This window comes from Peromyscus maniculatus, chromosome 10 (assembly GCF_049852395.1).
Source record: "Peromyscus maniculatus bairdii isolate BWxNUB_F1_BW_parent chromosome 10, HU_Pman_BW_mat_3.1, whole genome shotgun sequence".
NCBI lineage: Eukaryota > Metazoa > Chordata > Mammalia > Rodentia > Cricetidae > Peromyscus > Peromyscus maniculatus.
In genome coordinates this window covers 80,815,651-80,887,739 of record NC_134861.1, presented here as the reverse complement: position 1 = coordinate 80,887,739, position 72,089 = coordinate 80,815,651, and the positions used below count along the sequence as shown (strand labels likewise).

Sequence of the window (72,089 nt, the reverse complement as noted above, 5' to 3'; positions counted from 1 at the left end):
GAAGGCTGAGTCAGGAGATGCTGCCAGTCACCACCATGAGAAGCAAGATGTGAAGGCAGAACTGGGAAAATGTACCAAGCCACATGGCTAAACATAAATAAGAATTATGGGTTAATTTAAATATAAGAGCTAGTCAATAGTTAGTCTGAAGTAATGGCCAATCAGTTTTAATTAATATAAGCCTCTGTGTGTTTACTTGGGTCCAAGGCCACAGTGCTGCGGGAGCCAGGCAGGAACAGCATAACTTCAGCTACAAATGGCGCCCAACATGGGGCAAGAGTATCTACCTAAAACCTGAGAAAGCTTAAAAAAAAAAAAAAGATTCTAAAATGGAGCTAAAAACAGCTTCCTAGTTGTCTCTCTCAAGTTAGCTGCAGCCTGCCTGCTCAAGCTACTATATGGCAGGTTCCTGTTGTGTGGGCTTGACCTGCAGCATGGTGGAATGATGCATCTCCAAGCCACACATTACACTGTTGCTGCATGGTGGATTTAGCTTTTGCTAATAGACAGAGAGAGAGAGAGAGAGAGAGAGAGAGAGAGAGAGAGAGAGAGAGAGAGAGAGAGTGTTTCTGGGCTACACACTGCTAAACGGAAGCATAGACCCACTGCTTCCCAGAGTCTGTGGGAGCATGGTTTCCCAGAGCTGACTGTAAACATAGTTCTGCCATGTTGGGAATCTGAGGTGGACAAAAAATGCTGCAGTTTAAAGCAATAGATTCACAATAAGACAGATTCAGATCGGATAAACCTCTAAATGGTTTACAATGTGTGTAAAAATTTACATAGGCTTGGAAGAGAGAAAAAAGTAATATATACAGTTATATAAAAAAATAGACAGTTTTTAAAAAATAAGGTCTTTAAAGAGAAAGTAAAAGTAATATAAAAAATAACCCATGTAAAAATGGATATCACACAAAAAAATCTGAATTGTGTTGTTTTTGAGATTTTTAATTGCAAAAAGACATTTGATTGTAAAGGCTGCTCAGTTAAACCAATATGTATATTTTAAAGGAGCCTTGACTTCAAAATTTGGATCTAAGGATATGTTGCTTTGGAGAGGAGGCTCTGCTTTTGTTTCCACAGAAAGCAAAAGGCTATGGATTTGTTCCAGATTAAGATACATCAGGTTTTTGTAATAGCCAGAACCTGGAAACAACCTAGATGCCCATCAACGGAAGAATGGATGAAAAAAATGTGGTACATATACACAATGGAGTACTACTCAGCAGAGAAAAACAATGAAAGCATGAAATTTGCAGGCAAATGGATGGAACTAGAAAAAATCATCCTGAGTGAGGTAACCCAAACCCAGAAAGACAGTTATGGTATGTACTCACTCATTGGTGGATTCTAGATATAAAATGAACAATCAGACCACAACCCATAGAACCATAGAGGCTATATATATAGCATGGAGGTCCCTAGGATGACTGTGGCATATAATCAATTTCAGTTTTACTCAATTATTGAAAAAAAATAGCCAAATGAATGGAAACACATGAACTATGAACCAAAGGCTGAGGGGCTCCCAGCTGGATCAGGCCCTCTGAATAGGTGAGACAGTTGATTGGCTTGATCAGTTTGGGAGGCATCTAGGCAGTGGGACCAAGTCCTGTGCTCATTCCATGAGTTGGCTGTTTGAAACCAGGAACTTATGCAGGGACACTTGGCTTAGTCTGGGGGGAAGGGACTGGACCTCCCTGGACTGAGTCTACCAAGTTGATCACAGTCCTCGGGGGAGGACTTGTCCTGGAGGAGGTGGGAATGGAGGGTGGGCTGGGGGTAAGGGGAGGACGTGGGAGGGGGGAGAATAGGGGAACCCATGGCTGATATGTAGAACTGAATGGTATTGTAAAATAAAAAATATATATCACAAAAAAAAAAAAAAAAGATACATCAGGTTTGACCAGCCAAGACCCCCTGAAAGGTCTCCAATGACACCATGGCCCAGATGATCCAACATCCAAATTGGTTTCAAGGCAACTGGCTCAGACAATACAGCTTCACGGACTACTCCATAATCCTAAAATTTTCTCTGTGTCCCCATAAGAATAGAGCACCCTCGTCCAGCAGGAAGTAGTATGAGAATCTATGCCCAATTTCCCAAATATACCAAGCTGGCTTTGGAGATGGATTTGGCTCACTCCTTCTCTAAACCCAAGCATATTGCTAAAAAAAAAAAAAGGTTGAGAGATTCTTCTGTTCCATATCAGAAGAGCCCTCTGGTGTGGGACAGAGAAAAACCAATATTTTTATTTAAAACAGGTTGATTATCAATGCACTCTCTTTCTAAAGAAGAACAGGGGATAGTATAGATATGATAGGATGAAAGGGTAGATTAATGAACCTACTTTTAAAGAACAACAACTTGTTTAGAAATGTTTTACATTGCTATGGATTTTAGTTTATTGATACAAATTTAAAGTTAATTTTGCTATACTGTACTCTCTCTATTCTCATTTGAGTTATTATATAACTCATTTAGATTATAATGGATAATTAAAAATACAGACTAATAACTAGTCTTCTATGATAGTCAAACTTATAGTCATGTTAAGTTTTCTAGGTATACATAGATATAATTCAATTTGGTAGGCAATCTTCAAACACTTCAAAGACCTACAGAATATGGCATTTAAAATGTTTTAAAAATGTAGACTTTCTGGACAGTGAGACATGTCTGCTCCTAGCAGCACTGATGTACTTCAGAGAGAAGGATGGGCATCGAAGACACTCTATATGGAGTTTATCTTCTTCTTGGCAAAAATTGCCATTTGGGCAAGAAACTGTTCTTGCCTGGACTGCTTGAAAAAATGTATCAACTGGACATGCAGGACCCATAGGAAGGTGACCATTGAACTTTGCTTGGCAAAATGGTCCTTCAAGTTCCTGCTTTGCAGAGAATCTGCCAGACATTCTACAGGACACAGAGAGAAGTGACTGAGAGACTCTAGGCCTGTGGGCTGAAGACAGATGCCCTAACTTTACAGAGGAACTTTGGATGACTGTCCAGGCTGCCTGCTGTCTCTGTGTACTTCCAAGACTCCCAAAAGTTGCTTGTGTCCTTCTCCCATTTCTCAGGTAATATTATATCCTATGGGGTCTTTGATGTAGTTGAAGATTAGATAGTTATAATTTCCTTAGTTATGATAAAAGATGTTAGATATAAAACCTTAGACTCACAAATATAGGATAGGTAGGATATCTTCTTTAATTTTTGCCAAATACAAATAGACTGGATATTATAAATAGACTAGATATTGTAACTGTAATTTGGCTTGATAATTGTTTTGTATTATATAATTTTACTATGTTAAAGTTAAAACCTTCCTTTTTGATGTGTTCTTGCTTGGTTCAAATTTAGTTTGCCAGTATTTTATTGAGTATTTTTGCATCAATATTCATGAGGGAAATTTGTCTGTAATTCTCTATCTTTGTTTGGTTTGGGTATCAGGATGATTGTGGTCTCATAAAAAGAATTTGGCTATGTTCCTTCTGTTTTTATTTTGTGGAATAATTTGAGAAGTATTGGTATTAGCTCTTCTTTGAAAGTCTGGTAGAATTCTGTGCTGAAACCATCTGGCCCTGGGCTTGTCTTGGCTAGGAGACTGCTTCTATTAATGACTGCTTCTATATTCTTAGGGGTTATAGGCCTGTTTAAATTGTTTATCTGATCTTGGTTTCATTTTGGTATGTGGTATCTATCAAGAAATTTGTCCATCTTTTAGATTTTCCAATTTTGTGGAGCACAGGTTTTTGAAATATGACCTAATGATAGTCTGTGGTTATGTCCCACTTTTCCTTTCTGATTTTGTTGATTTCAATATTCTCTCTATGACTCTTAGTTAGTTTGGATAAGGGTTTGTCTATCCTGTTCATTTTCTCAGAGAACCAAGTCTGTTTCATTGATTCCATAGGGAATGTTTTCCAAAAAGCTAGTTCATGCACTGGGGATAAATCCTGGTCCCACTGCCAGTGGCCCCACATACTGTCCAAACCACACAACTGTCACCCACATTTAGAGGGCCTAGGAAAAATATCCTGAGTGAGATAACCCTACAAGACAAACACAGTATGTACTCACTCATAAGTGAATATTAGATATAAATCAAAGGATAACCAGGCTATAACCTACAACCCCAGAGAAGCTAGGTGACAGGGAGGAACCTAAAAGAGACATGCATGGATCCACCTAGGAAGGGGAAATAGATAAGTTCTCCATTTCTTTAAGGGATTTTTTAAAATTTCCTCTTTAAGGACCACTATCATCTTCATAAAGTTATTTTAAGGTTGTTTTCTTACATTTCAACTGTGTTGGAATGATCAGGTCTTGCTGTCATAGGATAACTGGGTTCTGGTAGAGACATTTTGCCTTTTCTCTATTTATTGTGTTCTTACACTGGCACTTAGGCACCTGGATTTGGGGTGATTATAGGTCTAGGTGTTGGTTCCTGGAGTTTTGGGGGTCTTGGGTCCTTTGTTTTGGTTGGCCTCCAGTAATGCCTGAGTTTCCCTCTGGGTTACCTAGTACCAGCCTGGCCTCTGGTAGAGCTGCTGGGAATGTTCTTTCAGATAGTGTGGACTGTATGTGGGTCTATGGTGTCAGTTCTTCTAACTGATGTGGACTGTGTCTGGATCTATGGAGTCTGTTGGAGTTCCATTCTGGCTTATATGTCCTGGGCCTTTTCTGGCTGGTATGGTCTGTGCCTCAGTGGCAGAAGTCCACTGGGAATGGAGGTGGGTCTCAGCAGTAGCAGGGCCAGGGATGAGCTGGGATGGTGTTTGGCTGGGAAGGGATCGCAGTGTGGGCAGAATTGTTGGGTTATTCAGTTCCACTGCTAGGTGGGTCACTCACCTGTTCTGGCTGGTGTGGCCTGGCCTGCTTGGTGGAAGTCTTCTGTCCTGTCCTGCTATTTAAGTGAGGATTCCTGAGAGTGATTCACACATAATCAGAACTAGTCCTTTGCTTTGGTTTTTGTCCTGGCCACTGCTGCTGGTGTTTTGTGTGAATGGAAACAACATTCTTTAATGTACCTAAATAATTATCTGGGATCAATTTCAGGAAGTAGGCAAATAGTGCCAGTATTTTTAAAAAGAGAAAAGGAGATAGAAAATTTTAGGGGGAAGCTTAAGAAGTGTATCATAGTTTTGGAACTGTTACATTGTGTCTGGGGGACAATCAAGTGATGATGACACATGGGCAGTTGAAATTACAATTCTGTGACGAAGAGAGAAATGTGTAGTTTTACTTATAAGCTGGTAGTGGCTGCAGGTGTCATGTATATATGTTGTTGAGACTGCTCACAGTGTTTAGAAAGTGGAGGAAAAGGGACACATTATAGAGAAAGAGTCTAGCCTTGTCTTTAAAGCCACGCTTTGTTCATCAAAAGAATAGAAAGGCTATTGAGATGAACAGTACTTTAAATTGGATAAGTGTAGGGATTAAAATAGGGGTGAATGGGCACAAATTTAGGATACTTGTTAGCCGAGGACATAATTGAATGACTTCCACTTTTGTTAATGTCTGCCCCTTCTACATAGAGGAGAGAAGCATGCAAAGTGAAAGCTATAGGAATTGTTTCCCGCCTAAGAGTCTGTACTTTGCAATCTCATGCTTCAGTTACCTTCTCCATGCTACTATATCCAAGCCACAAGCATTCCACTCTTTGCCTTTTATACATATTAACTAAACACACAAACTGGAAGTTGGCTCTTAGGCCATATGCCGTCTTTACTGTGTGGGGGTCTTGGATCATGTCTACTTTACCTGCCCATTAAAGAATTCAAGGCATGAAAGGTTGCAATCACAGCATGCTGTCATGTTTTATCAAAAGTGAAACTACACACAACAAATAGACAGACTCTCTATAAGAGGGGGGATCTGCAGCTAGCGTCCTTTCCTCATTTGAGGGTCTGGGATTTATGTTTGGGGCCTGGGGTCAGGTCCCTTTTCTACTTTCCAGATTGCTCGATTTGGGCTATCATAGGGGTTTGAACAAATACAGAAAAGCTGATAGGTTCAAGTCAAAAGAGCCTGTCTGGGAGATTAAAAAAATCCCATTGGAAAAGCCTATCAGTAGAAAATTTGTCCATTAATTCTTTGTTCTGGGAGAGAAGGACCCAGAAGTCTACCATCTCATTGTAATTTGGATTAAAACAAATGAATCCCTCTCTGGCTATTTTCCATGCCTATCATGAGGTTATCTGAATTCAGTGTTCCCTCACCATAGGTAGAATAAATAAAACTGACAAACTGAGCACACAGCATTTTGATGTTTTTGGTATTAGCAATTTAAGTTGTTTTTCTAGTTTTGTTTATTTTTTGCTTCAAGTCTTTCAATGTTTATAGCTCATACCAGCTTTTACTGATTTTTCATTGTTATTATAAATATCCTTTCCTTTAAAATTCAGATATATAAAACTGCATTAATCATAATTACTTTATGTCATGTTCTGGTTCTTATATATTTTATTTATTAATGGTATTTCTGAACTAACCCAACTTAGAGCATTACTAATAACTATATTTATTTATGTGTTTTTCACTCTCATCTTTTTTCAACTTTCAAAGCAGCTGCTACACCGATTTTTTTTAATTATCACATCCTTGCTTTAAAGTACACACATTTGTATACTTATACATTTACCTATACATTCATATATTTGTATGCCTATACATTTATGCACCTTATTTCACTATATTTGCATATATAAGTAATACATTTTCCTTTGTTTACTTTTAAAACTTAAAAAGATGATCAAGCTGTATAGTTTCCTAGGACTTGATTTTTTCACTTGATATTATGTTTTTAAAATTACCATATAATCTTGTTTATAATAATACATTTTATGTCTATGAACTATTTCACTGTGTATATATATCATGATTTTTCTTAGCAATCATATTTGTTAGTGGGAGTTTGAGTTGGTTGGACATTTTTACCATTATGAATAGTTGAACAGTGTTAATGTGATCATCTTGTACTTCAGCATACATTTTCTTGAAGATTTTACCAAACGGGATAGATTATGGTATGATAAACAAATGTTGGACATAGAGGGCCTACCTAACACAATGAAGTTTCATTTCTTGGTGAAGACTGCTGAAGACTCAGGCTGGCATAAGCTATATTATGTAGCTGTGATTTTGGTACCAGAGTTTTAGGGTAAAAGCGTGGTTCCAGTGGTCTCAACAGTCCATTATCATCCACTTCTCCCAGTATACCAGTTAAAGAGATGATTACTGGTGAAGAGCAGAGAAAGACTCATTGTAGCCAACTTAAGAAGTATGTATATAAGAAGTATATACATAATTAAGCAGTCTTAAGATGTGATCTAAAGAATTTTGTTGATCCGTCTTCACTGAGAGAACAATCTAGTTTTCATAAAGCAATTGCTCCTACTTCAAGGTGCAGTGTCATCATCATAGAAAATTTCCATCCTGTGAAAGGTGGTTTGGCAGCTTGCTGATGCTTGGGAGGTAGTTTTCAGTTCCTTTTCATAAAGATGTTTAGTGATCGGTCCTTTTGTTCCTAGAACCCCAGGTGATGTCAGGATTTGGTGCCTTCTGGATAACTGGAACTGGGCATTATAAAGTTGACAGCAAGATGCCTATGGGAGACAGAAAATGAAGGCAGAGATTCCAAGCTCTCTTATCCTGTATTTAGCTACCTTTTAGACCCAAAGGAGGAGTCGATGCTTTTTAGCAAAAAAAATTTCTAAGTGCTTGTTTCACCCTCAGGAACATGAGCGTTCCTTCCTCTCGGCAAGGGAGGAGACATGCTGCAGAACTGTCTGGAACTTTCCACTGTTTCATCTCAGGGTAGCAGAAGACTTCAGTGGTGGTTGATATGTATCCACTGTACTAGGCATGAGTAACAGACAACTGATTAAACATTTAACAGTGCATGTCTGTGACAGGGTTTCTACAAGAGATGAACATTTGAATTGATCAGTTAAGTAAAGCAGACTGTTCGCTAAGTGGGTAGGCATCCTTCAGTCTACCCGGGGGCCTGAAAAGAACAAAAGGCAGAATGAGAAGAAATGGAACTCTGCTCGGTTGTGGGAGCTAGAACATTGATTTTCTGCCATTGGTGCTTCTGGGACTTGGTGTTCTGATCCTGATTGGAATCTGAGCAAGCATTTCTTCAGTTCTTAGGCCTATAAGGCACACATTCCTCTGGGGCTACTGTTTGCAACTGGTAGAGTGTAGGACTTAACTTCCACAATGGCATGACTCAGTCCCTTAGGATATATGTCTTGTTAGCTCTCTTCCCCTCCCTCCCTCCCTCCCTCCCTCCCTCCCTCCCTCCCTCCCTCCCTCCCTCCCTCCCTCCCTCCCTCCCTCTCTCCCTCCAACCCTTTTCTCTTACCCCTTCCTGTTTGTTGTTTTTCTAGAACTCTAATACTGTGACACACTTTTCCTTTATCAGGTGGCCAGATCTAATTCCAAGGAAGTAATGAAATGCCTGGTGATGATCACCATCCCTGTCACTTGGGGTAAACTTCCCAGGCTGTAATTCATGAACACGTAGCACTATAAGACAGTGCCAAATTGTTTCTCCAAGCATTTGCACAAATTGATACTTAGAATACCAGCGTATGAGAGATAAATTTCATTTTGTAATGCAACTAAGATATTTCTCCCTAAACGCCTTTTTAAAAGCATGTCATGGTTTTTCCTTTGTTTGTTTTTGATGTGTTTTACTGTTTAACTTCCATATAGGATAGAGACATTCTCTTAACCTCTGAGCCATCTCTCCAGCCCCCCTTCCCGCAAGTAGACACATTCTCATGCCTACTTTCCTTTAGATAGAATAAGTGATTGATTTCAGCAAGTGATTAGCACTTTTCTGGTGGTTTTGTTTGTCTATGCTGTCCTTCATTTGCATGTGGTAGTAACATTTGGTTTTCCATTTTTAACCGCATTTCCCCATTGTTTACGTCTGTCACTGTGCTGTAATTTCTTTGCTCCCCTTATTTCTATAGGAGAGGGTGTAAGACAGCCCACGTGGCTCTGATTACTTCAACCCTTCGCTATGGTGAGTGAGGCAGCAGTGGGCTCATAGTCCAATGAGATAATCAGAGATGAAATGTAAATTTTTGTTAATGGATATTCAGAGAGAGAGACAGAGAGAAAGAGATTTCATCTTTTAATACAACTAAGAATTTCATGGCATGTGTATTTCTAGAACTGTCATTGATTCTCTTTTCTAGCCACCTTAAACACATTGAAGGATAAAGACAATTAAAAAAAAAAAGTAAAAGAAAAGCCAAAGACAGGAAGTAGAGACCAAGTCCTGTCACCCGTAGTTTGATCTTGATTTAGGTGTGTCGAAAGAACAGTTTCTGGACTTTCCAGTTGTATGTGCTGATACTGTCCCTAATTTAACTAAACTCATCTTGTTGGATGGCTGACAGTCCTAATCATGTACTTAGTGAGAGGGATGGGTAGAACCTGTGCCTTGGTTGGACCTTACTCCAAAGCATATGGTGTGACTCTCGGCTCTGCGTATTACCAAATATGGTTTTGTATTGAAAACTGGAAATAGAGACTAAGAAAACCAGAGGATGAAGAGGGCTTTAATGTCTCAAGAAACCATTTGGAAAGTTAGGTCACAACGTGCCACAGCACAAATTAACACACTAGACAATTTTGTCATTCTTCCCAAATCTAGAAGTTGATTCTTGAATTTAATGGTTCATGGAACTATAAAAAGTTACACACACACATCACTTAGCACAAGATGGTGAGATTGTATCTTAGTACTTACCTCAAAATGACATACAGTTAATCAGATACGTAAAACATTTCTAACACAGACAGTTTAGAACTTGAAGTTTTGGGGCTGACAGAAGAGTCTCAGAAGGTACAGGAGTCTGACTACTAAATAAGTCCAGATCCTCTTTAATGTCTCAATGACGACATGTCAGCTTGGAGGCCAATTTATCAAAACAAATTTACAATGAAGTCCATAAAGAAGCACTCATTGCAATGCCTGCAGGAGAAGAACACACTGAAAGCAGAATCTTGTGTGTGTGAAGTGAGAGTAGTCTTCTCACTGACTTGGGTGACTGCATTGCTGCATCTTGGCCTTGTCCCAGCAAAAGTGCTAGTCATCAAGATGAGTGTTGTTTGATTTTTTTTTTCCCCTCTGGGGAGATGTGAACAAACGTCTATTCACTTAGACAGGGCCATGATTTACAGACTAAATAAACCATCCTATCTAAGTCTAGCTAGGTGAACCAATGATCTCATTGAATATACTGGAAGCATTGGCAAATGGGTGACTCTGTGTCAGCTGTATGGCCCAAAAGACCAGCATGAGTGATAGCTCAGGAACTCTGCATCACTGGAGTTCCAGTGAACTCGCCTGCAGATTCACCAGAGCCTTCTCCTTCTCAGAAATTGTTCACTGCTGATTTAACTTTGGAATCCACTGTGGTTGATATATTGTACACCTCAATAAACTTATCTGGTGTTCAGAGAACAGAACAGCCACTATATTAAACATAGGTTTAGGCAGTGGTAGCACATGCCTTTAATTCTAGCATTCCAGAGGCAGAGATCTACTGTGGGACGGTCTGTATGTCAAATTGCTCTGATTGGTCAATAAATAAAACACTGATTGGCCAGTGGCCAGGCAGGAAGTAGGTGGGACAAGGAGAGAGGAGAATTCTGGGAAGCAGAAGGCTGAGGCAGAGAGACACTGCCAGCCGCAGCCATGACCAGCAGCATGTGAAGATGCTGGTAAGCCACCAGCCATGTGGCAAGGTATAGATGTATGGAAATGGATTAATTTAAGCTATAAGAACAGTTAGCAAGAAGGCTGCCACGGCCATACAGTTTGTAAGCAATATAAGTCTCTGTGTTTACTTGGTTGGGTCTGAGCAGCTGTGGGACTGGCGGGTGACAAAGATTTGTCCTGACTGTGGGCAAGGCAGGAAAACTCTAGCTACAAATGGCGCCCAACGTGGGGCAAGAGTTTCCACCTAAAACCTGAGAAAAGATTCTAAAACGGAGCTAAAAACAGCTTCCTAATTGTCTCTCAAATGAGCAGCAGCTGCCGGTTTGAGTTACTGGCGGGTTCCTGGTGTGTGTGCTTGATCTGCAGTGTGGCGGGAATGAGGCCTCTGCAAGTGGCACATTAAGCTGCATGGTGGATTTAGCCTTTGCTAGTACAAAACAAAAAGAGGTTTCTGGGCTACACGCTGCTTTGATAAGAAGCATAGACCCACTATTTCTGAGAATTGATGGCTCCCAAAGCTGGCGGAAAACGCACCACCACCATGTTGGGAAGCTGAAGTGGGCGGAGCCAGCAGCCACAGCGCCGTTTCAGGCTTAAAAGGCTGCAGTTTAAAGCAATAGGCTCAAGGTAATATAAAAAATAAGCCACATAAAGATGGCTACCACACAGAGAATCTGGATTATGTTCTCTTTGATATTTGTAACTGAAGAAAAACATTTGATTACAAAAGCTGTTGAGTTATGCCAAAATGTATATTTTAAAGGTACCTTGACTTCAAAATGTGGATGTAAGGATATGTTGCTTTGGAAAGGAGGCTCTGCTTTTGTTTCTACAGAAAGCCAGAGGCTATGGATTTGTTCCAGATTAAGATACATCAGGTTTGACCAGCCAAGACCACCTGAAAGGTCTCCGATGACACTATGGCCCAGATGATCCAACATCCAGAATTGTTTCAAGGCAACTGGCTCAGACGATACGGTCTCACGGACTACTCCATGATCCTAAAATTTTCTTTGTGTCCCCATAAGATACAGCGCCCCCCTCCAGCAGGAAGTAGTTAAGAGAAGCTACGGCCAAATTCCCAAATATACCAAGCTGACTTTGGAGATGTGTAAAAGTTAAAACCTTCCTTTTAAAAAAAAGAAAGGGGAAGTGCTGTGGGACGGTCTGTATGTCAAATTGCTCTGATTGGTCAATAAATAAAACACTGATTGGCCAGTGGCCAGGCAGGAAGTAGGTGGGACAAGGAGAGAGGAGAATTCTGGGAAGCGGAAGGCTGAGGCGGAAAGACACTGCCAGCCGCAGCCATGACCAGCAGCATGTGAAGATGCCGGTAAGCCACCAGCCATGTGGCAAGGTATAGATGTATGGAAATGGATTAATTTAAGCTATAAGAACAGTTAGCAAGAAGGCTGCCACGGCCATACAGTTTGTAAGCAATATAAGTCTCTGTGTTTACTTGGTTGGGTCTGAGCGGCTGTGGGACTGGCGGGTGACAAAGATTTGTCCTGACTGTGGGCAAGGCAGGAAAACTCTAGCTACAGAGATCTGTCTGGATCTCTGTGAGTTCAAAGCTACACTGGAAACAGCCAGCCATGGTGACTTTAATCCCAGGAAGTGATGGCAGGAAGAAAGGTGTGAGGACCAGGAACCAGAATCTTTTAAAGCTTTGAGCAGCAGTTCAGCTGAGATCCATTTGGATGAGGAATCAGAGGCTTCCAGTTTGATGAAACAAGATTAGCTGAGGAATTGGCGAGGTGAGGTTAGCTGTGGCTTGTTCTGTTTCTCTGATCTTTCAGCATTCATCCTAATACCTGGCTCTGGGTTTGTTTTTATTAATAAGAACTTTTAAGATTCGTGCTATATCTGACCTCATGAGTCCTGTCATTTTCTGAGCTTTCTGAGTTGGGTGAGTTTTCTGAGCCCTGTAAGCTTCCATGGTTTCCTGAGACATGTTGCTTCCTCTTCCTTACAGGGGTGAGCGTTTCAACATGTAGGGAATAGGTACATAGCACTGGGGCATCAGATAGAGGTTCCCATCTCCCATTTACATGCAACGATCTCATACTTGTCTTTCAGGGTGAGGTGTATTCCTTCCAGTTAAATGTGACCATCTAGAATTTTTGATTTGTTTCATATATGTTGTCATAATTACTTCTCTATCACTGTGATAAAACACCATGATCAAGGCAAGTTATAAAAGAAAGCATTTAATTTGGTTAATTGCTTCAGAGTTAGAGTCCATAATGGCAAGCAAAGGAACAGCTGAGAATGAGAATTCACATCTTTATTCACAACATGAGGCAGAGAGAGAGGAGGGGGTATCATATACATAAGTCTTTTGACATCTCAAAACTAACCCCCAGTGACATACTTCCTCTGACAAGGACATTTCTTACTAATCCTCCCTGAGCACTTCTTCTACCAACTGGGTACTAAGTAATTCAAATATATGAGCCTATGGGGCTATGGGGGCCACTCTCGTTAAAGCCATTACACATGTGTAATAGGGAATAAGGAATGCTGAGGCCCAACAGTATGGATAGGAGCCCTGTTTCCTCAGTCATATCTCATAAGGAGGGCTTGTAGACAGCCAAGAACAGCTTTACGTATACTGTGTTATGGCTCTGAATGTTTATCTTAGTGTCAGACATTCTGTGTTTCCGAATTTCTGCTTGATCCCACCTTTAGTTTCCACAATAACTTGGACTTGAAGCAGAAAAAACTCATTTTCTTCCACTGGTAGGTTGTTGATATGCAATAACATTAAGCTGTGATATTGTCCACTTTCCTTGGGGTTGTAATTTTTTTGTCATAATTTTTAGACCTAAATCTTATTTTGGATCTTATTTTCCTTTGTGCATTTCATTCACTTTCTTCCATGTCTCTATGCCTCACAGAATCCTGTCCCCAATCTTTGGATTCTATTGCTGAATAAAATTTCCATGCCCAGTATGATATTACAAATTAGTTACTCAGCAGACATATTTGGTAAGAGAATCTAGCTAGAGACTTATGGCATGGATTTCCCATTTCCTTTATGGGAGTAATTGTATATAATTTCTCACTTTTCCCATATGTTGTTTGACCAATATCTCCAAGTTCTAGTCAGAGGAATATAAAGGAAGGGATGGATGCATTTTCATACTCTGTTACCACTATGCAGAGCTTTTTTGTTGACTTGCTCTTGTGTTCACTGCCATTGGATACAGATGATCTAGTGGAAGGTTTGGAGTTCCTAGAGGAAATGGAAACATGCATTAAAAATATCTAAGTGTCTAAATATCTGTGCAGAAGTCAAGCTTCCACTAATCCACATCCAACTGTGGATATATGAAAAATACACTTACTAATACTAGAATATTGAAAATATATAGATGATTAATGAATATATCATTAATATATTCATGTAATAGACATGTACTGGTGATTTTCAAAGTATTAGATTCTGTGTTAGTACAGTAGTGAGAAAAATGTCAACTCTACTGCTGATCTATAGCTGATTGATGGGAATGTGGATTGGCTGTTGGTGGGAGGAGATGGAAGCCATAGAGTCATTATTTACATTCTCTAGGAAGCAATATCTACAGAATTATTAAAGAAATTATTTCTGGGGCTAGAGAGATGGATCAACAGCCAAGAGCAATTGTTACTCTTGAGAGGATCCATATTAGCTAACCAGCACCCACATAGTGCATCAGGGCTTCCCATAAATTTAGTTGTAGGGGATTAGATGCCCTCTTCTGTGCTTTGTAGACACCAGGCACACCTGTGATGCACATACATTCATGCAGGCAAAACACTCATACACACAAAATAAATAAACCTAAAATGTTTTGTAAAAGAAAAATTTCCTGAGGCGTTATGATTATCAGTAAAAGAGAGTAACATGTGAGTTAATATGTACAGGATTGATCATTATGATTATCAGTAAAATAGAGTAGCATATGAGTTAGTATATAAAGGATTGATCATTTAGGTGAACTAAAGGTTTTTTTTGGACAAAGATAAAATTACTTAGAAGAAAACCTAGTATATTATGGGAAAAGAATCAAAAGCATACTGTCTTGTCTGGCTGCCAGCTGATATGTGAACTCTTCTGTTAATTTCTCTGCTTATTATGAAGAATGTATTTTCTCTATTTTTCATTGCCAAGATTGAGGCTTAGGATAGATAGCAAGTTCTTGTCATAGGATGTGAAGCTTCTTAACAGCAGACCTGGCACTGGAACCTGGGCTCCTTAACATCATGCTCTTAGGTTTTTGTCAGTGGACTGCTAAAGCCCACACCATAAGCTGATAAGACACAGTCTTGCTCATTTCTGATGTGGCACACTTCAATCCTGGGAAGAGAGCAAGTGCAGGCCCTCCCTTCCCTCTGAAAGATATACACTCCATTAGTTTTTCATTTGCCAGAAGCATCGAGTCTTTAATATTTTTTCTTTGTGTTTATCTCAGGGGAATACCAATCTGTACAGATTTATTATTAATTCCCTGGTAACACACTTAGCTGCTCAGTTTTTTTCACTGTTGCTTGTAAAGGAAGACTTGCCCATTCTTGAGATCTCAGGGACTTCGATCACTCTAGGATGAAATATCACCTTGAGAGTCACTGTGTGGGAAGGGAAGGTACAGGAAAATTAACTCCTCTTCCTCCTACCCAGCAGTTTTTCTCAGGTAAAAGTGTATCTGCCCTAACAGAGCCTCTTCTCTCATCTCAGAGGCCTATGCCATCTCTCAATAATGTTTTCTTCCAAGAACTGTCAAGCTTGGACTTAACACTTCCGGAAGAAAGTCTCCCTCTCCCCAGAGGCAATCTCTCACTTTCTCTCCCCTACTTCCTTCTCTCCCTCCTTCCCTTCCTCCTTTCTTTTCTTTATTTTTCAAAAAAATTTTTCATTCCTAGAGTCCAGTTGCTTAAATGCATTATCTGGTATCTAGGGTATTTTTTTAAATATGTGAATATAGTAAAGCACAATTGTGTTACTTATTCTAAATAATTAGGAACTTTAAGGTAAAAATCCAAGAGTACTAACTTCTGTATATATTCATCCATTTATTTGGTAATAACTGGTTATATTCAGTGTTTCCAAGACTGAATGGTCCTGGGAACATGACTTCTGCTTTCACAGAACTTAGAGCCCAGTGAAACAAGAGTGTTAAGAAAATACATACATTCAGATACCCACTGATAACTTTATGAAACAATTGTTAAAACATTTTTCTCATCAGTTAAAATTAGTAGTGTACAAGCATAAAATAATTCCTTTTCAACCCATTGCTTTTCTCTATTACAGATAATTCATGGAATATGGTGGGTTAGCTTAATGCCATTATGAATTAGAAACCATATTTAGATTTTGAGATTTAATCTTTTCCTGGTCTAGGAATATGTAGTCTAGTTCTCTCTTGGTACCTCCCAGATAGCCACAGGACCATGAGGGTGAGGATGGATGCCCTGCAAGCCATCAGATGCTAATTTTCAGTACTTAGATAGCTCAGTACAATATTAACTTAACATATTTTCAGTTTATGATTGGGATGCAACTGCATCTTAGTTGAGCATCTGTATTTCTCAAGTATCTCTTTCCTGCTCTTTAACATGTTTCAGAGGGATTTTATAATGTTATAACTACTATGGGAATCAACAGATTCCAGTCCATGACAGTTTAGATACTTATTTTCCTTTCTAACTCATTATTTGTTTGCCTCTTCCATTGAGACCTGGCTGTGGGTGAGAGAGACACGAACTGGGAAGGCATGCATGGTTCTTCTTTTTCATGGCTCTTTCCCGAACCCAGTCTGTTGATCTATCAGGAGTGTGTGGATAGGGGAATTCTTAGGAAGGGAGAGAGTTCTAGAAAATGGATAAAGGCATATTTATGTAGCACAAATCTTAAAAGGTCTTATTAATAAAAACAAACATGGTGCCAGTTATTGGGGTGTATGTTGAAAGATCAGAAAAGCAGAACAAGCCACAGCCACCTCACCTTGCCAATTCCTCAGCTGATCCTGTTTCCTCAGACTGGAAGCCTCAGAGTCCTCATCCAGAGTGAATCTCAGGTGAACTGCTGCTCAAAAGCCTAAAAGCTTAACCAGGCTCTAGTTCCTGGTTTTCATGACTTATATACCTTTCTGCTTCCTGACATCACTTCCTGGGATGAAATTCATGTGTCACCATGCCTGGCTGTTTTCAGTGTGGCTTTGAACTCTCAGAGATCCAGATGGATCTCTGCCTTCCGAATGCTAGGATTAAAGGTGTGTGTGCCACCATTTTCTGGTCTCTATGTCTACCTAGTAGCCATTCTGTTCTCTGACTCCATATAAGTTTATTAAGGTGCACAATATATTAGGGGACACAATATCACCACATATTTACTCAACAAACTTCACAGTTTATTCCCTTTGGTCTTCCCTCTCTCTCTTTGGTACACTTAGCACCCTTGTGAGGCTCAGATCCCCGTACCTTCAAGGCCACTCCTTGGGTAGGAGTTAGTGACATCTCAGCATTAGCTAACTTCTACAGTGCTTATTCTGCACACGGAAAATGAGTATATGTATGTGCTGAAGGGCAGATGAACTTATTAGAACCTTGGACATTGCTCTTACTGCCATATGTTTTCAGTTCTCTATTTCTCTGTTTAGTTCAGATCAGGCCAGGAGTTGTGCTACCCATGGCCCAAGAAAGGGTCAGTATTTCCTTTTCATACACTACCCTAGCCTCTGTGAATAATTCTTTTAACTCATGCACCTGGCTTTGGGGGTAGAGTAGATGTATCTCTTTGTAACTTCCAAATTGCAAATGAATGGCTATATGGGATTGAATATGGGTGAGACCCAGTAGCTGGTTATGCTAATGGTAAGTCTTGTAGGCTGCATTTGGGATCCCATGCAGAATGTGAATTACTTTGTACCTACAATTCTTTGCATTAGGCTTAGGTGATGCCTTTTGCTAACACAATACCACAGACTGGGCAAGTTATAATGGAAATAGATTTAGTTTAGCTCAGGGCGCTGGCCCAAGATCAACAGGTTGAATTTGAGGATTGTCTTGCCATTGTCAGAATCTTGAGGTGGGATAGGAGAAGCATAACATGAGAGAGATCTAGCCACACTGACTTTAAGTCAGACTCACCCGTGAGATTTTGACATTAACTTAACTCATGAATTTTCTGAATGGATTCCACTAAGGAGAGCAGAATTCTAATACTCTCTTAACTGGTCCCATGAGTTAAATTTACATCATGGGGATTGAAGTTCAGCCCGAGTCTTAGAAGGGACAAACTATACTCAAAGCATGCAGTTGCAAATATCAGAAATCAGAAAAGTGCTTTCTCATACCCTCTTTCAATATGTGATATGAAAGAGAACTTAGGACAAAACTAGGTTTCATAACAAAATGGTTGAATTGGACAGTTGGATTATGTAGAGGCCTCTAAGAATTTAACTTTTAATGAATATTTAAAGAAAAGGCAGGTATTTGGGTTAGGCATGGTCAAATGAATTCCAGGCAGGGAAAATGACAAAGGAGAATGCAAGGCAAGGATCTTGGCTTTGTAAAAAAAAAAGGTATCAGGACTACGGAAATGCAGAGGAAGGTATTCTATGGATGTTCTCCCAAGTAAAACACACATTTGACTGTTGACAATTATATAACGGCTTCATTTACTGTCTCTGGAAATCATATTAAACATTCACTCTGGGGTACACAGCTCTTGGAAAGGACAGTCTATAGTATCTGCATCATAAATAGAAGTTTCAACTCATTCTATTCCACAGCTTCCCAACCCAGCAGCTTTTGCTGAGATATTCTGCTAAGGATAGGTGCAGCCAGTAGTCCCCCTAGGAGGGACAGGTTGCTGGTATTGATTCTTTCCACTCACCACCCACCCAGCAATGTGTTGTGGAAGCTCTTCTGCAGTCAGATATAGTGGAGTTCTCCCTACTATTACAGCCCCCACTCATAGAGAAGAGTGGGGTAGCAGACTGAGAAGACTAAAGTCTATCTCTACTCCAACTTGTTTGTAGTCAGAAATCTTACCCTAGGAGAGGTAATCCAAGAAGCCCAAGGTGTCCCCTACCACACTGCGCCCACTTACAATGCTGGGTAGTGTTCACTCTTGGAAGAGTTCTGCCTTAAGCTTGAGGCAGCTGCACAAGGACTCTTCTCAGCAGAAAGCGATGGGAGTGATTGTCTTCAGAGCAGGGAGTGAACTCTAGTTTCCTCTGGTGAAGAACAATTAGGAGGGGGTCAGTAACTTCATATTGTAAGTAAAATGACAGCATAGAAGTTCAAGGAAACATCAAAAAAAGAGGCGATCAGGTAGAGCCTTCCTGAGATCTTGTGAAGTCTGGGGATGGAGAAGACTGTGTGCATGGCTGGCTGCTCCCACTCAGGAGCATTCAGAGTAGGACAGGATGCAGATTTGGAAACATTTTCCCAGGGCTACATACCCATCAACACAGCAGAGGCTTCATTAACATAGAGACTTAATAAAAAAACATTTTTAGTAGATATTTTACTAATGAATAGTGATTTTATTTTTTTATTATTTATTTTACATACCAACCACAGTTTCCCCTCCCTCCTCTCCTCGTGTTCCTTCCCCCCACCTCCTTTCTATAACCCCCCATCCATTCCTCAGAAAGGGTAAGGCCTCCCATGGGAGTCAACAAAGCATGGAGTATCAAGGTGAGGCAGGACAAAGCGCCTCCCCACTGCATCAAGGCAGTGAATAGGTTTCAAAAAGCCAGCTCATGCCCCAGGGACAGATCTTGGTCCCACTGCTAGGGCCCAAAAACAGACCAAGCTACACAACTATCACCCATATGCAAAGGGCTTAGGTCGGTCCCATGCAGGCTTCCTAGCTGTCGGTCTAGAGCCTACAAGCTCCCATGAGCTGTCTCTGTGGGTTTCCTCTTAAGGATCTTGACCCCTTTTACTCATATAATCCCTCCTCCCTCTCTTCAACTTGACTCCTGGAGCTCTGCCCAGTGCTTGGCTGTGGATTCTGCATCCACTTCCATCAGTTACTGGATGAAGGTTCAATGATGACAATTAGGGTGGTTACCAATCTGATTACAGAAGGCCAGTTCAGGCACCCTCTCCACTATTGCTAGTAGTCTAAGCTGGGGTCATTCTTGTGGATTCCTGGGAGTTTCTCTGGTACCAGGTTTCTCCCTAACCCCGAAATGTGCTCCTCTATCTAGATATCACTTTCATTGCTCTCCCTCTCCATCCCTCCCCCAACTCAACCATCCTGATCTTTCATGTTCCCATTCCCTATCCCTTCCCCTCTCCCCTCACCCCTCCTGCCCCCAGTTTACCCAGGAAATCTCAACTATTTCCCCTTCCCAGGGCGATCCAAATGTCCTTCTAAGGTCCTCCTTGCTCCCTAGCTTCTCTGGGGCTGTGGTTGTAGCCTGGTTATTCACTTGCTTTACATCTAATAATTGATACTATATTTTACAAATGCACTGGAGAATCATGCATACAATGCTGCCTGCATCTGATGTGATCTTGTATCCCACGTCTGTACAACCCTTTCCAACTGGGTCTGTGGCAGTAGGACCTTTCCTCTCACTTTGATTATTATGACTCCTCAATTATTTCTCTTAAAAATGTAGATAAGTTGACCACTCTTGGGGGGGGGGCACATACCCAAGAATATTTGGGCAGAACAAATTGATATTGAAGGATTTTTTTTTTAAACAAAGACACAATGTTGGGTGGGTAAGGAAGGAAAAAGGATCTAGATGTACTGGGGGTGGTAAATATGATAAAAATATGTTGTACGAAACTCCCAAAGAACAAATTAAAAATCATAACATGCCACTCTGGCAATATGAAAGCTATGTGCTTGCCTGTGATGTTTAATTTTATTTCAACTTAGGTAGGGTAGGCTAGAACATTCAGATATTTATCAACTACCCATCTAAGTGTTATTACGAAGGTAGTTTTTAGATGATATCTATATTAGAATCAGGAAAATTTGAGTGAAACAGATTATCCCTCTATAACATGGGTTGGTGCTCGATTAGTTAAAAGCTGTAATAGAAAAAAAACCCCAAGATTCTAAGACTAGTAGGGAATTATGTCTACAGACTCCCTTCAGAGCCAAAAGACAGCATTAACTCTTTACTGGGGTCTCAGCCTACTTGTCTACCCTGTAGACTATTCACTTGGTTACTTGAAAAGATGTGTGAAATCTTTCCTTAATCCTCCTATTAGTCATGTTTCTCTGGAAATCTGGATGACTTCTATGACCAAGACTGTAGCTTCTCAGAAACTACTAAAGAAAATGTCTCAAAGTAACTAGTCCCTAAATAAACATGGGGAAGCAAATTGTAAACTCTGTGAGCTGTCATCACAGCAGCCAATAAGATACACATATAACAAATGCTAAAGGGTAAAATTCCAACTCACAAAGGACATTTCAACAGAACTTTGGTTGTTGTCAATTGGCAGGTGGTATATATAAAAAGGGAAATAGAGAATAAAAATCTCATGAAGAACACCACTGATCATACACTGCAGGAGAAACTCACTTCACAGAATCAGATCAGCCTTCGCCAAATAAACATCTAAGCAAACAACCCCTGGGGAATCTGTCGCTAGATTCACTGCCATAAAATCTAAAATTTTCCATTTTAACTGAATATCTGAATATGGTCGCTCATGCCTGTAACATCAACACATGGGAGACCGAGTTAGAAAGAATTCCATGAATTTAAGGCTAACCTGGTTTCTATTGGGAGTTCCAGCCTATGCTGGACAAACAAAATAAAACAAAAAATTCAAATAACAAAAATTAAATGAACTTTCTAAATTTAATCAAAATATTATGAAACATGTAAATAAAGACATATGATTCATACACATAAAACAAACCAGTAATAGAGCCTGCCTTTGAAGAGGTCCATTTGGTAATGTTAGTAGACAAAAGTGTAAAAACAATTGTTATGAATATTTTAGAAAATGAAGGACTAGAGAAGGATGTGACAACAATGTTCACCAAGTACAATGGAGCTAGAATGAAGTAAAACATGATAGGAAAGAAACATGAGATTTATGGATTTGAAAAGTACAATAATTGCAATGAAAAATCCACCAGAAGACTTTAGCAGTAGGTATGTGCTGGCAGGAAATAGTATATTCAAATTTGAAAATAAGTCAATAAAGATGATATACTCTAAGAGGAGATCAAAGTAAGAAGAAGAAAAATAAACAGAACCCCAGAGCCTGAAAGATCCACAGTGAGGGTACTACAGGGGAAGAGAAACAGAAATGAAGAGAAAAATAATGCAACAAAACTCCAGATTTGATTAAAAGCATGCATGTACAATTTAAACACTCAGAAAATGTTAAGCAATATAAACAAAAAGTAACTCATACTCAGACAGAGCATCACCAAGATACCAAGTTCAGAGACAGAAAAATTAGGCAATTATTAAAGATCATAAAATTACAGTTTTTTGCCTGTGCTTTTCTCTTCATTGGCTTAAAATACTGGTATATTAATCTTGCATATTCTCATAGTTTCTATAGAAAAAAACTAAATGTGAGAGTGCTAGTGCAAAGGAGTATGGGAAGAAATCTGTGAGCAGCACTAGATGGCACCTCAACCATAGGAATAAGTCCAGAGGCCCAGAAAGAATGAAAGGTTTCTTTTGCGAAGGCTAAAACTCTATACTTATTTCTCTCTCCATCTTAGATTTTCCAAGCACATAAATTTATACAAAGAACAGCACTAAGACCTATAAGGGTTGATAGATGTACAGACGAAACTTGTCACAATAATAGCACAAACAAAGCGGAATAGGGAATGAAATGATGCAAGAGCCATGCTTTTGTGTTTCTTAGAACTGATTAGTGCATGTTGTCACCATTTTTTACTAGTAATAATAGACTTCCTTATGGTATTTCACACACACACACGCACGCACGCATGCACGCACGCACGCACACGCACATGCACACACGCTCAGACACACAAAATGTATTCAGTCAGATTCACCTTCCTTGTTCCCTGTTCTTGTCCCCCTCTTCCTATCCCTTCATAGTTCTCCTCTTACACTGAATAAGGGACTGGTATCCAAAACACATAGAAATAGTTTTAAACAACCTGGTAAAAAGACAGACAGTTAATAAATGAGCACAGGATTTCCATAAACATTTCTCCAACAGGTAAAGAATAATAAGCACACTTCTGGCTTTTTGTAATTATTAGTGGATTTTAAAAATAAATTCATCTTTAAAACTTTTTTTTATAGAAATAGAATTACATCACTTTCTTCCTCCATCTCCTCCCTAGAGGCCCTCCCAGCTACTCTCCCCCAAACCCCTCCATGGCCCCCAAGTTAACAGCTTTTTTATTATTATATTCTTAACAGGACATTTCTGATAGCAGTGATGGTTTTACTTTTGAAACTTGATTGTTACTTTTTAGCCTTGGAGAATATTAATGCCAAATACAGCAAAAATTCTTCCAAAGTGATTAAAAAATGAGCAAGCTTTTCTTATATGTAGATGTTGGGAGGCCCTGCTGGTTAAAAGCTGCAATCTACCATGTCTGGACAGCTCTCCCTGAGCTCAGTGCAAGATGGAGGACTCCCTTCCTCCCAGCACGGGCTTCCTGCTCTCTGTCTGACCCTTATGTAGACACATGTAAATGTATCATATCTAAGTATGTCTGTATGCTCACTATGTGTACATTCTACATAGTTGACAATATAGAAGTACAGTATCTAGTTCTTTCATTCTCTGACAGAATTTAAAATATTTTTTGTTTAAATTAATAAAATCAACATATATGATATAAATCATAGCAGAGACAGGCAAGTTATCTAAACCAAAATGTTGCAAATGTTTAAGTATAGTCTGGTACAAATGAATGTGTCAAAATTGGGGACATAACTCAACAGTAAAATGCTTGCCTAGCATGTGTGAGGTCCTCTGTTCTTAGAGGGAAGATAGGGAGAGAGAGAAAAAGAGAGATCTGTATCTATGCAAGTTTTAAAATTAGTTAGCTTTTGTTGAATGTGTATATATACACACATAAACTCAGATGCACACATTCAGATACACACTCAAATATACTCACAAACAGACTCACACACATATACTCAGACACACACTCATACATACACTTACACACACTCAGACACACATACTCACTGACACAGACAGGCACACACTCACTCCTCCACACACAGACACACTGATACACACTTAGAAACATTCAGATACACATTCACTCATAAACACACAGACACACTAACATACAGACACCTTCAGACACACATACTCATCAACACAGCCAAACACACTCACAGATATACAACCAGACACACACACACTCATACACACTTTCACACACTCTCATTCAGAAACACATATTTATACACACACAATCAGGCACACTAGTACACATACTAACACACACAATCAGACATACTCAGAGATACATACTCATACCCACCACACACCATTGCCTGATTGTTCTAGTTGTCTGGAGGTCTCATGGCTTGCCTGAGAGACACAACTAGGAAGCTGTTTTTAGCTCCATTTTAGAATTTTTCTTAAAAAAGCTTTCTCAGGTTTTAGATGAAAACTCTTGCCCCACATTGGGCACCATTTATAGCTGAAAGTTTTCCTGTGTCCCACCCAGTCTGCAGCTACTCAGATGCAAGTAAACACACAGAGGCTTATATTAATTAAAACTGTTTGGCCGTTAGCTCAGGCTTTCTACTGACTAGCTCTTATACTTAAACTCAGCCCATTTTTTGTTAATCTATATGTCACCACATTTTCCATGGCTTTACTTGTGTGAACAAACCATCTTCTTTTTCCTCTCAGGATCACCAATACTCTTCCCCACTTTACTGATAGACAGCTTAGTTTTTTTAGGCATCCAGAAGTACATGAAAAATCCATTGATGGTATGTTTTATGTTTGTGAAGCATTAGCAATTTGTTATTTTCCAGAATTACTAAATTAATGGTTGCTGACTAATAAACACTTAGTGACAATGAGAAAAGATATCAATTGAAGTAAGATGTGAAGAAACAAATAAACAAAGAATCATTTTTTTTTTTTTACAATAGTTAAGTCTACTTTGAATATGTCATGCACCGGTATATAAACACTAACACATACTGACTGACTTGAACATAGAGAGGTACAGAGAATTCATTTTCTTGAGACCATGTGCCTGTAAAGCTACAGAGGCAGGAGTCCGCTATATATACTTTGATTTCAGAGTTTACTTTAGAGTTAGGAGCTATTTTGTATTCTCCTCCCATCAGATCGAGAGAGGTCAGAAGTTGCCACATCAATTTTATTGCTAATCTTTAGAGATCAACTTTTTAGCCATATCTGCAGGGGCAGAATTGAGTCAATTTCCTTACGGGTCCCTCTGAGTTTCCTTAGAAACTACCTTGCAATAAGACAGTGATACTTCTTTTGTTTTTCTTATGGCTGGAGTTCAGTTAGACACCTTCCCTAGCACTTTCCCTTTCAAATTGCTTTTCTTTCCCCGTGGGACTTGCCTGCTTCCCTCTACCACCTGTTCATAGGATTTGTGCGTTATGAAAACCGTTCTGTTGAGAGAGATCAAAACACACCTCTTCAAAATATGAAGGATCATCGCATCAAAGACAAATGAGAAGAAGCAGGAGCTTGAAAGTTCTCTCCTTTTATTTGCCTAAAAGAAGGACATATATTAACAAAAACAAAGGTTTTTGACAGCCTACATCACATACATAAAGGAAGGAGAACAATAGAACTTAACCCACTGTGAAAGACAACCTAAGACCCTCATGGGGCTCTGGTATTATAACAGAGGGCTCTTTATTAAATGGCTTTACTAACTAAACTTTATTTCCCGTTTGTTTGTTTTGTCCCAAGTTGCTGCCAGCAATCTCAAGGTCCTTTTCCTTTGTCTTGTCATATCTGTAAACACTTATCACTTTTTGCTGAAGAGGCCATATAAGCCAGGGTTCAGAGTCACCTCTTTGTGATTCACCCTTTCTCTGGGAGTTTCTCATATGTAAATTTTATACACACACACACACACACACACACACACACACACACACACACATATATATATGAAACTTCCACATATCAATAAACTTTTTTATCTTGTTAATCTATCTTTAATATCAGGGTCTGTTACAATTGTGATACATTTGGATTATTATTTTTTTCTGTGCATATTCAAGATCAAGGAAGCCAAATAATTACTCTTAGCTGTTTTTATTTGTTGTTGTTTTATTTTAGAAGGATAATTCTTCCAAAATTTTAAGCATGGTTTAAATGTATTTCATAAACAGAAATAATTGTTAGTAAATAGTAAAAAGTTCATTTCTCTAAAGGCATATTGGGAATGAAATACCTATTTGGAAATTTTTCATCTTTGAAAATATGTTGAAGATTCATAATCCTTTATTAAGGTTTTCCAAAGTAATCATATCTCTGAATTTATTAAAGTCTAGATGATTGTTTTTATATTTTGCTTGTCAAGTAAATTAGTTATTCCTGTTCCTGAGCAATTATTAACCTTTTCCCAACTGAAGCTATAAGACCCTCATCTTAGAAGTACTAGAAGTACCTTACAAATATTTGGAGGAAAGAATGATTATTTTTGAAGACAAAGACAGTGAAGAATCTGGAAAAACAAACCCTAATAAGGTCATCCTACTTAATCATCATTTGATGCACCCATCTGTGTAATCATACATCTAGATGAGTGTCCACTCTTCATTAGACTCAGGCATCAAAATGCACAGGGTTTCCCATACATACAAGTAATATTATGTGATTGGGGCAGATATATTAATTATTTGCAATGACAACTAGTGAAAAAAGAGGCCATGAATTTGAAGGAGAGTGGAGAGGGGAATGTGGGAGGGTTTTGGAGGAAGGAAATGGATGAGGGAAATGTTGTAATTATATGCATATTAAATACATTCCTTTTGACTTGTTAATATGTATTTTTTTACAATAAAAATCGTAGCCAAAATCTAGGGATAGATGAAAAGAGAAACCCTGTCTCCTTACAAAATCCCAAACACTGTCTGTTAATAGCCAGTGTTTACTACTTTTGACTGTGTTAGTTCGGTGCTGGCTATGATATAAATTGCTTATTTCAAACATTAGATACCTTAAGCATTCTATTTTTATGATATATGTTTTTTTGTTTAAATTTACCTTCAAAGTGAAAAATAGAAGTAAAACATCTAAAGTAATTGTGGTCTTTGGTTTGATGATTTTTTTATTAGAACCTAGTTATGCTTATGCTTGGTCTCTTATTAATACACGGTAACATCCATGTGCATATAACAAAGGTGACAAACAGAAATGTATTGTGCTCAGCACCTGCCTTATAAGTCACTCTCACAGAGAAACTTTTCTAGCCAGGGAACAGCCTCACATCTCCTTGAATAATTAAACTGAATATCATGTTCCTACTTGAGAAAATTTAATGCTGAAATCTCAGCCTTTTTATTTATGAACCAGTTGCCTGTGAAATATGCATAGGCATTTGAAATTAGCAATAATGAATAGAATATATACATATTTAAAAAATACATGGATCATTTCCTATCATTTCTGGTGGTTAAGGCAGAGTAGGGACAGCCACAGCCTCCTACAGCTGCCATTATCATTCCCAATTTCTCTTTTATTGCCCATCAAACATGTATAGATTTAATGACCTGGAGAGAGATCAGTGAAATTCTTCACAGTGCTGCATGTTTATTAATGGGCCTCCTGTTCATTGTGATGTGATAGTGTTATGATTATGTCAGTATATGGCAGGCGGCAATTAAGAGTTTCTTTAGTTCTGAAAGAAAGGAAATTAGCCACTGATCAGTGACAGAGACAACTCAACATCTTGTTGAGCACATGCAGAAAGGAGAAAGAAACAAGAGCCACAAAGAAGGAAGAAGAAGGGAAGACGTTTGATGAATTTTTCTCTGTTGTAGGACATTACCAGGAGGGACGGTCGTAATGTGGGAAGCAGAAATTATGGAACATAATGGGATGGAAAGGGCTTTAAAAATGGGTGGGATGGAAATCTTTGCAAGGGCTCTGTAAACATCCCACGTCAGAAGTGGCTGAGGGGACTAGGGTGTCTGTATGGGCCGCTGGCCTGTTAGAAGAGGAAAGATGGGATCCATTGGTTTTAGATGAGACTATAGGGGAAGAAGGGGCCAAGATTCTTGGGGAGATTTAACCTCAAGCTTTGGTTGCTAATCACATAGGAAAATGGTCTCTGGGACTCTGTAGGACCATTCTTGGTCAATACTGTTTTTGTTCTGCTTTGCTCCCCCCCCCCCTTTTTTAAACCGTGTATATTGGTTTCTGTCTGTGGCTATGATAAAATGCCCAACAAAAGCAATGTAAGGAAGAAACGGCTTATCTCGGCTCACAGTTTGAGGGTGTCGTCCATTACGGTGTGGAAGCCACAGTGGTAGGAACTTGGAGTGGCTGGTCAGATTGTAGCCACAGCCAGGAAACGGAGGGATGGATGGGTATGCTCAACTTGCTTTCTTCTTTACACTCACCCTGAACTGTAGCCTCTCAAGGGAGAGTCTTCCCATCTCAACTGTCATGTATACAATAGGTTTGTATCCTAGATCCTTTCAAGCTGACAGTCAATATTAACTATCATACCACGAGGAATTGTTTTAGATTTGGGTATTGATTGATAGTATCAAGTTCAAGTGTTGAATTTACTAGGGAAACATTTTTGATGTTGACTTTGACCCACTTCCCTTTAACTTGAAGAGGATTCAATCATGATCTTTAAATTCTCACTAGGATGCTGATAATGGGGAAATCTTTAAATGAAAACATTTGGAATTTCTACTGTTGGGGCTTTATTAGCATACTTTTAATTCTAACATCATTATGTGCTCTTATTGCAGACTTTATGAAATACTTATACCAGCCAGCATTTGAGAGAGCAAACTGATTGGGGAATGAAAAGGAGCTGACTTTCAGCTGTGCTTATTGAATGGCTTCGGATTTGTCTCAATCTGACCCAAATCAAAGTCTTTTTGGGGCAAAGCCTAACTACTCAGTAAGACTTTTTAGGAAGAACTGTGATACTGGGGAGTGTCCTTGGAGAGGTGGAAATGGTACTGTACTGATAGACAGCTCTTCTCTTCCACGTGATGGCCACATGCCATTTGATTATATCATTAATTGTTAAACCTAATGGATGGAGGGAGCTAGGGAATACTGGGGTGGGAAATCTTTTTCCATAATTCTTGGGTTTCAGAATAAAGGATTTTGGCCCATTGACTTTGTTCCTAGGACGGTGGGTTTTATACTGAGAATACAGTCCCTCTCATTTCTCGGAGAACTCAGGAGATGTAAAGGTTTCCTCTGGTCCTCCATGGGTGGGTGTCACCTGGAAGAAGTGTATAGATTAAAATATGGATGAGTGGGTACAAATTTATGATACTTGTTAGCTGAGAACATAATTGAATGACTTCCACTTTTTTTTTAAATGTCTTCCCCTTCTACATAGAGGAAAGAAGCATGCAAAGTGAAAGATATAGGAATTGTTTCCCTCCTAAGAGTCTATACTTTCCAACCTCATGCTTCAGTTATCTTCTCCATGCTCCTATATTCAAGCCACAGCAATTCCACTCTTTGCCTTTTATGCATATTAACTAAATACACAAACTGGAAATTGGCTCTTATGCTATATGTCATCTTTACCGTGTGGGGGTCTTGGATCATGTCTACTTTACACTGGTTGGATCCTGGTTACACTTTCCAAGTGGCCTTCATTTGGTATTCAAAGTAATATTTTGATTTTATTCCGTTTCTTTGTTTTATTAGCATGTTTAATTTGAGAAACTCATGCATGGAAGAAGCATTCAACTTTTGAGCCCTTAGACATTCAATAGGTATGCAGAAACAAGGTCCTTCATGTTACAAATACCAACCATTGTCCTGTTCAAGTGTGTGGTTCTTTTTGGTCAAGATAGGCAGTCATAAGAGCCTTGCGATCCTAGCAATTTATCCTTAACTTCAGTGGATTTCAAAAAGATATGTGTACAGCCAGCAATCTGTTGTTCTCCATGGTGAGGTGGTATCTGGCTATAGAACAGCATAAGATTTTGGTGCTCTGAGCTCCCCATCTTCTCCACATAGCTATGATAAAAGCAGGCTATGGAGTAATGGCAATATGACATTTGTGCAGCAGTTCTTACATGTTGAACACTGCCAAAGCATCTTCCCATCACTCCTCATAGCAAATCTAAGACATGGGAGAGATTCCCCCCACCCCGGGAATGTTTACTGCAATGTACAACAGATTCCAAGGCATTATGGAGGGAAATCTCAGTGTCGGGAAAGGATGACAAAGTGGTCACCGGCATCTCAGGTTGTTTAAGGAATAGCTTTCTTTTGGCCAGCTTTCTTTCTATAGCAAGGGGGCTTTCTTGGGGCGTTTGTTCTTAGTTCCTTTTCTGCTTCCCTTGTCTCTGCTCAAAAGCTTGATCTTTGCCGTCTACCTTCTTGGGATGCTTCAAAGACTTCTTCTAGTCACCTTTGTGCTTTGATGTGGTGTCTATTGCTCCTTCCCCAGACCCTGGTCCTTGACATAGAAGCTATTTTTGTGATCAGTTTTCAGGTGAGAAAACACAACTAGTTTAAGATACAGCTGGATAGCTTGATTCCAGCGTCTACACTATAACCCATGATGCTACAATGTTGCTAATAATGCAATGTTCAGCTACTTTCTGTACTTTCCCTATTATGATGCTATGTGATTCATGCTTTGAAATATCACATATCAAATTCTCCAAGTCCTTCTTTCCCTCCTCGCTTCTTCCTTTTTTTGCTTGGCAGTCTATACAATTTTTTTCCTGGACTGTGGTTTTGTTAATTTGGGCTGCAAAACAAAAGCCATAATCTTGGTAGTCTATGTATAACAAGATTTAATTTCAAACAACTTTGGTGGCTTGCAAGCCCAAGATCAGGGCAGAATGGGAGCTGGTTAGGACCTGTTTTATGTCTTGCTTAGTACCTTCTTGCAGTGTGCTCACATGTAAGAAGGAGTGAATGAGTGAAGGTTTTCTCCTACACCTGTTTCATAAGGACACTAATCTCTCCCATGTAAGCTTCTCCCTGTAAACCACTAGCCACACCTCCACCTCATAATCCCATCACTGGGTGATGTCTGCACATGCATTCTGAAGGAACATGGCCATTAGGGCCTTTACAGACATCCAAGGGTGGTCTTAGTTTGGCTGCTGGATGATGTAACAGTAGAGCTGAGTAAATACTTGAGTTTTCAGCACCATGTACACCTATTATAAAATTTAATATGAAGGACATGTAGGTGATGAAGAATATGCTACATTCTTTGACTGCAAAGCCAAGAGAGAACTGAAGTCTCTTGACATCTTTACAGCACTGTAAGTTTCACATAATTAAACAAAACCAGAGAGCTCTCCTGCTTTCCAATCTGTTGCCAAGATCCTTCCTTTCAGCACAATACTTGGTAACTACTCAATGATCTTTCAAGGGGTGTCTTCAAGATTTAAGCTTTTTTTTTTTTTTTTTTTTTTTTTTTTTTTTTTTTTTTTTTTTTTTGGAGACAGGGTTTCTTTGTGTAGCTTTGGAGCCTGTGCTGGAATTTGCTCAGTAGCCCTGGCTGTCCTGGAACTCACTTTGTAGACCAGGCTAGCCTCAAACTCACAGAGATTTGCCTGGCTCTGCCTCCTGAGTGCTGGGATTAAAGGCATGGGCCACCACTGCCTGGCTGGATTTGGGCACTTTTAAGAAATGGTGTTCTCTGTTTGGATTTGATAATACCCCAAGTTACAATATAGTTAGTTATTCCTTTTTTTAGACTGAAGTTGCTGCAACCACAGTGGATTTAATTATTAAAAGTTAATTTGGGCTAAAATTGGTATACTTTTATACCTATCAGTTCTATCCAATGTATGTATCTGGGGACATTTTTTGTTTACCTAGTCTGTTTCAACTATGAGAGTTGGAAGAAGAGTAAGTCTGGCCTCAAAGAAAAAAATATGACCTCAGCTTTTTGTTGAATAACAAAATTCTTGTGAGAAAGCTCTTCTCAATTTTGGTTGAATTTCTGTTGTACCCACCGCATAGTGCTTCTTTGGTTTGTTCAGGAAGTATTAAATTGTAATGACATCCTCTGAAGGAAAACAATATTCTACATGAGGACCATTCCTGAATTAGCCAAGCGCTGGACTCAGAATAGAGCGGGGAGAGGAGATGAGCAGAGGAAGAGGACAGAGAGATGCAGATAGGCATTTGTGGAACTTGACATGTGCTTTCAAATAATAGCTAGGGCTTGGGGCCACCTGGATCCTGTTGGCCCCACAAACTGAGATCCCAGTCCCACCACCATAGATCTGTATTTCTGCCCTGTGCCCCCGAGTCCCACTGTTACTACCGACTTCCCTACTTTTTTTTTCAATCCTGCAGATTATTTACATAATTATGTTATTATTTTACGAGCCCTGTTTGCAGGTTCCAAAAGTTATTCAAATGTGTGATGTTGGGGCTTCCATCAGCTCCCAGTCTTAGCAGCCGTCTCCTGAGCGGTGAGCAGCCCGTGGATTAACATTTAGAATACTCTGGCTGACACGCTGGCCCAGCCGTTTGCTATACAAATGTAATCAGATCTATTAATGCCTTCGTAGATCACGTTTATTTTTTCTTTATGGAAAGCAGGTCAGCAGCAACTGTGCCAGGGAACAAAGAGGTTGGCGCCTGGTCGGCCTAGATGAGGGCGTTTTCCCTTCAATGGTCTCACAAATCACCGGCAGCATTTTTTTGTTTGTTTGTTTGTTTAGCAATAAACTCTTGAGCTGAAACTTGGGCTGAATGTAATTTTCTTCGGGTGAGATAAGACTGAGCAGGGAAATTAGTTATTTGGGAAGGAAGATGTGTAAAAAGAAAAAAATTATTTTTAGCACAGTTTCTATCTGGAATCTCGGGAGATGCCAGACTCTAATAATTGGCATCGAGGTTGACTGTCTTTCTGGTCTAAGATAACTCTAAATCAGATTTTTAAAGAATTTTAGCCATATGATAGTTTTCTTATTTTCAGTTCTCTATATGGAGTTGTATTTTTTTACTTTATAAGATTTTTTTTCGTTCACGTTTTACTAACATTTACATAAAAATAAAGTAGGGGAAAAAAGCAAGTATTCAGATAGAAGGCAATCTACATAACAGAGTTCAAAGGATAATTGTTGGCTTTCCAGGCCATAACAATATATGTCCACTAGAGGGCAGTGAAAGGCAGGCGAAGGAGAAGACTTTCCGCAGACATTCTCCCCAAAAGTGGTTTCTCACATTCAACCCTGGCATTTTGAAAGGCTTTATTTCAAAGATGGCCAGAGTGGTGTTCAAGGTTTCATGGAAGAGGGCAGCAACATAAAGAACGTCACCTCCTGAAAAAAGAAAAACAAAACAAACCGTGAAAAAGAAATGTTTGAAGAGGTTTCATAGTAACCAGGCTTTCTGCTGGTCCTGTAATCCGAGTGTTTGCTCTCACTATTCTTGAGTGTAGGCTTGAGCGGTGAAGGGGGGTCTTGCTCCATTCGTCCAGAGGCTTTATCCAATGTTAGGAGCGACTCCTTGCTTTGGAACATTTTACTTGACTTGTCAAGCACAATTTTCACACATCATTTTTCCCTCATGTTTATATCTTTCTGTTTTTTTTTTTTTCACGGCAGTAATCTTCTCTCAGACATTAAAAAGTTTTAAATATACACTTTTTAAAAAACGTTAGTGAACAGCTATGATAGTCACAGCTACTTAGGGAACTGGAGAGGAGGGGTAGATTGCTTCAGCTCTAGACTTTGAGACAGGCCTGTGGCAACACAGTGAAAGCTGTCTAGGAAGAAGAAAGATCATATATACGTACTGTGTACAATATGATCTCTCTTTGTATGCATGATTAAAACCCTCAGTATTTGGATACGGCTCAATTAGACCATCGTAGGCAGCTAAAAATTGTTGATGGAGCATGTATTTGGATCAATGTGTAGTATGTTTTTCTTATTACTTTTCAAAGTACAATATTTTTGTGACTGTGCCCTGCTCTCTGTTGGAGGATTTAAAGTGTAGAAACCCCTAGAAGCTGAATTTTCTTCCATATAGTTAATCAGAAGGATTGTGTTTTAGTTCCGTCTGGTTGCATTTTAGTTCCAGATCAAATTCAGAAGTGTCTTCGGAGGTAAACTGCATGAACAAATAGATTGCTGTCACTTTAACTATGTCTAATTTCCCCACATGAAATCGAGACTGATGTCAGAGCTTCCCAAATTGATGGGTGTTAGTCTGCAAGCATGGAATTCTGGCCCTCAATTCTCGAGTTGTCAGACTCTTTCACAGACCTGCTGCAGGATGCGAGGCCACTGAATATTACTCAGACATGGATTATGATGTTATTTTCTTTCAACAAGCTATTCAGTGCTTTTCCTTTAATATGGGTGTTTGAGGTTTTCCTTGCTTTGTGTGCTTGGAAATCCCATAGAACAGGCAAGAACCCACTCTGGAAAGCACACACAGCATTCTCAGCTTTGGCATCTACCTCTTTCAAGGTAGGTGGTGCAATATGGGGCCTTTGAATGCACAGTCCCAGTGGGAACCCTATTATCTGCTAAATATTTCTGGAAATGTTTATACAGAACATGGAGCACAGCAGGCCGCCCCCAGCCCTATCCTGAGAGCTAAGCTTTGAAATGGCAAATGCATAGACCTCCTAAGTTCCCCTACTCGGCCCCTGCTGTTGACATTTTCAAAGTTAACATATAAAGTGACTCCATTGAAATACTATTTTTGAAGATAATACTGCCCAAACTTTATCAAGGTGTGCAATTAGCTCTCAGACGACATCTGACTTTGAGAGGCAGTAGGGATTTAAAACAAAGATGAGGGATTATGTTCAAAGGCATCCTGTTATAATATCTGGAGTACATTATTCAGCCCCCCCCCTTGTTTGGGTGACACACTTTCTAATGTTACTTTTAGACATTCAGTCCTAATATCTCAGAGTCATACACATAGCGCCTTTGAGCTCTTCAGTAGGATGACATCTGTACTTCAGAGGTAGGGCAATCAAGGTTTATAAAAGGTATTTGAAACACTCCAGAGATGGTGAATGTGGACATTTGAAGGACATTTCCTCCACCAGTATAATGAACTCCTGTTAAGTACAGTGACTGAGGTTGGTGTGAATGGTGTCTGATGATGTCACACCTTCTTGACCCCATGGAGAACCACAATGGGGCTGTCCATTGATAGGGAGCTGCAGAGCGGACAGTCAAATGCCATCAACACTGTTTAAAATCACTCCCTTTCTTGAAAGGCAGCTGATGCGTTTACAGAAGCCTGATAGGTGCTAAAAGAAAATCTGATTTTGAGGTAGAATTTATATTGGGAGTGGCAGCATAATGAACAAATATGGACTTCTAGATAGTCCCCTTCAATGGTTGCCCCAAGAATTGAATAAAATGTAGGGGTGAGCCCGTCAAGCAAAGCTGCAGGTCTCTAGTAATTGTTGACACGTGTTTGCCTTAGATTTTTAAAGTGAAGACAATTTTAAGAGCAAGTTTAGGTTCACAAATTTGAGAGGAAAGTGAAGAGACTTTTCACATTCTGTCTCTACAACTATATAGCCTTCTTATTTTATACACCTTCCACAAAATGTGGTGCATTTTTTTTTACTATGATTGCATCTAACTTGACACACCATTATGCTCAAACCACATTTATATTGAATTCACATTATCGCTCAGCACATTGTTTGGTTTGATATACATTTGCCTTTATTATAGACTAGTTTCTCTGTGCTGAAATTCATGTGTGCTTTGTCAGTCTGCCCTCATCCCCATCTTTTTCACTGTCCTCACACTTTTGCCTTTCCCAGAATACCATGTTGTAGGAATCTTACAGGACATCCCATTGTAAAAGGACTCATTTCTCTTAGTAATATATAGTTAAGATTCCTCTATGCCCCTTTATGATGCAGTATTTCATTCAGCACTGGATACTATTTCATTGTCTAGATATTTTATAGTTTATCCACTAACAGGACATTTCAGTTGCCTTCAAGTTTTGGTAACTGTGACAAAAGATATGCACCCATGTGCAGACTTTTGGGTAGACAAAATGTCTCAGCCCCTTTGGATACATAGTAATAACTGGCAAGAATATTGGTTAGTTTCATATTTGGTGGTTAACTATGATAATGTCAAAGAACAAGGGCAAAGTATTATTATTGAGGAATGCCCTTTTTCAATTTCAACTTAAGCAAAAGTTTATCATACTTATCATAGTCCACGTTTTACACACACACACACACACACACACACACACACACACACACACACACAGTACCTATTATACGCAAGAGTGTAGCACAGAGACACAGCAATGCTCTTAGGGAGTGTGCTGGTTAGTTTTGGTCAACTTGTCCCAAGCTACAGTTATTTGGAAAGAGAGAATGTCAACTGGGAAAATGCCTCCATCACGTCTGTCTGTAGGCAAGCCTGTGGGTCATTTCTTTGATTAATGATTGATGTAGGAGACCCCGTCCACAGTGGGTGGTGCCATCTCCAGGCAGATGGGATGTATGGAGCAGCATGCGGAGCAAGCAGTGTTCTTCTATGGTCTCTGCTTCAGTCACTGCCTCCAGGTCCCCGCTTGAATTTCTACCTTGGCTTCCATCAGTGATGAACTGTGATCAGGACATGTAAGGCTAATAACTCTTCCTTGCCAGGCTGCCTTCGGTTATAATGATTATCACAGTAACAAAAACCTAACTAAGCCAAGCAGTTTTAATTCTTGTGGGTGGAGATAGACAATGAAATAGAAGAGAAGTGGTAATAGAGAAATATTGGGCAGAACAAGGGAGACAAATGGGATGCTGGGAATGATGGTAATATTTTATCACAAAAGTTATCTTGGGTATTGTGATGGGGAATGGAGTGGGTACCCAAGCAGCTATGAAATTGCCCTTGCTTTCCTCTAAAGAACGGTCTTTCCTGACTGACAGGGGTTTTGCAGTCTTTACAGCCTCTGGGCACTGTCCAGTCCCACTGTGCCCAGCAACATCCACGTTATTTTCCCAGGTCTTGGCCTCCACGGCCAGCCACCTCTCTCCCTGAGCCTAAGGAGAAATCATGTGATTCCTGCTACAGCTCACATACCTGGTGCCACATTAACCACACTGGTCAAGTTTTGCTCTTGCTTATGAGTCACACTGAAGAGTCTGCTGTTGGAAGCATTTCTTACAAACGATGTTCAAGCAATATGGAATAGTGTTGAGAACCTGAGAAAAGAGAGAACACAAAAAATATGGTTGTACTGGTTGTGTCCTTGACATGTTGTGCTTGTGAGTGGGAGCCAGGCAGGTGATGGGAAGTCTGGGGTCTAATTTTCTAAGTACAATTTCAGAGCTAGCAATTTGTGAAGGAACTTACCACATCTCTAAATTTTGTCTTTGTTATATCCTCAGAGAGTTTTTAACAAGATATTTTGGTTGAAATATGCCTTCTGTATAGGTCAAGTAGGTACCTCTTATGTAGATAAATTTTAAAATTAATATTATGTTAATATATATTAATTGTACACAATAAGGTGTTTCATTGTGGTATTTTCATGCATGCATAAATTTTACTCAATCATAGTTACCTCTATTTTCTTTCTTCCTAACTCTTCCCCTCCCGTCTTTCTCCCTCACCATCCCCAATAATCCTTTTGCTTTTACACCCTTTCCCACTCTAAATTCTACACCGAAGTAGACATGCACTTGTAAGACATGGAACGTCAGTCTGTGTGAGACAGGCTTGGCTTCCTCAGCATGCTGATCTCTAGTTCCTGTGGATAATTTTAAAACATTGAGGTCTACTACTTCCCTAGGTGGCTTTCCTGTGGAATATTGATGTGTTCTTCACTCATGAGATACCCTTCAACAAAAATCCACTTAGACAGGATCTCACTATGCATCTCAGGCTGGTCTCCAGCTCAGTTTGTGGCACATGGCGGCCTGAATCTTGTGATCTTTCTGCCTCAGCCTCCAGAGAGTTCCAGGATTATAGGCATATACTACCATTACTGGAAATATGCCTATCAGTAGTTGTGTTGGGTAAAGTTGTCCACCCTAGAAAGTATGAATCATAGATGTTATCAGATATATCTATCTGTATATCTATCTATGTATCTATGTATCTATCTATGTATCTATGTATCTATGTATCTATGTATCTATCTATCTATGTATCTATCTATGTATCTATGTATCTATCTATCTATCTATCTATCTACACACACATATTTCTAAGTGTTAAGCTTTTGTCTCTCATAACACTTGTAGGGGTTAGCAAGGAGAGGAATGTTTACTATTACAGAACATAAAAGGAACAATGTATACAAGTGTCATCTTCTAAATGTATATTACCTGGCATATGAGTCAGTGTTATTACATTGCACCAGGACAAGAGGTCTTCAGAGAGATAGAACCAACACACACATATATATTGGATACAGATGTAGAGATGATAAGACGTTTATTATGGAAACTGGTTCATACCATGATAGAGACTGAAACATCTAATGATGTTATCTGTGAGCAGAGGAATACACACGACCAGTGATATAATTCAGTCTGAGTCTGAAGGCCCAAGGAGAGGTAGGAGATGGCAACATGGCTTATAAAAACATAGAGATATTTTAAACAATAATTTCCCCAGTGTTTTCAGTAGAGATTATCAACTCTTCTTTATAATAGAGGTTCAGGCTTAAGGATCTTTGAAAACTTCAATGAATACAGGTCATGCTGTATTCGACTTGTTTGGGAAAATTAAGATGTAGTCTCTGTATCAAATTTTTATGAGTTTAAAAAATTCAGCATAATTTCATCTGATACTGTATTAATTATGTATATGCATGGTAGTTAGCATTTTAAAGCTACCAGGAATTGATACTTAAAGAATAATTTAACCATTTAGCATAAGATACATGTTATATTCTATCATGATGTAAATTATCATTAAATTAATTGTTATCCTCATCTAGGAGACAGTAAAATTTTGAGAACGCTGGGATATTAGCTTGGTTCTGCCATTTCTGCCAATTCACTTTGGTTTTGTTTTTCCTGTTGTGTAATGTGAATGGTTGGAGTGGGCTATTTTCTAAGACTGTTTTTATCTATGACATGCTAAAAGATGAGAGTTTTGGTTCATAGTGTTTAAGTTTTCCATGGTGGGAAATAATGCAAACCAAAATATTCATTATTTTATTGTCTATTCAGAAGACAAAATATCTATTTCATGCCTATCCATGCCTAATCTGAAGATTATAGTGATCATATATTGATTTTTGTCTCTTCAGCATCAACCACGTGATTATGCAAGGGCTGTCACAGAATTCTGGCTCTCTGTCACCGTACTGGGGACAAAATTTAGACTATTTCTACCCCAAAGACAGTGGTTGGTTCAGGGGTAATTCTTGTTAATTAGATTCTTTTGTGGGATTGCTATGTGGAAGTTAGGAGAGATCATCTTGTTTTGGAGCTGCTATCCTGGAAAAATGAAAAATTAGGGCTTCTTGTGGTCTCTGCTATGGAAGGAAGATTATAGACTCAGAAGACAAAGGTTGTATGGCAAGAAGAAAGGAAATGAAAGACAGGCATCTGAATATGGGAACCACACACTCAGATTTCTTTTCTTTTCTTTTCTTTTCTTTTCTTTTCTTTTCTTTTCTTTTCTTTTCTTTTCTTTTCTTTTCCTTTCCTTTCCTTTCCTTTCCTTTCCTTTCCTTCCCTTCCCTTCCCTTCCCTTCCCTTCCCTTCCCTTCCCTTCCCTTCCCTTCCCTTCCCTTCCCTTCCCTTCCCTTCCCTTCTCTTTACTTTTCTTTTCTTTTCTTTCCTTTTCTCTCTTTTTCAAGACAGGGTTTCTTTGTGTAACAGCCCTGGCTGTCCTGGAACTTGATCTGTAAACCAGGGTGGCCTTGTATTCACAGAGATCCTTCTGCCTCTGCCTCCTGAGTACTTGGATTAAAGGTGTGCACCACCATTTCCAAGCTCCAGGTTTCTTAATGCATCACAGTGAAAGGCTTTTTTTTTTTTTTTTTTTAATAATTGAGTATAACCAAGGATACCTCTAAAGCTTGCAAGATGAGGAGGGTGAGGGCCCGCCTAACACCCACGTGACCTGCTCATCATGGGAGGAAATGTCAGGAATTAACAAGCCTTACAAAGCCTACTTGAAAAGAATCACAGTGGTTTCCCAAGAAAACATTTCTGATTTATAAACTATTTCAATACTTGTCCAAGGGAGTACAAATAAAAACTTATTTCTTGAGATTTATAACCTCTATAATGTTACAATGAGATGAATTCATCTTGGAGAAAGCCTGGCTTCCCTAATCTAGTCTTTCTCACCACATGGAAATCTGGATCAAGTTGGAGGGAAGTAGCACCAAGATTGGAGCATGACTGGAAAGATCTAGGTCTACAGGATGTTGCTCGAGGTCTTATTGCATTCAGAGGACAATATCAGAGGCTCTAGAGTTATCATTTGTACAGACCTACCTACCCCTTTGCTTGCTTAATATATTTTAGGTTCTGTTTCTTCCAGGAGCTGGATGATGAAAAACAGTAGAGAACGGCATTATCTACCTTAGAAATCGCAAAGCTGTGTCCTTCTCTCATTGACGTACAGATTTGCTTTAGACATATGTAATGCTCATGGCTTACTTTAGAAAGTAAGATCAGTCATTTTATTTTTCAGGGAAGGTAGATAGGAAACAAGCCTTGCTGAATGATCAGAAGAATGACATTGCTTCTCATGAACCTTATTTGCTCCAGTGTGAATTCAAATCTTCACAGTAAGCTGAGCTGTGAGGATCCAAATTATGATAGATGATCAGGATCGATGCCTATGGACTACACAGAAAACAGTCCAATCTCAGAAACACAATTTCCTTCAAGCCTGGAAAAATAATGAACCAAGCATTTGCACCGCCCCCCATTTAAAAAATTTCTATTCCTTTATGTATCTTCTGCTGGTAATGGAGGAAATTTATTTGATTCTTATTTATTTATTTATTTATTTTTATTTTGTTTGCATTGGTGTTTTGCCTTCATGAATGTCTGTGTGAGGGTGTCAGATCTTGGAGTTACAGACAGTTAGCTGCCATGTGGGTGCTGGGAGTTGAACCCAGGTCCTTTGGAAGACCAGGTCCTCTGGAAGAGCAGTCATTGCTCTTAACCACTGAGCCATCTCTCCAGTCACAGTAACCTATTCTTTAATTGGGATTCAAAGCATTTGCCATGGGTCTCCAGCATTGCTTCAGGTATATATAATTTTATTTTCTTCTCTCTACTTTACTTATTATACTCTTTAAAACACATGTTTTTGAATTAATATAGAAAGTTAAGAAAGCATTATGTGCCAGGCATTGGTGGTGCACGCCTTTAATCCCAGCACTCGGGAGGCAGAGCCAGGCGGATCTCTGTGAGTTCGAGGCCAGCCTGGGCTACCAAGTGAGCTCCAGGAAAGGTGCAAAGCTACACAGAGAAACCCTGTCTCGAAAAATCAAAAAAAAAAAAAAAAGAAAGCATTATGTAATAATTATTATAGAATAGTAAATTTAGATTGTATGAGATTATGGTTTCTTCTACACCCTGTTGCTTGGGGTTTTCCAGCCTCTGTGTGTATAACGGTGTTTTATGTACATATGTACACATGGATACATGGATGTACATACCTGTGAAGTACATGTGTAGTCCAGAGATCAAAACTGAGATGTCTTCTACTGCTGTTTTCCAACTACTGCTGTCACTGTAGTGTAAAACCAGCAATAGGCAATGTATTCATGAACAAATACTGTTAGGAACACTAAAACTTTATAGACACAAAATTTTGAACTTCTTATAATTTTCAGGTATCATAAAATATTATTTGTTCTCTGATTTTTCAACAGTTCCAAAACATAAAACACAATTTTAGAGTACTTGTAGTTATGGCTTCATTATGCTCTGATTGATAATGTCTTGCTTGAAGTATTTCCAGAACTGGAAATGATTCCCCGTTGCTCCGATTTCCTGTTACATCTCTTTTGAACTTCTTCTCTCGCCTGATTTACTCCCTTGACCATGTAGCCTCTTACATTAAATAAGGCATCTGGTTGAGCATGATCTAGGTTCACCCTGTTATCCCAGCACTTGAGAGGTTGAGACTGAGGAACTGCCTTGAATGTGGGGGTACAAAATGAGTTCCAGATTAGCCTGAGATAGCCTCAAAAAGGTCATCAGAAAATGCTTTCCACATTTTAAACCTTAAATGTAAGTATTTACTTCAAGTGAACATTATGAAAACTACGATTTATTAAAACTGGAAGTCAAAACATTAGTAGTAGTCATTGGTAGAAGTGGAGGGTTACAAGGCAAACCAGATCCCTAAATAGGTGAATTCTCAGAGGGACAATGATTAATCTGAAGTTTGGAGAAGAAAGGAGAATTTGGCCACTAAACAGTTCAAACAATCCCTTGCTCTGTTACCCTCATGATGATAGAGAGGGCATTAACTATTCAGAAATTTCATTCCAGAAGTTACTCTACATTGTGAATTCAGAAAGGAGACAATATCAGACCAATTAGTTTACTATGATAGTTTCCCCAAATCATTCTATGACAAGAGCAGTTTACTCTTAGAATTTTTTTCATGTAAAATAAAGCATTTTGTTGGAGCTGCAGGGGATTAGAGCCAAAAAAATAGGACCCATTACTAAAAGAACAACTGATGTTCCCAGAGACTATTACAGCATGAACAGTTGGCCATGAATGCAGAGGACAAGAATTTTCCCTGGCATGTCTGCACAGAAGTATTCATGAGGTATAAGGGCTGGCAATCAATTCTGTTAAATGCAAAATACAATAAAAGAGAGAAGTTTTGCATTTTTTGCTGCAGTTTTTCCTAAATAATTCATGTTTGTGTATATTTAACAACTGGTTAATGAGGTCATTTATGGTTCCTCCTCAGTTATCCAGCATGATAACATAGAAAATAGCTGAAGAGATCTGAATGCTACAATAGATGTCACAACATACATCCATTGGAATTTGAACTCTCACGATTTTGCAGACTCTCTCTTCACGGTTTTTCCACACCATTCACACAGCTTTACTGGGAGTAGAGCAGCTGGTTGGGTTCTAAGTGAGGTAGTGGCAGGTGTACTTGGAGCACAGGAAGTGATAGCTAAGAATGGGTTGGTGAAGAGAAACGACGTAAGAATCAGTCCAGCCAAGTGAGGGTCTGGGGACTTCAAGATGCAGCTTCTTATCATTAAATAATGTTGGACAGCATCACCAACACAAACATCAGGAAGAGAATTTATGGTCATAATGGTTTTAGAGTAACATAAATAGGATTGCTTCAGACGTAAGTGAGCTAAGCTTACCAATACCTTAAAAACATAAAATCAATAGCTTTTCTCCCATTTAGAATGCATTTTTATCACAAGAGCCAAAAGATGAGTAAATTATAGTACTATTGTTAATATTTCATGTTCTAGTGAGTTACTGAGAGAAAAAGAAAACATGCTTTTCTCTTTTTGATATAGAGAAATTCGACAAGCTATTTGAATAGATAACATCTGTTAACTGTCCTAGTTTCACTTACTGCTACAATTTACTGTATCTCTGACCTCTTAGGAATTTTCATTGCCGACTCTGTTGCCTTCAGTCTGTCCTAAGCTCTGTTGCTGCTCTGCTCCCTTATGGCCTGGCTCCCAGAGCATTCAGTATGTGTGAGTGAGTGAATGCATATATAAGTAAATGAAAACAGGCCCTGAACACTTCTAAGTTGTTTTCTTCAGAATCAAAACTCCTTTAGATTCATGTTCTTTCCAGAAGCAAGAAGAAAGCAATCTGGTTGATTCCATTCCAAATGGAATATGCTTGTGATAGAAGGGCTTTCAACCTTCTGCGTAGAGTTTGCACCACTATGGAGAAAGCCTAGTACCCAAATGAATATCTTACTTACAAAATTTCAGGCAAAGGTACAAGACAGGCTACAGGTAAACAGACCTGTGTAGTATGATACTGGGTAGAAAACCGCCTGGACTGAGGTACTTAATCTTACCTGGGACTCTGTTCTCACTAATACTGCTTCTGCTTATTGATAAAGCCTTCCTACCTTGCCTTACAGACAAGTAAGTTTTCTATCAGCACCCAAATATTTTCCAGACAAAATACAGAGGAGGATAAAAGTAATGACAGGTGTGTGTATGAATGTGTTATTGTTAAGTCAAGGACTGCTTTCAGAGAGATGAGTCTTGTTACAGAGGAAGTTGGTTTTTTTTTTAAATATTTTTATTAGCTCTTGAAGAATTTCATACAATATATTTCAATCTAATATATTCCTGTCCTCCATCTCCTAGATTCACTCCTACCCTCGTACTTGTAGAAACTGTGTTCTCCCTCTCTCTTTTAAAAAGATTTATTTTTGATTCTTATATCTGTGTACACGTGTGCATGTATGAATTTATGCACATCAAATGTGTTTAGGGGCCAGAGGGTGTTGGAACTGAAGTCACAAGTGGTTATGAATCATGTAATGTGGGTACTGGGGACTGAACTTGAGTCCTCTGGAAGAGCAGCAAATACTTTTAACTGATGAGCCATCTCTTCATCACTGAGCCCTCTCTTTTTAAACCCACCAAGTCAAATTTCAGTTGTCCATATACTCTTGAGTTTGGGGATTTTCCTGGAGTGTGGTCAACCTACCGAAGGCCACACCATTAAAACTGACTATCTCTCAGCAGCTATCATATACCAATTACTCCCTAGCTAGGGATGGGACTTTGCATCCACCTTTTGCACTCTCTGCTGGGGTTTTGTCTGGCTTGAGGTCTTATGCATAGTCACTGTTAATTCATATGAGTAGCTGCTCTGCTGCATTGGAGATCACTGTTTCCTTGAAATCATCTCCCACTTCTAGCTCTGAGAATCCTTCTGCCTCCTTATTGTTGTAAATCTCTGAGTGTTGAAAGGGAGAAATAGGATATAGACATCCCATTTAGGGATAAGCACTCTACAATGTCCTATTCTCTGTACATGAACCAGTTGTAGATCTCTCTATTAATTGCCATCTACTGCAAAAAGAAGCTTCTCTAACAAGGGTTGAAAGATGCCATGATCTATGGGTATATCAATAAGTCACTGGGAGGTAGGTTTAATACTTTGTTATTTATCAGAATAGTATCAGTAGGTTCTTCCTTAGGGCCTATGGCCTATTTAGTCACCGGTTCTTGGCCCTGTTAACAGTGCCAGGTATGGGGTCCATCTCATGGAGCCGACTTTAAATCTAACTAAAAAGTGGTTGGTTACTCATAACACCCATACCACTATTGCACCAGTGAGAATATTTTTCAGGCTAGCCATTGTTGTAGCTTGCAGGTATCACACCTGGGTGAGATTTATGGTTATTTTTCTCCAGGGGAAGTTAGTTTTATAGAACAAGTCAAATTTGAACATAGAATTTTGTCTGGTGTAAATTTCTGCACGAATCTCATGAATTTTGTTGTGGAGAACAGGGAGAAGGAAATGGAGAATTGAGATACACATACACACACACCTACAGAGAGAGAGAGAGAGAGAGAGAGAGAGAGAGAGAGAGAGAGAGAGAGAGAGAGAATATATGACTTTTGTCGGATTGGGAAGTTTCTATTGAGAGAAGTATAAAGGCAAAGTTTGGCATGAGTAAGAAAAACATGATTTGCCTTCAGTCTGGGGAACAGTAGTGAACCCCCATTTCCCTAAGATTTCCCCACCCCTCTTCTTATATCTTCTTCTCTTTGTCTTCTCTCTTGATCTTTCTTTAACTTCATACATATCCATCTACTTGCCTAGTCTCTTTTTTTTCCTTACAGTTTTGTACCCTAATTGTAAGTCAATGAAAACCAAATTTTGTGTGATTCTCTGTGTGAAAATCTCAGTTTGTGACTGTTTGCTGAGGCTGATGTGTTTAAGGCTTAATTCCTTAATCAGAAGGATATGGAGAGTTCTTAGTTCTTTTACATCTCATCCATTTCTTCTGTTTAGGGCATCACAGCAATGAAATCTCTGATGGAAATTCTCATTTTTTTTAGTGAGAAATGTAAATGTAAGAGTGTCTGCAATGCCAAAATAGGGCTTAAAAAGGAATTTGAACTAATAATTCATATTCTTCAATTTTCTCCCATGTACTAGTGCTAGCATTGAGTTTGGGGCTTAGAAAATGATTTTTTTTTGTATTTATCTCCCACAATTCTGGGATAACTTTTGATAATAGTGATAGATGACATTTATAGAGTTCTCTATGTGTACCCAGGCATGGCAATAAGTTGTTCAAAATCACCCCACAAGGTAGGCACTGTTTATCCATTTTGCTCATAGAGAAGTTGAAAAAGGTCAAGTTCCTTGCCTATGGTCATTCAAGTGGTAGGTAGTGAAGCCTGCCCTAGATTGGCTCAGGGCCAATCCACATCCAAAACAAATCCCTCATCTCTGAATCTAAGAATACAGATAATTGAGCATTTACAACTAGTCTTGTCTGTCCTCGGGAAAATAAGTTCTATTTTGTGTCTATCTCAATAGCTATGTTGTGTGCAAATTTTTAAAGATTTTGCTAAATTTGTTTGGATATGAATAAAATTGGTAAAAGGACCAAGATCCATTCTACCGTAAATTGATATTTTCCCTTGTACCAGGAGGAGGAGACAGAGAATAGCTCTCCTGGTATTTTCTTTGCTTCCTCTATTGCTATTCTGAGAGGGAATGAGATGAGTTTCTGACCTCTTTTTCTTGCCTTCTACTTAAATAGTATCCTCTGGCAGCCACATAGAGATTAGTCTGTATGAGGGAAATCAAAGCCATTTCATCTTTGAAAAGGTTTCTGGAGTAGATCATTGCTTCTTCCCTGGAGATTTTTTTTTTAAACAAACTAAACACAGACACATGTGCGTACACGTATACACACACAGAGAGCAAATATTCATTTCATAAAAATTAGAAACCTCTGGAGAATTTGAAGGCCAGAGTGGATTTTCATTCCTCTCTGAATGTGGAAAGCAAAGTAGGCCATTTCTGTGCCCTTATAACCCTGATGGTTTTTTTCTGTGAAAGTTATTGACCCGTTGTGGGCAAAGCACAGAATCAAAATAAAAGACTTCAGTCTCTAGCTCAGTACAACGTACTCTACTATCTCTGATGATGGTAGTTTATTAACAATAGAAGTTTATTTGGCACATGGTACTCTAGTGTACACATTCAAAGCTCAAGGAATGGCATTTGGTGAGTGTATTTCCTGCTATACTGAGAGAAGGCATGAGAGTGTGAGTGAGTGTTGATCCCATTTCAAAATAAACTCTTGCAAAAATGAAATTAATTCAATCGTGGGGGACAGACTTTAATGATATGATCACTCTTTGTTTTTGTGTGTGAAAGTACATATGTGCATGTGCGTGTGCGTGTGCGTGTGCGTGTGTGTGTGTGTGTGTGTGTGTGTGTGTGTGTGTGGCAAGTGGAGGCCAGAGGTCAATGTTGGGTGTCTTCCTCACCACCTTCCACCTTCCTTTACTTTTTGAGGCAGCATTTCTCACTGAATCTGGATCTTATTAATCAGCTAGACTGTTTGTCTGTGAGTGCTGGAGCTCTGGGTTTGCAGACAAGCATGGCTGCACTTCAGCTCTTCCATGGTGCTGGGATCCAGATTCAGGTCCTCATGCTTGTGCTTAAAACCATTATTTTCAGCTACCCAGTTGATGGTAACTTGTCTTAGCATTGATGGGAATCAGATACTTTCCCGAGGAGGCGTGAACCAATGGCTACATACAGGCCTGACAACTGTGACTTTGGGTACAGTCCAAGGAGCAAGATGCCCCCCCCCAAAATCCAGTGTTTGAATGATCTTCCTGGTACTGCAATTCGTGATACAATTGTGAAAATTTTAAGATTGCTATGGCTGCATTCCTATATTGGGCTCTGATATGAAAATGGCAAGGCCTGTAAACCATCTGGAGGCTGAATTGTATAATTATGCCATAATCAACTACTGAAAAATAATTAAAATAATTGAACAGGAGAGAGGGAATGGAAGAAAACAAAAAGGAGGAAAAAGAAGGAAAGTTTTTAACCTAGAAAGATTCATTAAAATGATAATCAATGGTATATCTAATAATTTAAGAAAAACCTTAAATGATCTATATTCTAGGTATGTTTTCTGAGATTACTAATTATACTACAAATGCATAAAGAGGGAGGTTAAAAATTAATGTGTTCATCATTACCTGAGATGGTCTTAATAACAGCTCTACTTATTCCTGATTCTGTGCATGTCTGTCAGAACAGATGATCCTTATGGTGATGTTTCTGAGGAACTGTGATTACTGATGTACTTTTTAATCATCGGTTTGAGAAAACATTAACTATGTTGCATGTATCGGTTTGAGAAAACATTAACTATGTTGCATGTGTGTGCATATGCATGCGCATGCGTGCGGTACCGCATATACATGTGTGGTGCATGTATGTTGAATGAGTACCAGCATGAGCTGGAAGTGGGGTATCTTCTATCACTTTCTTCTTGATTGCCTTAAAACATGGTTTCTCACTGAACCAAAAGTTTGCCACTTAGTTTAGGCTGGCTGGTCAGTGAACTCCCAGGATCTGCCTGTCTCTCTCTCACATTTAGGCTGGGGTTATAGGTGTGTAACCGAGTCTTTACACAGAGACTAGAGATATGAACTCAGGTCTTCATGCTTTCAGAGAAAGTGCCCTTTACCACTGAGCAATCTCCCCAGACCCTACTTAAAATGATTTATGAATGATATTATAGTTGAACTCCATGTTAACCATGTGTATTAAATGAAATTTCTATCCTGTTATGGCAATGAGCCCTTGGAACAAAACCTTCTGAATTCTAATGTTGTCCTTAATATGTATAGATCTAATCTTGTAAAACTAAGAAGGAAAAATTCATTTATATTGTTTTAGTTTGTGCTATTATAGCAGAACACTGAATACTCGGCAGTGTGTAAAGGACTGATGTATTTTCTTACAGTTCTGAAGGCTAGAAGTCTAACATCAAGGCAGTGCTGGTGATCTGATGAAGTTTGGGTCTTTTTTTCTTGTGTGGTCCTTGAACTCTACATGGCCTTATATGGCAGATGAGTATAAGAGAGCAAACCTAGTCCCACAAGCCCTTTTATGGGGGCATTACTGAACTCACAAATGTGCATCTCTCATTAACTGAAACATCTTCCATTGGGCCCATCTTCCAACACTACTACATTGAAATGAAGTTTCCCCATAAGTATTGCAAGACGTATACTGTGCAAAGCATAGTACAGTCTTTTTAGATGACAACCAATTTTAAGTTTTCCAATCAGCCATGCTGCCTATAGCTTGAGATACTATAATAGTATCTCTCTAGTAACTCCAGGAGTCTTAGAAAAGCCTCTGAGGAATTTAAAATGCCATGCTGCATTTATTTTTTTTCTTGCACAATATGCCATTAATATCTGAGGCTTTTATTAACACCTACAGTAACAGTAACTTAATTAGGCACAAGGCACTATTCCTGGATGGTTCTGGATGATGAAGAAATAACCATTTTAGGAATATCATAGTACTTTAAAAATCCACTCGTGCTGGCTTTTGGTAGGCAACAATGACAGCTAGTTTCTTTTCTTCTCTCTGGCCTATATTTAGTCCCAGTTGGCCCTTCATGGACAGACTTGTTAATTTCTTTTGTCTATCTAGAGAGTACAAGTCCGCACATTGTGACTAATGATATCTTTTCTCTCTTCCTGTTTCATATCCTCATTCCCATTAGTGGTGCAGATACTTGGCTCTGAAGTACAATTCTGTTTCATACATCTTGGGACTGATTTTTTTTTTTGCATAGGAAGTGAAATGAATGAGAAAAATATGGTTTCAATATTCAAATTTTGCTTTTAAGGCGACTTTCAGTAATGAACTCTATTTTGTTGAGACATATCAATATAACTTTGTTTCTGCTCTGTGCTAAGCAGTTCTGCTTGACATCTATTGTTACTTTTAATGTTTTCATTAAGCCAACATATTTGAGTGAGTCATAGAGTTAAATTATTTCCACATCTGAAAGGGAAGATACCATCTAGGAAATTGCTGCACTAACATATTTTGACGGGTTGAAGGAGGTAATGCAGTTTCCAGAGGTGGCTGTGGTCATTTGGAAGAAATGAAATGACTCTAGACATCTGCACAAGCAAGTATGTAATATTAAAACTGTAGCTAGAAATGTCAAAACTGAAGAAAAGGAACACAGGCTGTCAGTTCAAGTCTTAGGAACATTAATGTAAATTCTTCTTTAGAAGGCTCTAAGGTTAATAGCTGGAAAGCTGTGGGAAGATCCCCATTCTCTGGGCTCTTTTTTAAAAATGTTATCAGTAATATATATAATTTTATAAATATTTATAATAAATTATATATATAATTCATTTTATTTTTCTTTATTAATTTTTAAAATTCATTTTGCATACCAACCAAAGGCCCCCCTCTCATCCTTCCTCCTGCTCTCCCTCAGCTTCACCTCCCTCAACCCATCCTCTATCTCTTCCTCCAAAAGAATAAGGCCTCCCATGGGGAGTCAGCAAAGCCTGGTACATTCAGTTGAGGAAGGATCAAGCCCCTCCCCCTTGAATCAAGGCTGAGCAAGGCATCCCACCATAGGTAATGGGCTCCAAAAGGCCAGTTCATGCACCAGTAATCAGATTGGTGAATACCCTAACTGTTGTCATAGAGCCTTCATCTAGTAACTGATGGAAGCAGATGTATGCATCCACAACCAAGCACCAGGCTAAGCTCCAGGAGTCCAGTCAAAGAAAGAGAAGGATTATATGAATAAGGGAGGTCAAGATCATGATGGGGAAATCTACAGAGACAACTAAACCAAGCTTGTAGGAACTCAATGAACTTTAGACCAACAGCTGTGGAACCTGCATCGGACTGGACTAGCCCCTCTGCATATGGGAGGCTGTTGTGTAACTTGATCCTCTGGGCTCTTAATCTCCATTTACGGTTGTTCTCTCTTAGTCCCCTCTCCATTTTTTGAATTGTTTACATTAATTTTTTAATGGAAAATAGATTTTTTTCTCCTACAATACATCCTGACCACAGTTTTCCTTCCCTCTACTGCTCCCACCTCCCTATAACCTCCTCTTTCTCCCAAATCCACTCCTCCTCTGTTTCTACTTTAGAAAAGAGTAGGCCTCCAAGAGATGACAGCCAAACAGGACAAAACAAGATACAATAAGACAAGGCAAAAGCCCTCATATCGAGGCTTGAAAAAGCAATCCAATAAGAAGAAAAGAGTCCCAAGAGCAGGCAAAAGAGAGACACATCAACTCCCACTGTTAGGAATCCCACAAAAACACCGAGCTAACAGTCATAGTATATATGCAGAGAACCTGGCTCTGACCCTTGCAGGCCCTGTGCCTGGTCCTTCTCCTGTGCCTACCATTTGAATCATTCTGCTTGGATCCATCTTAACCTGCTTTGTATAACATGGCTCCACAGAAATATTACATTATCTAATCTTTATTATACCTAGTGGGTATTGGTGAAATTATTAGGGCCACTCCACATAGTTAAAAGGAAGATTTATTTAGTGGGTAACTTACAAAAAAGGGACAGGTAGGTCGTGGGTTCTGGGGAAGGTGTATTGCAGTCCAGAGGTGTTCTCTGGAGCTCTGTTCAGTCAACCTCCACCGTCAAGGGTCCAGGAACAGAGAGAGAGCTGCCCATCTGGATCTCAGGTCTTCAGGGTCCTTTCTCTGCCCCACTTTGTAGGCATGACAGTTGCTGAAGCCTCAATGCGGGTTGGAACTTCCAGGTCAAAGCTGGAATGGCTACCTACTACAAGTGGGACCATATGCTTTGATTTGGCTAAGGAGTTACAAGCACAGTGGGCTCTGTTTTAAAATTATTTTATTTAATTTTTTTCATTTTACATACCAACCACAGTTCCCCCTCCCTCCCCTCCTTTCCCTCCCACCTAGCTCCCCCCCATCCAGTCCTCAGAGAGGGTAAGACCTCCCATGGGGACTCCTAATGGGCTCTTAAAAGGCACTGAAAAGTTTGATTTCCCATTCTGCCCAGAATATGGATATGTTGAACGATTCCTACAGTGCAAAATTGCCATATTTTGTGTAAGAAACAAAGATGTACCACTTTGATGATGGAAGTTGAGTATACATGTTGAAGACTGACTTCTAGTTGATGGGATTTGGGGAAGTAATTAGATTATGAGGTTCCTAACCTCATCAGAGAAGTAATCCACTAAGGATTCATTAATGGACTTGATAGCATTATCAAGATGTGGTAGAAACTGGAGGGAGTAGGTCACTGAGGGTGCAACTTTGAATGGCATGTCTTGTCCCTGGCCCTTACCTGCTTCTCTCTCTGCTTCTCAGATTTCATAAGGTGAACATCTTTTGTCAGCCATGTACTACTTCCATGAGGTCCTGCTAATTTTGGTTCCAAAGCAATGGAACAAGTTAGGGTTGGGGAAGGGTTTTGTTTTTGTCTTTGAGGAGAATGAAGGCTAAGGAATCTGAAGAACACTGAACAAACGAGACACCTGAAGGAAAAGGAAAAATCATCCAGAAAAAACATCCCATGAAAAAGATTTTCTGTGGTGAACCATGACCACACTAACATTGATCTTTGAAGTCTCCAAAAAGATGATGGGACCCCACAATGACGATTCCACATGGATGATGATAATGCCATTAAGTTGACAAACACCACCCAAAGATTGGCTTTGGACTACAAACTTCTCAGGACAATATCAAGATGGCTAGTTGAGATGATACAGCCTCACAGACTACTCTAATCAGGACTTGTTCATCATCCTAAATTTTCTTGTGTCTCCATAAGACACAAGTGTCCCCAACCAGCAGGAAGTAGCCTAGAAAACTATGCCCACATTCCCCAAAACTGGATTATGGATGTTTGTCTTTGTTTAGGGGTTGTTTAAAAATTGTTATTGGCCACCATCAATCTCTTTCTAAAAGAAGAAAGGAGGATATGATATAGAAATATATAGAAATAATAGGATAAAAATTAGATTATTGAATCTACTCTAAACAAATATAGAAATAATAGGATAAAAGGGTAGATCATTGAATCTACTCTGAAAAAAAGAGGATATAGATATAAGATAAAAGGTAGATTATTGAATCTACTCTGAGGAAAAAAGTTACAGAAATGATTGGATACAGGGTAGATTATAGAATCTACTCAAAAGAAAAAAGGAAAGATATGGATATGATAATATAAAAAGGTAGATTATTGAATCTACTTTTAAAAAGCAACTACTAGTTTTAAATATTTTACATCAGATTGGATTTTTTTATATTGTATACAAATTATGTATATTGATACAAATTTGAGATTGCTTTTGTTAGAAAATACTCTACATATATTTCTAACTTTGTTCAAGATATTATACTTATACCATTAATTTAACAATGTATTGCAAATTTCTAGTCCTTGAAAGTTATTATCACTAACTGATTAGGATATAAAGAAATGAAAGTTAGTAGTTAGTTATTACTATCAAACTTCCAGTCCTATTAGGTATGTTTTCAAGGTCAAACAGATATATTTTAGATAGATCATCTTCAAACACTTTAGAGATCTACAGAATATGGCATTTAAGATGTTTTAATAATATAGATTCTTTTTTTTTTTTAACAACACTGAGACATGTCTGCTCTTGGCAGTGCCAATCTACTTCAGAGAAGATGATGGGCATCAAAGAAACTCCATATGGAGTTTACTTTTTTGTGGCAAAAGTTAGCAATTGGACAAGAGAGTGCCCTTACCTTGACTGCTGACAGTATGCTGTCCAAATGGACAAGCCGGACACAAGAGAAAGGACTGCTGAATCTTGCCAAGACAAGGTAGGAAGGCCCTTTAGAAAATCCCCCTTCACAGGTAAGTCTGTCAGATATGCTAGGCCTATAAGCTGAAGATGGATGCTCAACATTGCAGAGAAATCTTGGGTGACTGTCCAGGCAGCCAGCCAGCTGTTTCTTTCATTTCTCACATTTTGTGGAAGTTGCCTATCTGCACTTCCAGGCTTACTTACGTAACATTATTTCATTCTTGGGTCTCTGAGATAGTTATAGTTATAGTTTTCTTTGTTAACAAATTCAGAAAAGAAACTCATGAGAGAAGTGTAAAGTGTATAAGTTTGAAAGACATTAAAAGATAGTTTTGGGTTGGTAATACAAGTCAAGATAGAAAGGGAATTAGGTACAACATTTTAGATTCACCAAAATAGGATAGATAATGAAGTATTTTCTCTGAATTTGTCAAATATTTCCGGACTGGACATTGTTAACATAATTCTTGACTGTATATATTGTATGTACTTATTGTATATAGTTTTTCTTATTTAATCTTTTATTATTTTATATAAAAAAGGGAAATGTGGTAATATATTGCATACCCTAATAAAATTTGCCTGAAGATCAAAGTACAGAACATGTAGCATGAATCTTAAAAGATCTTATTAATAAAAACAAACCTGGAGCCAGGTATTGGGGTGAACGCTGAAAATTCAGAGAGACAGAATAGGTTACATCCAAGCTCACCTCGCCAGTTTCTTAGCTGATCTTGTTTCCTCAGACCGAAGCCTCTGAGTCCTCATTCAGAATGAATCTCTGCTGAACTGCTGCTAAAAGCCTAAAAACTTAACAAACCTAAAAAGCCTCTAGTTCCTGACGCTTTATTTACCTTTCTGCTTCCTGCCATCACTTCCTGGGTAAAGGTGTGTCACCATGCCTGGCTGTTTCCAGTGTGGCCTTGAACCCACAGAGATCCAGACAGATCTCTGCCTCCTTAATACTAAGATTAAAGGTGTATGCGACCACTGCCTAAACCTCTATGTTTAATATTGTGACTGTTCTGTTCTCTGATCCCCAGATAAGTTTATTGGGGTGCACAATATATCAACCACAAGAACAAGCCACTGTATTAAATGTAGATGCCAGGCAGTGCTGGCACACACCTTTAATCCTAGCACTCAGGAGGCAGAGATCCTTCTGGATCTCTGTGAGTTCAAAGGCACCCTGGATTACATGAGATTGATTCAGTTTAGGAGAGAAACAGAGCCAGGCAGTGGTGGCACACACCTTCAAACCCAGTACTTGGGAATCACACACCTTTAATCCCAGCACTAGGAAAGAAGTAATATGGCTGGGTGGAGAAAGGGATATAAGTTGTGCAGAGACAGGAACTAAGCTTTTCTTTTTTCTTTTTTTTTTTTTTTTTTTTTTTTTTGGCTAAAGCTCTTGTTGATTGAAGCCCCTTTTGGCTGGAGGCCTCTCGGCTGAGGTCTCAGAGACATATAGTCAGAGGATTCGTGGAGTTGGTGAGGTGAGAAGTAGCTGTGGTTGTTCCTCTGTCTCTATGATCTCTCAGCATTTACCCCAAAATCTGGCCCTGGGTTTTTACAACAAGACCTTTTAGATTTTGTGCAACAAGTACCTCAGCACAGGAGCCTATCCCAAGAGAAGCACACATACTTCCTTTCCATGTTCACCTCCTCCCTCTAGGATGGAGGAAATTTGATAACAAATCATATTCTTGCCTCCCAGGTGTTAAAAGTGCTTGTTGAGTGTCCTTCTAAATCAGTACAATCTTGTTTATCAATCTGAAGAGGAAAAAAAAAAATTCTTTATTCACCTTCAGCAACTCCACAGAGCATCAGGAAGGCCCCTCAGAAGGCAGCAGGGGTGAGAAATCTTACCAGCTGTGGCTCCTCCCCTGATGGGATTGTAGAGAGTCCTTAACAGATTAATGATGAGCTGGGCTGCTCCACACTGCCAGAGCACCGACATGTGGCACCTTATATGTGCCATTTCTGTATAGTTCTACATATCCAGCTAAGAAATTCAGTGTGTGTTCTGGCAACATGTGCTGAAACTTAGGTTCCATGCACTTTGATGTAGGGTTGACTTTTATAGCATAGGATCTCATACAATAAAAATGTTTTTAAATTAATGTCACTCTTATTTATTTTGATGTTTTGAACATATGAATGTTAAAAATAATGAACCATGAACTTGTCAGTCTGTGTTTAATATTCTCAATATATTTTGCCTTGTTCTTTTTGGTGGCTCTAGCTATATCTACCATGAGTGGCAGAGTTCCTGTGAAAATGTTATTCCTGCCTGTGGGTCTCTAAGCCTCTGCGTTAGGCCTGCTCCCTCTCTTGTTCTTCTCTTTTCTCACAGCTGGAATTTCAGCAAATGGGTTTCCTGAATGCAGGGAAAGAGATGAGATTAACACAGATAACGAGCAGCACTTTCACTGGATGGTGGAATTTTGGTTCCCCTGGGAAAATTCCAGACACTCAAACCTCACAATAAGATAAATCAAAACCTAGTTTTGGAGAATCAAATGGATCTAGCTGCAGCTTAACATTTATCATGAGCCAGCACTGAGCTTCACACAGCTTGAGGTAGAGGGGTAGCTTGAACATTGACCTCTCTTCCTAGTTTGTTGTCTAGGAAAAGCTTTTAGAAGTTGGAACCATTTCACATTTTAATTGGCTCATATGGGCATTAAAAAAAAGTGCATTTTGTTGTTAGGACGCCACTTACTTTTTGGAAACTGATGGTTTTTATTTATCTAGATCGACTCAAGAAGTGACATGTTGTGTCCATGCTGCCTTCAATTTAAATGCCAGAAATAAGCTGGGTGAAGCTGTATACACAGCGTGAAACCTAGTGTTGTAAAGTTCTTTCAGGTACTCCCCCCACTTCCTTCCCTCTCCTTTCCTCCCTTCCCCCTCCTTTCCTTTCATCACTTCCTCAAATCCCCTCTCCTTCCTCCCCTATCTGCTTCTCTCTCTTTCCTGCATAGTATTTATAGAGTGGAAATGTCTGCCACTATTCTCATTACTAGGCCCAGAGCAGGTAGCAAAACAGACAAATATCCCTGCACCCTGTGTTCTGGTCCTAAAATCAATTTTAAACATGACAAATACAAAACACACACTACATTAGGTAGTAAAAACCACCACAGAGAAACTGAGCAGATGGAGGGAGACAAGAATCATAGGAATGGCTATAAATCTCAGTGTGATGAGGAAGCCCTCACCCAGAAGATAGCAGTTGGATAGTGTTGGACACAAAGAGGGTAGTCAAGTTGATTTTTGTGGGAGAAGTGTTTTAGGAAGATTGACCAGCAAAGTCAATAGCCCTGCAGTAGGAGTGAGGAACAGAAGCAGGCAGGCCAGTGTGAAGAAAGGCAGTGTGCTGTGAGAGGCAGTAAGAGAAGAGATGGGGGCTTTGAAGTCTCTGTGAGGAGTCTGGATTATACTTAATATGGAATGGGAAGTCAAGTGAGGAGTTTTCAACAGAGGAGCAAATTGAACTAATCTATTAATATGGTCAGTGGTGCCTATTTTAAACGTTTGGTACAGGTCATCAAACCAGCATTATAGTTGGGAAGTCCTAACATTCTAAGCATGATGCAACCGTGGCAGGGACCACAGGTTGGTAGGAAAGGAGGATGTGAAAATGAGTTGGATCCTGCATGTATTTTGAAAGTAGAGCTAGCAAGGTTTGCCAATGAATAATATATATTACATGGAAGACAATATGACTTTCAGAGTGATGTTAAAATTGTTGCCCTTACACTGAGTGGGGGAAGATCATAAGCTGAGTTGGTTTTGGCAGAATGTTTAGTTTTAGGAATATTAACTTGGAGATAAACCAATAGAGATGGCCAACTAGAGATGCAAAATAGGCAATTAGATGTGACAGACTGGGGCTCAGAGTGGGCCCTAGATGGAGACATATGAAGCAAGATGTTTTAAAATTTAATTTAAATTAAAATTTTAGCAAAATAAAATATAATAAGATATAACAAACCCATTACATTGAAGTTGTACAAGGCAAAACAAAAGAAGGAAAAGATTCCCAAGAGAAGGCACTAGGATCAGAGACACTCATTCACAAACTCAGAGTTCTCATAAAAACACTAAACTGAAAACTATAACATATATGCAGAGGACTCGATGCAGACCCATGTTGACCATGTGCTTGCTGCTTCAGACTCTGTGAGCTTTGCTCAGTTCATTTAGAGACTTTGTTCTCCTGGTGTCCTCTATCCCCTCTGGTTCTTACGCTCTTTCCATCTCTTCCTGTTCTGCGGGGTTCCTTGAGCTCTGAGGGGAGTGATTTAAATGGAGACATCCTATTTAGAGCTGTGTGTTCCAAGGTCTTTCTTTCTGCATAAAAGGTGTGGGTCTCTTTATTTGTTCCCACCTGCTTTGGGTCGAAGCTCCTCTAAAGATGGCCGAATAAGGCACTGATCTATGAATATGACAGTATATTATTTTTTTTAGACCAGTAGTGTATGGTTTTACCCTAGGTATCTGGGCTATATTTTGTCTCTGGTTCTTGGTCACCCAAGCAGTGTCAGGTATGGGTTACATCTTGCCGAGTGGGCCATCAGTCACATCAGACATTGGTTGGTTACTCCCACACGCTTTGTGCCACCCTTGTCCCAGAATATTTTGCAGCATGATAGATTGTATATCAGAGGTTTTGTGGCTGGGTTGGTGTTTATGTTTCTCTTTTGGTGGCCTTCAGAGTACTTTCCCATACCAAAGAAACTAGAAGGTGGGGGTGAAGGTTCTGTGTAGGCACCATCTCTACCTCTCCATGTTCAATGAGTTGTATGGGTATTGTCTTCAGCAATGGGGCCTTGCTGTTTGTTTGTTGAGAGCAAGTGATTATCTTGGCAACTCCCTGCATTTTTTGGGGATTTCCATGGGACTGCTTTGGCCAACAACTCCATTGGACATAACCCAGGCCCTGATTAGAAGCTTCACGGATGGCAAGAGAAGGCCAGTTGGGATTCTATCTCCCTGATTTGGAGACTTCATTAGGATAGCCTTCATATATTTTAGGAAGTTTCCACTGCACTAGATTTCTATACCATCCCTTAAATGCCCCTCAATCCTTGCTAGCTCTTGCCGAATTCCCTCCCTCAACCTTATCTCCACTCTCCTTCCCTACACGATCCTCTCATTTCTGTTCTCCCTCTTCCATCCCCAGTTAACCTATAAAATCTATTATAGTTCCCTCTCTTTCTTCATGTGTCTTCCCTGCTCCAATGCCATCCTCTACACCTGACCTCTCTGGGACTACAGAATGTAGTTTACTTATCATTTATTTAACAGTGAATATCTACATGTAACTGAATACGTGCAATATTTATCTTTCTGGGTCTAGATTACTTCACTCAAGATGATTTTTTTTTGAGTTCCATCCATTTGCCTGCAAATTTCATGGTGTGATTTTTTTTTAACAACTGAGTAATACTCCACTGTGTAAACATACTACATTTTCTTTATTCATTCTTCTGTTAGGAACATGTGGATTGTTTCCAGTTTCTAACCATTATGAATAGAGCAGCAATGCACATGGTTGAACAAGTGTCTTTGTGGTAGGACAAAACATCCTTTGGGGTTGTGGCCAAGAGTGGTATAGCTGTATCTTGAGGTAGATTGATTCCCAACTTTCTGAGGAACTGACACACTGATTTTCATAGTGGCTGTACAAGTTTATACTTCTCCAAGCAATGGAAGAGTGCTCCCTTACTCCACATTCTCACTAGAAAGAACTGTCACTTGTGTTTTTTTTTTAATTATTCTTTATTTTATTTTTTTAAAGTTTATTTATATTTATTATATATACAATATTCTGTCTGCATGTGTCCTTGCAGGCCAGAAGATGGCAGCAGATCTCATTACAGATGGTTGTGAGCCACCATGTGGTTGCTGGGAATTGAACTCATGACCTCTGGAAGAGTAGTTAGTGCTCTTAACCCCTGAGCCATCTCTCCAGCCTGTGTTTTTTATTTTAGCCATTTTAACAGGTGTAAGATGGAATCTCAAATAGTTTTGATTTGAATTTCCCTGATGAATAAGGATGCTGAGCATTTCTTTAAGTGTATCTCAGCCATTCGAGTTTCCTCTACTGAGAATTCTGTTTAGATATTTGCCCCATTTTTAAATTGGATTATTTGGTTTTTTGATATCAAGTTTGTTGATTTCTTTATGTATTTTGAATGTTAGCTGCTGTGGGATGGTCTGTATGTCAAATTGCTCTGATTGTTCAATAAATAAAACACTGATTGGCCAGTGGCCAGGCAGGAAGTAGGTGGGACAAGGAGAGAGGAGAATTCTGGGAAGCAGAAGGCTGAGGCGAGGAGACACTGCAGCCACCGCCAGGACAAGCAGCATGTGAAGACACTGGTAAGCCACCAGCCACGTGGCAAGGTATAGATTTATAAAAATGGGTTAATTTAAGATATAAAAACAGTTAGCAAGAAGCCTGCCACAGCCATACAGTTTATAAGTAATATAAGCGTCTGAGTGATTATTTTATACGTGGATTGTGGGACTGTGGGGCTTGGTGGAGCCTGGAGAGAAGCTCTCCAGCAACAAATGGCGCCCAACGTGGGGCAAGAGTTTCTACCTAAAACCTGAGAAAAGATTCTAAAACGGAACTAAAAACAGCTTCCTAATTGTCTCTCTCAAATGAGCAGCAGCTGCCGGTTTAAGTTACTGGCGGGTTCCTAGTGTGTGCGCTTGACCTGCAGTATGGCGGGAATGAGGCCTCTGCAAGTGGCACATTAAGCTGCATGGTGGATTTAGCCTTTGCTAGTACAAAACAAAAAGAGATTTCTGGGCTACATGCTGCTTTGATAAGAAGCACAAACCAACTATTTCTGAGAATTAATGGCTCCCAGAGCTGGCGGAAAACATACCACTGCCATGTTGGGAATCTGAAGTGGGCGGAGGCAGCAGGCTTAAAAGGCTGCAGTTTAAAGCAATAGGCTCAAGGTAATATAAAAAATAAGCCATGTAAAGATGGCTACCACACAGAGAATCTAGATTATGTTCTCTTTGATATTCGTAACTGAAGAAAAACATTTGATTGCAAAAGCTGTTGAGTTATGCCAAAATGTATATTTTAAAGGTACCTTGACTTCAAAATTTGGATGTAAGGATATGTTGCTTTGGAAAGGAGGCTCTGTTTTTGTTTCTACAGAAAGCCAGAGGCTATGGATTTGTTCCAGATTAAGATACATCAGGTTTGACCAGCCAAGACCACCTGAAAGGTCTCTGATGACACCATGGCCCAGATGATCCAATATCCAGAATCGTTTCAAGGCAACTGGCTCAGATAATACAGCTTTACGGACTACTCCATGATCCTAAAATTTTCTTTGTGTCCCCATAAGATACAGCGCCCCCCTCCAGCAGGAAGTAGTAAGAGAAGCTACGCCCAAACTCCCAAATATACCAAGCTGGCTTTGGAGATGTGTAAAAGTTAAAACCTTCCTTTTTAAAAAAAGAAAAGGGGAAGTGCTGTGGGATGGTCTGTATGTCAAATTGCTCTGATTGTTCAATAAATAAAACACTGATTGGCCAGTGGCCAGGCAGGAAGTAGGTGGGACAAGGAGAGAGGAGAATTCTGGGAAGCAGAAGGCTGAGGCGAGGAGACACTGCAGCCACCGCCAGGACAAGTAGCATGTGAAGACGCTGGTAAGCCACCAGCCACGTGGCAAGGTATAGATTTATAAAAATAGGTTAAATAAGATATAAAAACAGTTAGCAAGAAGCCTGCCACGGCCATACAGTTTATAAGTAATATAAGCGTCTGAGTGATTATTTTATACGTGGATTGTGGGACTGCGGGGCTTGGTGGAGCCTGGAGAGAAGCTCTCCAGCAACAGTTAGCCCCCTATTGGATGTAGAGTTCATAAAAATCTTTTCCCATTCTGTAGGCTGCTACTTCGTCTGAATGACTGTATCCTTTGCTTTAAAGAAGTTTTACAGTTTCATGAAGTACCATTTGTTAATTGTTGAATTTAGTTCCTACACTATCTGCATTCTGTTCAGGAAGTCTTCTCCTGTGCTGATATGTTCAAGGCTGTTCCCCACTTTCTCATCTATCAGGTTCAGTGTATCTGGTTTTATGTTGAGATCTTTGGTCCATTGGATCAGAGTTTTTTTTTGTAGAGTGAGAAGTATGGACCTATTTACATTCTTCCACATGCAGCCATCCACTCTGATTAGCATCATTTGTTGAAGATGCTGTCTCTTTTCCCCCAATGTGTATTTTTGGCTTCTTTAAAAAAAAAATCAGGTGTCCACATGTGTGTGGATTTATGTCTCATTCTTCAATTTGATTCAGTTTATCAATGTCTTTTTATGCTAATACCATGCTGTTTTCATTACTATAGCTTTGTAGTATAGCTTAAAATCAGGAATAGTGAGAACTCTCTTAATTCTTATATTATTCAGGATTGTTTTAATTATGCTGGTTCTTTTGTTTTTCCACATGAAGCCAAGAATTGTCCTTTCAAGATCTGTAAATTGTGTTGGAGTTTTGGTGGGGATTGCTTTGATTCTATAGATTGCTTTTGGTAGGATGGTCTTTTTTAGTATGAAAAACAAGATAGTCACAAAATTGAATGGAATCATAAGACAGAAGAGTGAAACATTCTAAGTTGTCACATTCTCCAAATTTGAATGTTGAAGAAATGATGAGAAAGTAGTTACAGAAATGGAAAGAGAGTTTCCAGAGAGATTGAGAGAAATAGGGTATGGCATATAAGAGACCAAGTAAAGAAAGTAGCTTATCGCAAAAGGAGGGAGTGCTTCCAATGAACCAATGAAGTAAGGGCTCAAGAACTGCCCACATTTAGGGCTTGGCTGGTTCAACAAGAGTAGGATCAATGCTTAATGGAGGAGATGTTTAGCTGGAGAAAAGTAGAGAGGGAGCATGGAAAAGATTTTAAACAGTGAGCATAGATGATACCTCCCTTCACCTCCTCCCCTTTTGTAACCAATAAGAACAAATACTCTAAAGTAGAAATATGCCTGGCATATCTTAAAAGCAAGCAAACTTGAACTTCTCTTACTTTCCCTAGAATTTTCAAATGTGATATTAAAATAAAAATGAGTTTAAGTGCTACAGTTCTAAATGTCAAAAGAAAGGGTGATGATCTGGGCACACATTTTTAATCCAAGTACTGGGGAGGAAGAGGCAGGAAGATCTTTATGAGTTTGAGGCTATCCTGATCTACAGAGTAAGTTCCAAGACAGCCAGAACTATATTTAGTGGGGCCCCGTCTTGAAATAAAAAAGAACAAACAAACAAACAAAGGAATTCTGGAGCTGGAGAAATGGTTCCATGGTTAAAAGCACTTGCTGTTCTCCCAGAGGATCCAAGTTTATTTCCCAAAACCCATATGACAGCTCATAACTATCTGTAACTCTAGTTCCAGGGGATCTGATATTATCTTTTAGCATCTGTAGGCACCCAGAGTTATAAGTGCAGACCCCCCAATATAGGAGCACACACATATACATGAAAAGAAAATAAAATCTTTAAAAATACTTTTTAAAAGGAAGGAGGGATGAAAAGAACAGGAAGGAAAGAAGAAGGTAAGGAAGGAAGAAAAGAATGAACAAAGGAAGGAAGGAAGGCAGAAGAAAGAACAGCAGGTGGAGAAAGGGAGTTTTGCTTTACCAAGTTAGTGGCACTGGTTTCAGTTACAACTCCATTTCATATAATACTGAACATATTTAACATGTTGAATCTGTGGGAGCCTTGTCTATAAAATTAGATGCCCCCAATAGTATTTCTGTGAGAAAGTTCTATATAAAGCATCATGAGAAATGATTAATCAGCCTTGGTGCAAATTTAAAAAGCACCTAGAAGATGAAGGGTGAATGACAAGAGCACCGGGTTCTATGTCATTGAAATCAATACATATTTTTTTGACGAGTAGACAATATGCACACAGTTTTATACTATGAATCTATCCTTGTGTGCTAATATCTTTTTTTTCTTTTGTTTTTGGTTTTTCGAGACAGGGTTTCTCTGTGTAGCTTTGCGCCTTTCCTGGAACTCACTTGGTAGCCCAGGCTGGCCTCGAACTCACAGAGATCCGCCTGGCTCTGCCTCCCGAGTGCTGGGATTAAAGGCGTGCGCCACCACCGCCCGGCGTGTGCTAATATCTTAAGCTTAGAAAAACTAAACAGAAATAAAAAACATTTAGAATGTGAAGTAAATGAAACAAATGTAACAGAATTTGGAAAAATATTTTATTTCTATTGCTAGTGCATACAATACTGGCAAAAATTACACTAATTTCTTTCACAGCTAGTATAATAAAAAACTTTAAAAAATCATCAAATAGTCATTAACACTGTCTCATTTACTATGGAGAGGGACAATTGTTTTTCTAATTCTGGAATCCAATCCTGAGGAGTCGTCCTACCTCGGCTATATTAGCTGAAGTGAATTAGGGACATCAAGTAAAGATAATTCTAGAAACTTGTGCCCAAGGAACAATACAATCAAGATTTTCAGGCAAGCAATTCTGTACAGCGAATGGATACCTCACTATTTATGGGCCTTACCATTAAAGTCACTATAGCTTTAGGAAGAGCCCAGTCCTTCCAACCAGTGCAGAAAACGAGAAAGCCATTCCGTACTCTCAGTGGCTCTGAGGTGCACTCCTTTATGGTGATCCCAACCTTCTAGAACAGAGAGAAAACAGCTTGTAAGAGAGATTGCTAAAATCAGAGGCACAAATGAGCAAACTAAAGACATATTTGTTTTTCTACTCGAGACTTCTTTTCTATCAAGTACCTCCCTTTCCCTTTTTTTGTTTAATCCCTTGCAGCATGGCACATTTTCTTTCTTGTTCCATTCTTTCCTTTTTTTCTTTCTTCCACCTTTATTTCCTTTCGTCCTTCTTGCCCTTTCTCCCTCCTTCCTCTCCCTCCCTCTCCCTCCTTTACTGCCCCTCCCCTGTCCTTTCCCTTTCCCTCACCTACAATTTTAGGTTACATGTATGCGATTGAGCAGCCACCTGACTCACTTCTCAGTTATACTTCTAGCCACACAAACATCTTTGCCCAGCTTCTCCATTCATTCATTCCTCATACTCCCAGGCAGGTTTGCTTGGACAATGCTTTAGTGGTAGAGACTAGCCTTTGGGTTTGAAGGTTTGCTTTTCTGCTCACTTTGCAGGAATTCAGTAAATGCCGATTAAGTCAGACAAGGGACAACTGAATTTCTCTGAAGTCAGTGATCCTGAGGCTCCCTTAGGGAGACTAAATTGGCAGCAAACGTAAACTCACATTAATGTCTTCTTCAGTGTGGCACACACATATTCTTTTAGTACAGTTATTGCGGTAAGTAGGATTGTTAAAACTAACTTTCTGAGGTTATTACATTCTTCAAATACAGGAGATCTACTATGCACTGTTTTTTGTCCCACTAAATTGGTAGTTTCAATCCCTAACCCAGACCTGGGCCATTAGAATGACCACAACTCTGAAGAAGTGCAAAACTACTATGCAAGTTTGTGCCCTGCAACAAAGGGAAAGGAATAGGGTAGCCCCAGCTAACTTCATGTCACTTTACACCTGTATCTCTGCTTTCACTCTAGAGGAATGCTGGACTCTTTGTGGACCTCATGTGTGGGTTCATTTTAACTTTCAAACCTCCTTTACATTAATTTTTGTTTTGTTTTATTTTGTTTCGGTTTTTCGAGACAGAGTTTCTCTGTGTAGCTTTGGCACCTCTCCTGGAACTCACTTTGTAGCCCAGGCTGGCCTCGAACTTACAGAGATCCACCTGCTTCTGCCTCCTGAGTGCTGGGATTAAAGGCCATGCAGCCACCACAGTCCAGCTTACATTAGTTTTTATTTTAGTAAGCCCGAGAGAAATTGTGGCAGTTATTAAATGTGAACAATTTAAAAAAAAGTCCCATAAATTAAGGTTGCATATTTTCGACTGTAAGTAGTTTTCTTTTGATTAAATTATGCATGTAACCATACAGATTCTTCATTTCTCCCCTGTGACACAAGCTACAGTTATTTGATGATATGGGCCAAGTGCGTTTATGGGTCTCTGTCTGGCTCTGCATGGAACTGCTTTGAACTTCAGCCTCCACAGGTACAAGAGATCCAAAACACTAAATGAATGCTTCTGTTACTGTCTTTCACCAATATATCAAAGTAATAGTACCATTAAGCAAATGAAGAGAAATGAGGTATTTGAAGGTGGTGGCTTGCTCAGTGATTAAGGCATCGCCAGACTAGCCGAAGCAGTGTGGAGGCTAAAACGCAGACTAGCTTATAAACTACAGGCCAGGCTTATACCCTATAAAACAGGCTCATTAACTGTACAGGTTATCGCTGTGGTACCACTTGGTTAGCAGCAAACAGACGACGATTTTATCTTTGCCTCTTTAGTATCTCCTTATCTGTAAATTCTTTGTTTCATGAGGTACTTGGGGAAATTGAGGGCAGATAGGTAGAGAGTCTATGATATCTAAGGGCTCTTTCATTTTCTCATTTGGGTGTGTAGTCTGTGTGTATATCCATGTGTATGTGGTTGTTCATGTGGGTGTGCATGTGTGTAGAGGCCAGAGATCAATGTTGGATGTCCTTCCTCAGAGGCCATCCATCTTGTATTGAGACAGTGCCTCTCACTGGCCCGGAGCTTGCTGAGCAGGGTGGGCTGGATGGCCAGCAAGTACCAAGGATCGACCTGTATCTGTAGATCTACCCAGGGCTGTGATTACAAGTATGTGCCACCACGCCTTGCTCTTTCTGAGCTTCACACTTGAGTGGTCAGTACTTTACTGACTGAGGTATTGTCTTAGCCCTTATCCCATGGTTCTTTTGATCTGAATTTCAGAAAGTTTACATGCCACATGTTCAGAATAAGTGATGTATAGAAGAAAGGATTTCACAATAATAACTTAGTGCTAGTTGTTAGGTGCATATTCCTTCCCAAGCCTAGAGCTGCTATTGTTATTTTAAATCTTGAGATTCACACCCCCTAACTAGTCTGCTTTTCTGTGGAAGAGAAGAGTGCAAAAATTTCTTGGCAGTCTCCCTACTTAGTGGCCCTAGAAAAAGGCTCAGCTCAAGGAAATTGAGAGCCTACAATTGACCAATGTTGATGTCTTGAGGTTTAATTGAAAGGAGGTAAGTTGCCTGAGTATGTATGCAGTGCCCAACTCTGGACTCTGTTACAGGTTACCACTTGCCTTCTGTATCTATTCTGGCCTTACTTGTCTATGTCCTACCTTCTAGAAATTGTGATCTCTCTGAAACATGTTTTGTAAACAGCTGCATTCAGTCTTCTAGAAGTTGAACGCTATGTTATTGTTTATTAAGCTGGGCTATGCTGCAGTGGAAAACTAACTTAAAATGTAAGTGATTTAGTGAAACAAAAGCTTAAGTCTTACTCCCAGTGTCCTATGTTATCCATGAGTATAGGCTGTCTATCCTGCCTTTCATGGAGGCTCTACTATCTGGATAAAACTATTTCTTTTTTTTTTTTCCAGACAAGATAAAGAACAAATGAACATGGACTGACTTCTTTCTTTGTTTTGACTAGAAGTGATGCGTATTACCTCTGCTCACAGCCTGTTGTCTAGAACTAGTCCGTCATACCATCACTCCAACTTCTTTTAACTCCAAGATGCGCTAAGTAGAATCATATGTCTAGAAGATGAGGGCAGACACAGGTCAGCGCGGCTCAAGATTATGGAGTCCTCCATTGCTCTTATCATAGAAGTTTTCCATAATTTGGTCCCTGTTTTGATGAAAACTGCTTCCTGCCTCTCTCACTGTTCACATCTGTCATTTTAATTCAGTTAAAAACGATCTTTTCGTAGTTCCCAGAATGTGCTGTGCTGTAACTCACAATTTTGTTTTTACATGTGGTGTTCTTTGCATTGTGACACCTTTCTGAACTCTGTATAACACAGTACCAAATTTATTCTTCTAGACAGGATGCTTTTCTTGACTTGCCCTCTTCTGGTGCAGATTGTTTAGCTATTATCTTGATCCTGTAATACCATGCTATTAACATATGCAGAATACAATGCTATGCTCTGTACTGACTCACTTTTTTCTACTGCACTATCAAGAAATGTCTAGGAAGCAGAGATCATGCTTTTCTTAACTGTGGATAGAGAGTATGGAACATTTGGCAAACCATGTGCTTGATAGACACTTATTAAATAAATGAATGAACCTAGACTTTATTTTCTTTAAGTCAAAATACATTCCAGAAATAAAAAAGAAATTGGCTTAAAAACTAATAGTGAATACTCGATTTTCTTTTTCTTTGTATGTTTGATGCATATGTACATATGAATATCTGTACATGTTCTCGTGTGTGTGTGTGTGCGTGTGCGCGTGCGCGTGCGCCATAGCAAACATGTGGAGGTCAGAGGATAACCTTGGGTCTCGGTCCTTACATTCTGTCTTGTTTGAGACAAGGTCTTTGCTGTTTGACATTGCTGCTGGCAGCTAGCTAGTTGCTGAGTTCCGTGGATTCTCCAGTCTCTCTCCCATCTTGCTGTAGGAGCAATAGGATCATAGATACATGCCATAGAGCCCAACTTTTATGTGGGTTTTAGAGATTCGAACTTGCGTCTTCACACTTGTATGGCATGTCATCTCTCCAGCCCATAACTACTTTTTGGATGTCTGTGTTCAGACAGCTAACTAATCATTCCCCCTTTAGAGACATTTTTATATTTATTGTGGATCAAGTTAGTATTTCTAAAAGGAGTGTAACATCTAGATGGTTTCTTTTTCTATTTTTGTAGGAATATTTCTTTAAATCAGCTCACAATTTTGTTGCACTTTATGTTTGTGTTCTCTACTTATATAACTGTAGCTGTGAATATGTTACTCAGGCCCATGATAGCATTTGAAGCCACCTTCCTTCATGTTCTTGGGAAAAGTTCGTGTTAGTAATAAATTTGACTTGAAATGAGGTTTCTCTATTTTTTTTTTCCTGCTGTTATGTGTTGGACTGTGTCCACTCAAATGTTCAGGTCTTGATCCCCTATGTTTGTGAATACAACCATATTTGAAAATAAGGTCTTTATAGAGGTAATAAAAGTAACATGAGGTCATTCTTTACCTTGTGGGATGGGTGTCCTTACATGAAGAGGAGGTAAGACTCCCAGGGAAGAGGCTGTGTGGTGACAGGAGCAAACATTGGAGAGATGAAGCTGTGAAATGAGGCATTCTAAGGAAGGACAACTTTCCATGAAGTTAGCAAAAAAGTAAGAGAGCATTCTAGTCAGCATTAGAGATTACTCTGACACTGCTGGCTCCTTGATCTCAGCTTTCCAGCCTCCAATACTTGCAAAAGAATAAATTTCTTGCTTTAAGCCATCCATTTTTGTGGCACTTTGTGTGGCAGTCTTAGATACCCAATATATCTATCATCTTTCTCACTCCCCCCTCTCCATAATACACAGGATGCACTTTAGTACTCAAGTCCTGGCTTGCCAGGCGGCATGCATAAAGAAAACTACTTAGAAGGGTTGAATATTTTCTTTTCAAAGTGGCTATTGTAAATAAGCTGGGAAAATGTTAGCAGAGCGAAGAAACTAAAACCTTGACTATTTTTTTTTTCCTCATAAAAACAACCTCAGGTATGAAACTGTTGTATTTCCCAAGGTATCCCAGGATAAACAGATGCTGAAAAGAATGCAAAAACCTCCTACAACATTTGCAGAATTAGAGACCTTTCGGGTAATCGGAGGGCCTGCTAGGAGAACTAAGTGGTTGAAGTGGTGCTGTATTGGACAATTGGCACTCAAGTCTTGTGCTTACACTTTTATGTGAATTCTTGTGTTACGAAGCCTGAAAAGTTAAAAGTACACTTCCAAGAATCCATTGTACTTGTCTTGCGATTGGCATAACTCCAGGAAGGATTTTTGTAGTAAAAGAAGGATCATATTCATGGTGCTGTTTCAGAGACGTCACAGAGGTGATATCAGGAGGAGGCAGCTACCGTAGTGTCAAAAAGGCGTTGCGGGTGGGGGAGGGGTGGCAGCTTCTCATGTCTAAGGTGCAGCTTCTATACCTTGTCCCTAACTTCGAGACTTCCAACTGTGTCACTTGCACCTGGCTCCCTCTATTAAATTCCAGCATGCACCTATTTCTTAGGATAGCCTTTGGTGAGAATTCGGATTGGTTATTTGACTTGGTTGAATGTGAAGGTAGTAATGTTTTTGGTAACACTGGAAAGTTGGAGCTTTATACTCAGTGGCACACAAGCAAAAGGTTCCTCCAGTGATCTTGGCTTCCCCAGGAGTAAGTGTCTAGAGAACGCTAAGCTTTGGCAGAGGCTTATGGAGACATGTATGGTAGAGATGAAAAGTACAGCAGCTGTGTATGACATGGACTATAATCTTCTAAAGGGATTGGCTATCTTCTTTTTAAAAAAATCATTTTATTTATTTATTTATGTAACAACCCAATTGAAGCCCCCCTCCCACCCCCTCACCCTCCATCTGGTCCCTCCTATCTACCCCTCCATATTCATTCAGAAAGGGGCAGGGCTCCCATGGGCATCAGCAAAGCATGGCATATCAAGCTGCCATGAGACCAAGCACCTCTTCCTGTATTTGAGCTGGGGTAGGCAGTCTAGCATGTAGAATAGGTTCCCAAGAGCCAGCCAAAGCACCAGGGACAGACCCAGCTCCCATTACTAGGAGTCCCACAAATAGACCAAGCTATACAACTGTCTCATATATACAGAGGGCCTAGGTCAGTCCCATGCAGGCTCCCAAGTTGTTGGTTCAGACTCTGTGAGTTCCCATGAGCCAGTCTAGTGGTTTTTGTATGTTTTCCTGCAATGTCCCTGACCCCTTCCACCTGCCTCACCCCTAACCCCCTTGCCCCCACCCCTTCACCCCCACTCTTACAATCCCTCCTCCCTCTCCTCAGCAGGACTCTCTGAGCTGGGCCCAATGTTTGGGTCTCTGAATCTGGATGCGTCATTCATTGGCTAAAAGCTCTCTGATGATAATCAGAGTAGTTACCAATCTGATCACAGGGGAAGGCCAGTTCAGGCTGTACATCCACTACTGCCGGGAGTCTTAGCTGGGACCACCCTTGTAGACTTGTAGATGTTTCTCTTGCATCAGGATTCTACCTGACCCACTAAAGCTCCCCTTTCCAGTCTTCTCTCTCAGCACCCTCCTCCTCTGCCCACCCCACAACCCAGTCCCTCAAGCACCTATGCCTACCCACCCCAGGTCAACCCAGGGAGATCTCCTCTAATTCCCCTTCCCCAGGGGATCCATGATTCCCACCTTGTGCCTTTCTTGTTACCTAGTCTCTCTGGGTCTGTGGATTGTAGCATGGTTATCCTTTACTTTACAGCTAATATCCACTTATGATTGAGTATATACCATGTTTGTCTTTCTGGGTCTGGGTTACCTCACTCAGGATGATTGTTTTTTCAGTTCCATCCTCTTGCCTTCAGATTTCCTGATGTTATTGTTTTTAACAGTGGAGTAATACTCCATTGTGTAAATGTACCACATTTTCTTAAAAAAAAAAATGGAACGTTTCCCTAACTTGAGTATCATTCTTGTACAGGAGCCACGCTAATCTCTGCACCTTTCCAATTTTAGTATATGTGCTGCTGAAGTGAGTATCTTTATCTCTCTATCTCTTAAAGCTATAGTGCTAATAACTGGGATATGAGTTAATAGGTTCTAAATAATGTAAGTTGAATTCACAGCCTTACTGGATCGCCTTGATCAGTATGAACACTGTTCAAACACTTGTTCAAATACTGACTAATTGAGAAAACCTGAGTTACTGGAAATGTAGCAACTTACAAATAGTCATTATCTGCAGCTGGGCACCTGGGCTCACTAACTCCTCTTGGTGTTATCGAGGGGTTGGACTATACATTGCTGTTCCCTAAACCACCTTACATTGAGGCTCTAACTTTCAATGTGATGTTGGGCCTGTAAGGTGTTACTAAGGCTTAAGGAGGCTGTAAGCATGGAGTCCTGATCCAATTTGTTCAGTGTTCTTATGAGAAGAGCATACTTTGTCTATTCTTTCACTAATAAAAACTGAAGAAATGCTTCTGTGAGAACCTGGTGAGAAGGTAAACATCTACTAGCCAGAAGGAGAAACTTCACTAGAAACTAACCATATTGGCTAACCTAATCTTGAATATCTAGCATCCAGGGCATAAGGAAATAAATTTGAATGTTTAACGTGTTCAGTTTATGCTATGTATTTGTTATGGCAATCTGACAGAGAGGGTCTTAAATGTTACCTGAATATTTTATTGGACTAGGTATTCTTTTTTTTTTTTTTTTGGTTTTTCGAG

At 39.5% G+C, this 72,089-nt stretch overlaps 1 long non-coding RNA gene and 1 other non-coding gene across 2 annotated transcripts; both read right to left on the bottom strand.

The window, feature by feature from the left end:
* Nucleotides 1–18,846: 18,846 nt before the first annotated feature.
* On the bottom strand, nucleotides 18,847–64,633 carry LOC143267529 (uncharacterized). Its single transcript, XR_013042669.1, has 3 exons — nucleotides 64,319–64,633; nucleotides 36,974–37,095; nucleotides 18,847–18,973 (listed from the first exon to the last, which is right to left on the bottom strand). It is a non-coding gene; the product is annotated as an uncharacterized LOC143267529 (long non-coding RNA).
* A 6,660-nt stretch (nucleotides 64,634–71,293) lies between these two features.
* Nucleotides 71,294–71,397, bottom strand: LOC121821011 (U6 spliceosomal RNA). The gene has a single exon (XR_006061721.1). It is a non-coding gene; the product is annotated as a U6 spliceosomal RNA (small nuclear RNA).
* Between the last annotated feature and the right edge of the window lie 692 nt (nucleotides 71,398–72,089).